The sequence below is a fragment of the Coffea arabica genome, chromosome 8e (assembly GCF_036785885.1).
Source record: "Coffea arabica cultivar ET-39 chromosome 8e, Coffea Arabica ET-39 HiFi, whole genome shotgun sequence".
Taxonomy (NCBI): domain Eukaryota; kingdom Viridiplantae; phylum Streptophyta; class Magnoliopsida; order Gentianales; family Rubiaceae; genus Coffea; species Coffea arabica.
In genome coordinates, this window is record NC_092324.1 from 42,168,156 (window position 1) to 42,235,116 (window position 66,961).

At 34.7% G+C, this 66,961-nt stretch overlaps 7 protein-coding genes across 17 annotated transcripts; 2 read left to right on the top strand and 5 right to left on the bottom strand.

Moving 5' to 3' along the window:
* Nucleotides 1-3,013: 3,013 nt before the first annotated feature.
* Nucleotides 3,014-4,684, bottom strand: LOC113703201 (G-type lectin S-receptor-like serine/threonine-protein kinase At1g11330). The gene is made up of 5 exons (XM_027224491.2): nucleotides 4,472-4,684; nucleotides 4,183-4,393; nucleotides 3,836-4,073; nucleotides 3,574-3,724; nucleotides 3,014-3,391 (listed from the first exon to the last, which is right to left on the bottom strand). Exons 1-5 carry the CDS (start codon nucleotides 4,589-4,591, stop codon nucleotides 3,077-3,079), a joined length of 1,035 nt encoding a protein of 344 aa, XP_027080292.2. The 5' UTR covers nucleotides 4,592-4,684; the 3' UTR covers nucleotides 3,014-3,076.
* Nucleotides 4,685-4,748: 64 nt separating this feature from the next.
* Nucleotides 4,749-6,690, bottom strand: LOC113704803 (receptor-like serine/threonine-protein kinase SD1-8). Its single transcript, XM_027226675.2, has 2 exons — nucleotides 5,532-6,690; nucleotides 4,749-4,915 (listed from the first exon to the last, which is right to left on the bottom strand). The coding sequence occupies exons 1-2, from the start codon at nucleotides 6,688-6,690 to the stop codon at nucleotides 4,749-4,751; spliced, it is 1,326 nt and encodes a 441-aa protein (XP_027082476.2).
* A 4,231-nt stretch (nucleotides 6,691-10,921) lies between these two features.
* On the top strand, nucleotides 10,922-18,146 carry LOC113702895 (uncharacterized). Of its 4 annotated transcripts, none has more exons than XM_072061825.1 (13): nucleotides 10,922-11,260; nucleotides 12,075-12,229; nucleotides 12,332-12,893; nucleotides 12,966-13,115; nucleotides 13,440-14,098; nucleotides 14,222-14,296; nucleotides 14,371-14,548; nucleotides 14,635-14,733; nucleotides 14,858-14,924; nucleotides 16,556-16,718; nucleotides 16,828-17,531; nucleotides 17,650-17,747; nucleotides 17,829-18,146. In XM_072061825.1, exons 1-11 carry the CDS (start codon nucleotides 11,177-11,179, stop codon nucleotides 17,513-17,515), a joined length of 2,880 nt encoding a protein of 959 aa, XP_071917926.1. In that variant the 5' UTR covers nucleotides 10,922-11,176; the 3' UTR covers nucleotides 17,516-17,531; nucleotides 17,650-17,747; nucleotides 17,829-18,146. The 4 variants fall into 4 exon arrangements, with proteins under 4 accessions (XP_071917926.1, XP_071917925.1, XP_071917927.1 ...); XM_072061824.1 differs by having other exon boundaries at nucleotides 10,923-11,260; nucleotides 14,371-14,557; XM_027224060.2 differs by having other exon boundaries at nucleotides 10,925-11,260; nucleotides 13,752-14,098; nucleotides 14,371-14,557.
* Nucleotides 18,147-21,821: 3,675 nt separating this feature from the next.
* LOC140012789 (uncharacterized) lies at nucleotides 21,822-32,440 on the top strand. Its single transcript, XM_072061098.1, has 6 exons — nucleotides 21,822-22,107; nucleotides 22,382-22,623; nucleotides 22,665-23,282; nucleotides 23,876-24,074; nucleotides 24,700-24,841; nucleotides 32,104-32,440. Exons 1-6 carry the CDS (start codon nucleotides 21,822-21,824, stop codon nucleotides 32,438-32,440), a joined length of 1,824 nt encoding a protein of 607 aa, XP_071917199.1.
* A 2,014-nt stretch (nucleotides 32,441-34,454) lies between these two features.
* LOC113704246 (uncharacterized) lies at nucleotides 34,455-41,425 on the bottom strand. 4 transcript variants are annotated; one of them, XM_027226027.2, is made up of 10 exons: nucleotides 41,371-41,425; nucleotides 40,565-40,659; nucleotides 40,307-40,421; nucleotides 39,375-39,411; nucleotides 38,995-39,064; nucleotides 38,673-38,777; nucleotides 37,637-37,787; nucleotides 37,466-37,548; nucleotides 34,825-34,918; nucleotides 34,455-34,738 (listed from the first exon to the last, which is right to left on the bottom strand). In XM_027226027.2, exons 2-10 carry the CDS (start codon nucleotides 40,593-40,595, stop codon nucleotides 34,657-34,659), a joined length of 768 nt encoding a protein of 255 aa, XP_027081828.1. In that variant the 5' UTR covers nucleotides 40,596-40,659; nucleotides 41,371-41,425; the 3' UTR covers nucleotides 34,455-34,656. The 4 variants fall into 4 exon arrangements, with proteins under 4 accessions (XP_027081828.1, XP_027081827.1, XP_027081826.1 ...); XM_027226026.2 differs by lacking the exon at nucleotides 41,371-41,425 and adding an exon at nucleotides 41,129-41,197; XM_027226025.2 differs by lacking the exon at nucleotides 41,371-41,425 and adding an exon at nucleotides 40,912-41,016 and having other exon boundaries at nucleotides 40,565-40,789.
* Nucleotides 41,426-49,016: 7,591 nt separating this feature from the next.
* On the bottom strand, nucleotides 49,017-50,259 carry LOC113704804 (uncharacterized). Its single transcript, XM_072062039.1, has 2 exons — nucleotides 49,685-50,259; nucleotides 49,017-49,603 (listed from the first exon to the last, which is right to left on the bottom strand). Exons 1-2 carry the CDS (start codon nucleotides 50,162-50,164, stop codon nucleotides 49,172-49,174), a joined length of 912 nt encoding a protein of 303 aa, XP_071918140.1. The 5' UTR covers nucleotides 50,165-50,259; the 3' UTR covers nucleotides 49,017-49,171.
* Nucleotides 50,260-50,930: 671 nt separating this feature from the next.
* LOC113702894 (uncharacterized) lies at nucleotides 50,931-60,074 on the bottom strand. 5 transcript variants are annotated; one of them, XR_003451293.2, is made up of 15 exons: nucleotides 59,915-60,068; nucleotides 58,700-58,836; nucleotides 58,467-58,521; nucleotides 57,705-57,793; nucleotides 57,377-57,401; nucleotides 56,185-56,223; nucleotides 55,395-55,512; nucleotides 55,127-55,254; nucleotides 54,511-54,868; nucleotides 54,211-54,311; nucleotides 53,551-53,761; nucleotides 52,684-53,463; nucleotides 52,524-52,589; nucleotides 51,272-51,712; nucleotides 50,931-51,165 (listed from the first exon to the last, which is right to left on the bottom strand). XR_003451293.2 is itself a non-coding variant. In XM_027224055.2 (14 exons), exons 2-14 carry the CDS (start codon nucleotides 58,772-58,774, stop codon nucleotides 51,403-51,405), a joined length of 2,355 nt encoding a protein of 784 aa, XP_027079856.1. In that variant the 5' UTR covers nucleotides 58,775-58,787; nucleotides 59,915-60,074; the 3' UTR covers nucleotides 50,931-51,402. The 5 variants fall into 5 exon arrangements, 3 of the variants coding, with proteins under 3 accessions (XP_027079856.1, XP_027079855.1, XP_027079858.1); XR_003451294.2 differs by having other exon boundaries at nucleotides 58,700-58,787; nucleotides 59,915-60,062; XM_027224055.2 differs by having other exon boundaries at nucleotides 50,931-51,712; nucleotides 58,700-58,787; nucleotides 59,915-60,074.
* Between the last annotated feature and the right edge of the window lie 6,887 nt (nucleotides 60,075-66,961).

Below are 66,961 nucleotides of genomic sequence, written 5' to 3' on the forward strand. Positions count from 1 at the left end.
ATATATAATTTTTTTTATACTAGCATATTTAGATTATGGCACATGACATGAATTCAAAAAATTTGAAGTTCAAATCATACACATGTAACATACATCTAAAGTTGCTAATATAAAAAAGTCGCTTTACCATCATTGTATAACAAGTTAATTCATAAAAATTTTAGCTTCAACGGAATATTACATTAACAGTTTGTACTTTGAGGGCGTAATACTTGCGCCCAAAAACTTTTTACATGGCGCACTTCACTCCAATTTTAGTGCTCTAAGAACACAATACCAAATTCTACGATATATTTTCCTCATCAAATTTCGAAATAAGGACATGAGATTTATCAAAGGCAAATACTTGGGTATGGTCAGTCTAATAGGGCGACTTGTAAAGCATATAATGCAAAAACTACGTGGTGATGATGATGTATGATAATGTAAGAAAAGTGATAGTAATATATGATGATACAAGAAACCTAATGTATCTCTTGAACGTCATGTCTACAATCAGGTTGCATGGAGGTAGAGAAAAAAGATAACAGAATAAGGAGTAGGATCATTTCTCAGCTTATCTTGCTTACTCATTGTCGCGCAGTTAATCATTTTTCTTTTGATTAGTTTCCCTCTTATTTTTCTTTCTCCCTTCTGTTTCATTGTATTCTTCCTTTTCCATTAGCAATTAGCATACTAAACAGCAAGCTTGGCTGGAGGAGCTTCCGTGAGGAAGTTAAGATAGTGATCATTTAAGAAAAAATGAAAAAGGAAATGTAGAAGAAAACAGAAAGAAAGTTAAAAGGAAGAGGAATATAAGGGCGACTAAAAATAATTTGGAGCATCTTTGTGCACCCACATTGAAGTCTGGGTTCACAAACTGTTTGAATATCAAGGGGATTGAGTGAAACTACAAGTGTACTGTTAATCATGAGTACAGTAACCAAAGATCTTGAACAATTTAGCAAATGTTAAGTGAAACGTTATTACTGGCTTTGCAGCCAGATTAACACCTCAAGAAGTAAAAGAAATGGAGAAAAATGAATGTTCTTATATGCATGCCAGGCCTCAAAAGATCTTGTCTCTGCATACAAACCGAAGTCCAAAATTAATAGGCTAAATCAGAATTCTAGATTTTGGCCAGGAGCATGACTCAGAGAAGGTGTTATAATAGGGGTTTTAGATGGTGGAATTAAGCCAGGTCATCCATCTTTTGGTGATCAAGGAATGCAGCCTCCACTGGCTAATTGGAAAGGTAAATGTGACTTGGATGGATTAGAATGTGATAGCAATTTCATTGGTTTAAGGCATTTTTTCAAACCAGGGCTGCGTGTCCAGGTAGCTTGTCATGGTACTTAATCTTCAAGCAGAGTTGCTGGAAATTTTGTGAAAGATGCCAATATGTATTTAACAAGCAAATGGTACATCTGTTTGTTCAGCCTTGTATTGTATCAAGTCTGTGATGATTTTGGAATCACTCTCCAGATGGTGCTTTTCTAGCTGCTATTGATGCTGCCATTGACGAGGGGAATTGATGCTTTGAGTCTTTCTTTTGGTGAAGATGATGCAACTCGTCTTTGTAAGGACACTATAGCATTGGATCGTCCAGGCATAAATGGTTGCTAAAAGGCTGCAAGTGCTGCTACAGGGTCACTGGAAGGCATTGACAACAGAGGGAAAGTAGAATTCTGCAAAAGTGATAAGGATTTTGCAGGAGATGAAAAAGGAAGAAGGCAAAGTGTATTGGTGTTTCTGCCATGATTCTCATGAAAGGGCAGACTGATGGATATACAAATTATGCAGAAGATCATGTCCTTCCGGCAGCCGAAGTGAGTTTTGCTGCCTGACAAGCAATCAAGCTTACATAAGTTCCATTGGAAACAGTTTTAGGAGTAAAAATGTGCCTGATGTTGCTTCATTCTTCTACCTTATATGCTCTGGTGCTAACATCTTTGCTGCATGGACTTATGCACCAATATCATCTCTTTCCACAATCTTTGGAACCTCAATCTCACGCCCTTACTTAACTGATATACTGGTAATGCGGCTTTACTATAGACTTTACACCACAGTTTGTCTCTGGCGGCTATTGAATCTGAAATAATGTCAACTGCCGATATCTTGAACCATAACATAGACTCATACTTGAAAGAAATATGCTTCCTGCTGACATGTTTGTCATTGATGCTGGCCAAGTAAATCCATCAAGAGCTTCTAATCCTGGTTCAGTTTACGACATCCAACCTGATGACTCCACCTCCTATTTGCATGGTTTGGACAACATCCAAAAATAAAAATAAAAATAAAAGAAGGCTTGTTGTGCAGCATCCTATTACACCTTCTAAAATCTCAAGGATAGCAGAACCACAACTAAATTATCCTTCACTAGCAATTTAACTTGGGTATACTACTCAAACGTACATGAGGACAATAACAACTCTAAGAAAGAGCACTGAACTTGTAAAATTAAGATCAAGTCGATTCCAGGGTCGATGTACATGTTCAAACAGGTTACTCAACTTCATAAAACAACAGAAGCAGATGACTTATTTAATAAGTTTTAGCATATCAGCTACAGCAATTAATATGGTTTTCTATGAAGGATAGTTTAAAGAGCCCAATTTTTGTTAAATTGTTGTAACACTAACAAGTTGCAGTCGTAAATTGTAATTAGCAATTAAAGTTCACATTTCAAGTCCAACTTCTCAGAATGTTTCTTGACCACTTAATCACCAGTATTTGTACCATTTGACTTAATTATGAAGAGCTAGTAGTTTTTATCTGACACAAAACAACTTTCAGCTTTTCCCAATGGAGTTGCTGCTCAGAGTGTTTTTTTTTTTTTTCCTCTTTAAATGCAATCAACAGGTTGCATATTTTTTTGTTTCTTTAAACGGCAAATTGCATTTTCAAGATGCGCAAAGAGAAAACAAAAGTCAAGTTGAAATATGAACTGCTGTGATCATCTTCCCCTTTCTTGTAGGGCAAACTTCCCATCTTTGCAAAAAAGTACAGATGTGAACATGTACAGGATTTTGCTACCAAGTATGAAACATGTACAGATTACTAACGTTTTCTAACTGAACATCTCGAAATTCTATCTTCCATGAACTTCTGAAACGGTTATTTCATTTCTGGAATGATCTCTATTCTGGTTTCGTGATGAATGACTGTCAGTACCACTGGTGAATTGTGCCAGAAATGCAGGTTCTTTGGGTAGAGGAAGAACAATGGTATCATTTCTAAGCATGGATATGACATCTGACATGCAAGGACGATCTGCAGCTCTCTCTTGAACACACAAGAGACCTAATTGAAGGCATCGAACAACTTCACTTGCTGAACATGAAGAATTAGCTACTGTAGAGTCCAGAAGTTCCAGCGGTTTTTCCTCCTTCCACAAATTCCACGCCTGAAATTCAAGACTGATACTATCAGTTCAAACAGCTTGAAGACTAAACCAAACTATACAAGTGACATTTTGAGGCTTCAAATAGTTGGATTTGGAAATGGCAAAACGCATGCCATAGGTTTTGCCCTGAACCAGGAAAGGCAGAAAAATAAATCTAGAAAAGAAGTTTTAATATTCCTTACGTGGCCAAGTAGGTTCAGAGAGCTATCAGACTCGAAGAAGGCCATATTTCTATGTCCACTAATAATCTCGAGCACAATGATTCCAAAGCTAAATACATCTGGTTTTTCGGAAAAGAGACCATCCATGGCATATTCAGGAGCCATGTAGCCACTGGACATGAAAAATGAACATCAGATTCTGTTAAAACTTGAAATGCGGCTGGGCACTAGCATAAGAAGAAGAATTGATTGCAAATGAAGATAATTTGAGAATCTTACTTACTATGTTCCAGCAATTTTTGTTGTCTTTGATCTGGTTTCACTTTCTCCAAATATTCTGGCCATTCCAAAATCAGATATTTTGGGGTTCATATCATTGTCTAACAATATGTTGCTTGCTTTTAGATCGCGACGAATAATCCTCAGCCTTGAATACCTATGGAGATAAAGAAGCCCTTGAGCAGTTCCTTCAATAATGGATACACGTTTGGTCCAATCTAACAGTGTTCGTTTGGTAGAATCTGCAGGTAGATCATAAGTGTAATAATAGATACTTTAGATAAAAATCTGACCTTATGAATTTTTCACCTTATCAAAATTTAAGATCACCGCAAGATGTCAAGTACTAACCAAATATAAACGAGTCCAAGCTTCTGTTGGGCATGTATTCGTAGATTAATATATACTCGTCTCCTTGTATGCAACATCCCAAAAGCCTCACTAGATTTCTGTGCTGGAGTTTAGATATCAGGGTGACCTCATTCATGAACTCCTTCACTCCTTGTCCTGATCTCTGGGAAAGTCTTTTTACTGCAATTTCTTGACCTTGGGGCAATTTTCCCTGAAATATATGGAATTGCTTTTAGCATCTAACTTATGCTCCATATCCACTGAAACTAACCTAAGATGCTTCATCAACCTTATAAACTGGTCCAAAGCCACCTTCACCAAGCTTATTTTGCGTGGCGAACTGATCAGTTGCAGTTTCTATGGCCTGCAAGTTAAAAAGTGGCAACTCCTGATCATTGACACTTCCCATCTCAATGTGATCTGCAGTTTTTGCTTTGACGTTTGCAACATGGCGGTTATACGGCTTAAGTAATGAATCAAGCCTCACATCTTCTTGCTGTTTTAGCTTGCTAACTGGTTTACAAAAACAATACTAACTGATTAGGATTTTAGTAAGATATTCTGTGTTAGATGTAACAAATAATACGCTTGCGCAAAATAGAAATAGAGCAGAGAGGACCTCTACGACTGCTAATTTGCCCTCTTCTATAGCACCACAAAGCCACCAGCATTGTTACAATCAGGGGACATACTGCACTTAAGAGAACTAACAGCAGACTCTTCTTTACAGCACCTATAAAGAAAGAAATGCATTTAAACCAATGGACTTTGCCTAGTAGTAAAAGAAATGTTTACACTGATACATACAAGATTAGGCGATGATTAGGTCGTGCACGGTTACTAAAATGAACCTCTGCTATAATTATCAAGTGGACTAGCTAGGTGTGAAAGTACTGGGATAATTCAATGGCAGTAAATTGAGAAATGTCCACTTAGCATTAAGAATTAGAGATGAAGCTACTGCACAATTAACAGCAGTGGTTGGTCATTTGACTTTTACTTAACTACTACTCTAGCTGCACGAGAATTTTAACAATATATGCTGAAAGTGTGAAAATGATGGGTTAACTTCCTTGAAATTTACATGCTGCACTAGCTGCCAAGCTAAGAGGAATATTTTCAACCTTTGCAATATTCTTTTAGTTTTGTTTTCTGTGGGGTAAGGATGAGATATACAATTGAATAATGGCGTTGATACTGACTTATTATAATCTTTGGGCAAACTAGCATTTCAACAAAAATAATAACTCCAAGAAATACCATGTTCATATACACAGAAACACAGCACCATCAAATTAAATGTTGATCTTGATCGACAATCTTTCTACATAAATTGGTATCGAACGTACCTGTAGGATAGGTGGCAAAGCCACGGACATAAACAGTACCATTCCCCTCTTTCAGCGTAAGGTTCAAGATGTCATTTTTGCTCCCATAGTAAAGTTGGCACCAAGCTAGATCATCCTGAAATGTGGCAAATCCAATGCAAGAACAGTTCCTCTTGCACAAAAATTCACATTCAGTAGAGACAACTGATAAATCTACAGTCATTGAAGCTGGCAATGTACCATTCATCGGCATAAATGCATCGCCATCTGTGCACCTTGAAGTTTCTGAGTCCATGCACACATTGGAATTGCCTATAATTGATTTATCACATAAGGAATGGCTCACTGTAGAAATACTCCCATTAAACATTGTGTACTCATCAATATGCCCAATTGAGGAAATTACCAACCATGACATGTCATATTTACCAATTGTGGTGAAAGTGAAGTATGACTCATTTTCATTAGATACGTAAACGTAAACAAAGTTAAAACTATTGGTCGAGTTCTTGAAAATGAATACAAAGTTGTTTCCATCCCATGAGCTGATATCCATGTGATCATTGTATCCTCTCCAGACACCCAATTTTGTTGCAGCCTTGTGATCAACAGACTGAACACCAAGCGTGAATGCTCCCCGGAGAGGATTCTCAGGATTTACCCATGAAACTAACGACTGATTTCTTGGTACTTCTGCAGTCAAGCCAAACTCTCCTATCTTCATTCCGGGAAGAAAAGTATCTGTTGGATAATCAAAACTCTGCCATACTACCTGATCACCTTGTCGGAGGAATAAGTTACCAGAATCAAGAAGTGTTGCACTTGTATTATCACTTCTTGCAATCATTCCTGAATTCACAATTATCGGTGATTGTCTTCTGTCAAGGAGAATGAGATTCCCATCATCCCTTATTTGCAGAGTTGCAGAAGGATCCGACAACATGGGATTATCACGATTTGCCACCCAAAGTGCCTTCTTGTTTACATCATTCTTCAACCAAGTACCCATAAATCTGTTACCTGAAGTTGCATCCTCGAAGAAGCCTAACTCGAATACACCACCAGCGGAGACTAGAGTTTCATTCTCTCCCATCACTTTTGTCGGCCTGATGGTGTCTTCTGCATCAGACAACCACACAAGGAAGCCAAAGAAGATAACACTAGCAATCCTTGTGATCATAGCTCAAGTTTTGAGGCCACTTGGACCAAGGACTTCATGAAAGAGATGATTAATTAGTGTAGATAGATTCATACTCTAGTCTTTATCTCTGTTAAAGCCAAGGAATAGGATAATGGTAGTTCATCTGTTATGAATCAATACGATGTTTGAAACATTGGTCTGAACATGACAAAACAAAAAAGAGCACTTTAGTTTTCAACCCAAAAAACAAAAAAAAACTCCGAACTTGTTGAATTTGCTGGCTGCGGATAGTGCACACCTACTAGTGTAATCCAATGAAATGATCAAAGTAGGATTTACCCCCAAAAAAAAAAAAGAAAAAGTAGTCTAGAACTTGAGAACAATAGAAGATAATTTTTGAAAGCCAATTGGTAGAAACAAAATCAAGAAAGTCATATGTTACGGGTCATAAACGAATCAAAAGTAAGCCAAATTTTGTAGTCAACCTGTGATTTGAAGTCCATCATAGTCCTTGGACAAGGTATCATTGCAGTTTTATTCTTCTTAATTTGGGATTATGTTAACTTCCCTTTTTTTTTCTTTAAACTGTCTTTCCTTTTGAAAGAGGATTAGTAGACTACTAGTATATAATATATTGTTTAATTCTTTCAATGAATTGAAATATGTAAGACTTTAATGGAACAATTTCATTTTAAATTTTGAACTTAAAAGCACTTTAACAATGATTTTTAGAAATAATTGGTTGAAGAAAGATTCATACTCTGGGAAAACACTGTTAATATCGTAGAGGGAAAACACTGGTAGTATTTAGTAGTGATTTTTCCCACAATTAAGGCTGTTTATTCTCTTATTTTATTTTAGGATGAACCAATTTTTCTTTATTTTTTAGGTAACATGAACGTATAATTGAATTATTTCATTGACTCTAGAATCTAGTTGACTTTTTAGGTTGATCTATGTATGTAAATCTGGAAATTAAAGTTCTTTTTTGGAAATGTTTACTCTATGTCATATAAGATATAACTATAGAAATGGAGAAAACAGGTACAATTTTCATGCATATTGGTTAGTTATGTAATATGAATAGAAAATGAATATTAACTGCAATTACTGTATCGCAACTTAAGCGCTAGTTTAGCAAGAAAACAAAACATATTTAAGCAATATAATTCTGGCGCCCTTATAATTTGTTTAAGTTCTTGCTTGCGTAGTCTTTTTTTATTTTTTAAGACATTGAAGCTGAGAATAATCGTTTTGAGGAAATTCAGTTTAAGGATCATTTTATGTCCGTAATCATGTTGTTGCTTTTAACTTGCCTGGGGAAGAAATTATGCCGATATATTATTGTTTTTAAATATCGATGAAGATTAAGAAGAATTTGATAAAATGCACTAGTTTTGGCTATTTCTTTAGAAGTTGAACATGTTATGTGCAATTTTTCTTCAAGTAGGAATTTACTTTCAATTCAGAATCTAACCATTCTGTTTCTTTTTAGAGAAAATGACTAGTTTCATCCCTCATATTTTACAAAAATATTTTTTTCACCCCTCACTTTTAAAATAAAACAAATTTTTCCTTGACATTTAAAAAAGCTATTGCATCCCTGAACTCAACTTTCAATCTGAATCAAATCACCTATCAACCAGATTAAAAATTTCGGGGATATAATTAGTAGATCATTTAGTTTACTCAACTTGATATTCACGTGATATTTAATGAATCCAAAAATTTAAAAAAAAACATAAAAAGATGGATTAATCTTTTCTACATTATCATTGTATACACAGACCGGTCTGAATACTTGCCACATCATTTCAATTTAAATTTGAACATCAAACTTTGTATGTATGGTATACATCTAAACTCACAAGCACATATACTAACGATGCATGAAAAGATATACCCAAAAAAGAAATCATACTATTCCAAGATTTTTATGTTATAATTTTTAATTTTTTTCCTTTTTTGGTTCAATAAATGTCATGTGAATGTGATGGAATTGACCGAGTGATCTATCAATTCTATCCTCAAAATTTATTATTGGATTTATTGGATGATTTGATTCATATTGAAAGTTGGGTTTAGGAATGGAATAGATTCAATTTTTAAATGTTAGGGACGAAATTGTTTCGTTTTAAAAGTGAGAGATGAAAAAAATATTTTGCGAAATATGAGAAATGAAACAAGTCATTTTCCCTTATTTTTATGTTGCTTAAACAATCATTCCTTCTATCTACGTTCAAAATTTGAATTTGGTTAAAGGGTTAATGGTAACTTTGACCTCTGTTTAAAAAAAAAAAATCGATCTAGTTAAGGAGGAGAGAGGAGGTCCTATAAAAAAAAAAATTTCAAGTCAGGGATCTCGAATCTGAAACATCTTACTTATATTTTCTCTCCTGTATCACCCAATCCACTCCCCATGCCCCTGAGGTTCTATAAGTTGACTTAGGTAACTTAAATTGACGACTTGTTAAAAATGAGTTATTCCAATTTGAATTTGAGTTGGATAAACTCGTAACTTAGAGAAAAGGGCGTCAATAGATTAGGTTAGAGAATTACTGGCATATGGATCTTTACCATGAATTTGATGGCTTTTTGTGGTAAATGTGAATTGATTTTGGTCCAATTGGTGTCATTATGGTACTTCTTTCAATATTGCATATTGGTTTTGGTCCAATTTGTATCATTGTGGTACTTCCTTCAAAATCTGGTATGTAATTACATATACGATGCATTGACTTGATGCATGCGCACAAATAAAACCCATATTTTCAAGAAAGCTATATGAATTTACACTTAACGCCTTATTTGATAACTCAATTCAGCACTTTAAATTTAATAAATTTAGATCTTAACATGTTCAGATCCATTATCAAAAAAATAAAAAAGTAAACATCTAAATTAATTAAGTGGTATTGAATTTTCTAGACAAATTTGCTCCTCAAAAATATGTGATGACATATATTCAAGAAAGCTATATGAATTTACATTTAACGTCCTATTTGATAACTCAATTCAGCACTTTAAATTTAATAAATTTAGATCTTAACATATTCAGATCTATTATAAAAAAAAAAAAACACATGTCTAGACGTGTTTGATGATAAAAAATTAAACATCTAAATTAATTAAGTGACACCGAATTTTCTAGGCAAATTTGCTCCTCAAAAATATGTGATGACATATTTATTTATTACTTAATGTGAAATATATTCAAATGTATTAAATTTAATATTTTACAATTCAATAAATTAGTAAATTCAAATTTCAGATTTTAAGTTTTCAGAGTTCAATATTATCAAATGCATGCTAAATCACATGGAAAACTTTGACCATACTTGTTCGAAGACCACGTGGCCAAACAAATACCCTTCTGTAATGTCCAATCACCAATGCACCATAACTTAAGTGATCTAATTACAAAGTATTCTTTTATAACTGATCATATCATTCATTCATAAAAATATGCTTACAAGATAAAGGAGTTAGTATTAGCAAAAATTTGCATACTTGAACAATTCACATTTGTCATATCGTATTTCACGTCTTACCAAATATATAGACAAAGTCAAGTATGTCTCGTCTTTAAAGCATTGGACAAGCATACAATCTAAAGCTTTATGCAAGAAAAGTACAAAACAATACCTTACAACACCATGATTTTACGTTCTATTTTCTTAGATTGAATTATCGAACTTAATCACAAACGTACTTGTGATTTCTCCCAAATAATAAGTTACATTCACACAATGTATTAGAATAAAATAGCAAAAGATTCTCACGATCAGCCTACATTATTGCTCAAAAACTCACGTCAATCTCTTGATATTGAAATTATCTAAACTATTGCGATCATTTTGTTTAATCTCTTAATGTTGAATTGTCATTTCACGAACCAATCACCAACTCTATAATAACTTGGCATAATTTGCAATGACTCAGCAATCAATTCAAGACAGGCAATTAACACAAAAGAAACTTTATGGAGCAATTTGACAGTACAAAAGTATGTGGTCCAAAGTTTCGGGGCTAATATACCAAACACAAAGAAGTATAGGAACAAAAAATGAAATTAACCATCTTTTCTTCGGGTTTGGGCTGAGTAACCGACCCACAAGCACGAAAAAACAGCCTTTTCCCGCCCAAGCAATTATCAATTTTTAAAATTCTTTTTCCCACACATTTTCCTCTTTACATCTCTATCCTTTTTTTCTCTCACATGTCCAAATTTAACAACCTTACCGCTTGCCCTTCTTTTCTGCTTTCCTATCTCATCCCTTTTTTCCTGCGGTAAAAAAAAAAAAGAGGAAAAGAAAATAAAAGAAAAGAAAAGAAAAAAAAGAAAAGCAAAAATGCTTACTCCATCATCATCAACCTGACTGAAATTGACTAGGGAAACTACTACTATTCAAGAAGAAAAAGAGAGAAAATAAGCGGAACCAGTGAAAATTGGAGTGAAGAAGGATGCAGAAAAAGTCCTCTCATTATAACTTCTACTGTTCTAAGAATTTTAGGGTTTTAGAGGATGGATTCTTCACCTGAACAACCTTCCAAACCCAACAATTCAACTCATTCTCCACCTTTGCCAATCCCTCCTCTTCAAGTCCAGGTGTGCTCACTTTCTCTCTCCCTTTGTATTCTGGCTCTTTATTTAGTGCAATTATGTGAAAAAGATGGGTTATTTTGTAATGGGTTTTGGATGAAATTGAAATGGGTTTGAGTAGATTTGTCTTAATTGGTGCGTGAGCTATGGATTTCCGTGATGGGTTTTGGTTGAATTGAAATGGGTCTGAGTTATTTTTTGGTGGGTTGGGGAATTTTTCATGTTAGGGTATTGGGTTTTTTGTCGCATCGGATGTTAACTGCCTGGACAAAAATGTAGGGATTTGCTAGCATTTCCTTTTTGGGGCTTGAAATTGTGCTAAAATGGTCTCTGATTTGATGCGGGTTTAGGTTGAATTTTGCTGAAAATGGGGTTTTTGGTTGCTTGTAGTTAAGGGGAAAATGGGAAAGGATGGTCTTTCTTTTGAGCATTCGTCTGTTTCTGAATTTTTGATTAGTTTGTGCAGAATGTTTCTTGCAATTTTCTAGGAATAATGGTATCAAGTACCTGTCATTGAAGGTTGACTTCCATTTCTAGCCACTAAATGGAATCCTTCCGGGACTTCTTATTCTACAAGGATTTTTTTGCTTGGTACTACTAATGCATTTATATTCCTGTTATTTTAGAATGTATGGTTTCTATGTCTTTGTTAATGCCACAAAAGACAATGAAGATGAATTAAAATTAAAAAAAAACTATGAGAATTATCTGATTGGCCTCTTTTTAATCTGAGTAAAGCATGGGAGATATCCAGGGTTTGAGCCGTTTCTGTTATCATGGATATATTACTCTTACTACTTGATTTCTCTTTGAATCTCAGGAGTCCCCAGTTTTCTCTTACATAAGCAACCTGTCTCCAATAAAGCCTGACAAGGCTGCACTCGGTTCACAGGGATTCCCTGGAATCAATTCTCCTCCCCTTGTATTCAGATCTCCTCATATAAATCCAAATAGCCAACCAAGTTTCCTTAAAAGGTGCAAAATGAATTTGAAGTTTCATTCAAGAATATCTTCATTCTTTAATAATATTGGCTGTCTGTATTGAATTAATGTGATGATGATCATGAATATTCTCAGGCCCCAGTCTGCTGGATCATCAGATGCAGGATTATCTGAAGAGCATGAGAGTTGTAAAGATACTCTTACAGTTGCGGAGGAATCTAGGGTATCAAGTTGCCATTTGAGCAGTAGGTTGAGAAGTTGCCCTCAAAAAGAATTTATTGACGATTCTAAACCTGAAAAAGCTAGCAGCCCTCCAGTTTGTGGCAATGATTACTTAACTGACATTGTGAACATGGATGGTGGAGATTCTGATTCTTCAGCGAATTTGACTCCTAAAAGCTCTGATGATGTCTCCCAGTCACAGCATGAATTATTAGACTCAAAAGAATCTGCAGAAAACACTGAGGACAAGGATGATACGCGAAGAGAAGAGATGAAAATGGGAGCTGCTTCTGTAACATTGGAGCAAGCTGAAGAGTACAATCTTAAAGACTCACCATCTGATCTTAAGTCTGTTGTACCAGATCAGAATTCAGGAGATGGTAATGGGCCGCCTGATTTACACCCAAGGGTTGAGCCAGACAAGTCTGTAGGTCATGCTTTGGAGAATCAAAGTGGAGGGCGTTCAATGGCCGAGGTATTTTTTGGTCATTTTGTTGTTATAAGAGGAATTGTACCTTTTTCCAGTCTCTCAAAATGTTGAATGCAGAATGCAGGATCTGGTCATGTGATTGAAGTGGGATGTAACTTGCTGTCAGAATCTCTGCAAGTTGCACAGGATTGTGGAAGATCTCTCGAGAATGCAGGAGTACAATGTACTGAATCGCTCGAGAACAAAGTGCATCGTCACTGTGCTCAGGTATGAAGAAGTTTCATGTAATAAATGTAAACATTTTAACTGATTATGTGTCTATTTCAAAGTTATGATCTGATATTAAGAATAGCGATGTGATGACTGTTATTTGAACCTTTTAATTTAGGGATGCAAGTTTAAGTTGTATTCACTGTAAAAAAATTCAGTAGAAAATGTTGGCTCCTTGTCAATGCATGGGAGATATTCTATACTTCATCAGCTTCTGCATATTTCACCTTCTATCTAGGTTGTTTCTGAAACGACCTAGATAGAATGCCATGTTTTTTCTGAAACAATATTTTAATGGAATAAGCTTGGTTCTTGACCTAGATTGTTCAACACCAGCATGGCATAAGTAGACGTTGTTTGCAATTTGAAGACACTCAAGGCAAAATCATTCCAAACAGTGGTTATCAGAATTCTTCTGGAAGTGACGGCTATCCTAGGTCACCTGCCAGTCCTGCTGGTTCAGAAGTCCTTGAATCAGCTTCGCTAAATAAACCTGCTAGTCCCAGCAATAGGCTATTGGCTAACATGACCCCACCATTTTTTTCTCCTCAGACCAGTGGAAATTACAATTCCAAACTTCCCAAGCGGTCGGGCATTGGATTGCACTTAAATAGTATCATAAATTCTATGCAGATGGGTTCTGGTGCAAAGGTTAGTATGAGATCAGCTGAGAGAGGTAGTTTTAATGGGCTTGGTAAGAAGTCCATGTCTATAACAGGCAGTAGTTTGCATCATAATTTTTCGACGTCTGCAAATGTGGAGGGTGTTCCTATTTCTGATGAGAGTAGGCACAATGAGCATGCCTCAGGTGCTGCAAATTCTGCTAGTACTTTGTCTCCTTGCAGCATGAAACCGTTGTATGAACCTGTGGTTTTGAAACCAATTGAGCTTCAACCAAATTCTTCAAATAAGAGGATGTGTACCTCTGAAACTTCTGACAGCTTCGTGGATTTTGGCCAGTCAAGCCCAAAAAAGAAAAGGCAAGCTAACATTTCTTTTGAAGTTAAGACTTCTATGTTTTTGAGCTTTTTGGCATTTTCTTATCCTTATATATATATTTTTTAACTCCATTTTCATTTTGATTCAATTTATCTTTATGGCAGGAAAAAAACATTGGATGCTGGTGATGGCAGTGGTTGCAAACGCTGCAATTGCAAGAAGACCAAATGCTTGAAATTGTAAGGGGATTGATGGTATTGGTCGCTTGAGGTTACAGTTACATCATTTGGCATTTTAATTGCTTTGTTCGCAGATACTGTGATTGCTTTGCTGCTGGTATCTATTGTGCTGAACCTTGTGCTTGCCAAGGCTGCTTCAACAGACCTGAATATGAAGATACTGTTCTTGAAACACGACAACAAATTGAATCTCGAAATCCACTCGCATTTGCTCCAAAAATTATACAGCATCTGACTGAACCTCCAACAAATGTTTGTGTGGTATTTAAGCCTTCAGAAACTCTGAATTTTGCAATAATATATCAACAGTGAATTATGCATTTGGTATTGTTTGCCAGGAGGATGGGTCGCATTTTACACCTTCATCAGCGAGGCACAAGAGGGGATGCAATTGCAAGAAGTCAAAGTGTTTGAAAAAGTATTGTGAATGCTATCAGGTATGTCATTCTGTTTGTTGCAAGATCAGTAATTTATGCTTGTGATATCTGTACTCTGACTTCAGCTTCTAGGACTTTTTTTGATCATGATTGTTATTTTATTTTGATGCTGTCTTTGCTGAAGGCTAATGTTGGATGTTCTGATGGATGTCGATGTGAGGCATGTGAAAACGTCTATGGCCAAAAGGGAGGTATGGTTTTTCTTCTTTGCATAATGACAATTAAATTTGTATAAAGGTGGACTCTTGACCGTGTGGCACACTCTAGAATTATATAATTTTGTAATGATCAGACTTAATATTTTAAAATTCACAATAATGAGTCTTTATGTTAACCCTCATATTGATATCTGCACATCTCTTGCTACTTTGAACTAATGTTCTTAAACTGGATGTTGGGTGATGCATCCACAAAGAAAATTGAAGACCTTCCAGCTTTGTTACAAATGGGCATGTCTCCTATTAGGTCTCTTCGATTGAAACTGTTGTACATGAGATAAGAATTGTCTAAACGAAAGAGCATACCAGAATAAAATTTTAGCTAAAGATTGCAATTCTGTTGACAAATGAAAAGAGTTACTTCAGAGCAGAAGCTAGGTTCTGGTCGAAATGAAGCAGATATGTACTTATGCGATTTTGTTATGAAGATTAATCTGAATTGGATTTCTGTATTAGCACAAAATTCAGGAATAAACTGACTGGTGAACATTCTTTCTCATGCAGAAGTTTGCTTTACTAGCAATTAAATAGTTAGGGGATAAGTGCTCAAGTAACTGGTCAATTTGTGCTTAACAAGCTTCTTGGTGAACATTCTTTCTCAAGCAAAAGTTTGCTTTACTTGCAATTAAATACTTGTGGGATAAGTGCTCAAATAACTGGTCAATTTGTGCTTAACAAGTTTCTTTGAAAAGCATTCTTTCTCAAGCAAACGTTTGCTTTGCTAGCAATTAAATACTTGTGGGATAAGTGCTCAAATAACTGGTCAATTTGTGCTTAACAATCTTGTTGGTGTTTTACACTTTAACAAAGTACCTCCAAGTAATTAAAAGTTCACCTCACGTGAATCTGCCTTACTTGAAGCATAAATAGGATTCTATCTGTATTTAGAATCAAAAGACTACCACTTTCCCCCGAAATAGATAGCATGGTATTTTCACGCCTTTGATAATTGATCTTAGACTACAAAATAAGGATAAATGCCAATCTTAGATATAAGTAAATGGTGATGGACCAGTGGTTTGTGTAATAAATAGTAGAAGGGCCAGACTGACTCTAGAAAAATTTGTTGAAATACGATGTAAGACTTTGGTCAGCCTTTCATATGTTAGTTTTTCTCGAGATCCAGGAATATATCTCTCAACCATCAAAATAGTACATCCTGCAGTCTTCGTATAAGCATTTAAGGAGCATGAGGCTGCCATAAAGCACATCCTGGTTGCTTGAGAGGTATCAAGAATCTGGGCAAAGATGGGTAGTAAAAGACTTGTTAGACGCAGCCAATAAGTCAAGCATTTTGTTTTGAGTCTCAAGTTGTACTTGATTAATTTGATTGGTCTAGTTGCTTGTCAACTCCCTTTTTTTTTGTTTTTCTGTTTGTCTTGTCTTTTTTTTAAAAAAAAAAACTTTGGACTGTTGGAACTCTTTGGCCTAAAAACTGTATAGAATTATGATAGATGAAAATTAGCTCATTTGGATTTATGAATTCGGAACTTTTCTTACCACATAAGTTAGACTAGAGTAATCAAATAAAGGTTTCATGGTAGCCTCTATTTGAACTGGATACTTCATCGATTGTAATCTTAACAAGGCACTATTTACTTCAGAATTTGGTATGATCAAGGATCTGATTAGCAAACATGGTGAGAAATTGGATAGTTCATTTGGCACAACGCTGGAGTCAGTGGCATCAAAAGATGGTTTACTGCACAATGAATTATACAATCCTCACAGCTTGACTCCTCTAACTCCTGCATTTCAGTGCTCAGAGTAAGATTCCTTTTGATTGAAGAAGTTGATGTTTCATTTTCTTTTAATGGATGTGATCTCTTGTACGGTCAGCATTACTACTGACTGTTTGATTCTCTCTCCTCGCCAGCCATGGAAAGGGTGCTCCAAAAGCTTGGTTATCTTCTGGGGGGTATCTTCAATCACCTGAATCTTGTCTAACCTACTTAGCACCATATGGAATGTCCCCAGGACAAGCTGGAAATCCTGATACTCACAACATGATAATAGAAGCTAATACTGGGATTATGGATCTAGTTTCATTTGGCCAGGGGATAGGGTATGGCAATGAACATACGGTGAATCAGAGCTCTCCTAGATGTGAAGTACCAAGAAATGATGGGCGCCTTGCAGCCCTGCCTGATCCACAGGATTGGGAAAATACATCAAGAGCTCAAACCTATGCAAATCACCAGGTTTCATCTGCAAATTCCCTTCGCTGGCGTAGATCATCTACCCATTTTGATGGAACCAAACCTGATGAAGCAGTTGACTTTGATGGTGGACTATATAGCATCTTGGATGATGACACACCTGAAATTCTGAAGGAGACCCCCATGCCACCTAATGCTATAAAAGTAAGCTCGCCTAATAAGAAGCGAGTTTCTCCTCCTCATGGTCAAGGGACTGAGCCGGGTTCTAGCTCGTCCACAGGTTTGAGAACTGGCCGCAAGTTTATATTGCAAGCAGTTCCTTCTTTCCCACCACTTACACCATGCATTGATTCCAAAGGTGCTACTGGTATGAATAATTCCCAGAAGTCTAGTAGCGGCAAATGACCCATAATACCAATAGGTAAGAATAACTCTCCTTTTGGCTGTGATTCTGGTGATGGAGCATTTTTCCCTTAATTCGTTGCAGAAATTTGTTAGTAGCTAATCATGAAGATAATATTGTGGTCATTCCCTGGCAGGTAATACTAGATATAGGTCTATTTCACTAGATCAGTTCATATTCCGACTGCACAGAAGTTAACAGCAGCTTGTACCCGTTCAGCCAAAAACATTTCAGGTCTGGATCGCAATACCTCCTGTAATTAAGATTCATTTTTAGATGAATTAACTTTACCTCCGTTTTTGTGATCTTAACCAGAAACCAGAGCTGCAAGAAGTATGGAAGGCTTCATTAGTAATAAGGTCATGGAGGAATATCGCCCCAGTTGCTGTTTCAGTGCTTCCTCACATGGGCCCCTATCTCCTCTCCATTCCTGATTTTCCCCCTAGATTCTTTGATGTCGAATATGTTATATTCCGAACTAGGAGCAAGTAGACTCTACTTTGGCTACATTTATAGACCTGTGGTTTTCATCAATCTATTGTTCTTTCTTTCTGTCCCTTCGTGATTCATAATGAAGCATTTTCTACGAGATAGTAATAAAATTGCAGGAAGTAGGCTTCTCCTATTTCGTTTTCTTGCGGTTTCTTTGCTTTATGTTCAATTTTAGTTGAATTTGCTTACGCATCATAATAGCATTTTCCATGGAACAAATTCAGCAATTATCCTTTATCATTTGATCATTGGAAACAATGAAAGAAATTCTTTAATTCAGATTTACAAACAACAAAATTGAGTGTCAATCAGATCGCTAGAACTTTGATATTTAAGTCTACTTTGATAAAAATTTTGATAATTCTGGTTATAAATGTTTTATTTGACTTTAGGCTATCCATAAAATTTTTTTAATTTTTTCATCAAACAACAAAATTGAGTGTAGTGTGTCTAAAATTTTATGGTATTTTAGTTGATGAAATTTGTGTTTGGTACATTAATTCATTCTCTTCATTTCCTTAGGTTGGGAATAAAGGGAAGGCTGCATGATTTTAGGATCTTACAATCCTAGGATATATATATTTTTTGTAATTTTCAAAATAATATGATCTTGTGATTTTCAGAGGAGATGCTAACTAAAATCATCCGTGCAATAGAAGTAGAATCTTTTGGCACATTTAAGAAATTCTGTTGAAATTAACTTTTAGAAAATATCAGCTACTACAAAATTATCTAGGAAGATATAAACTTACAGCATAAAGTTTGTAGTGGGCTGAAATGAAAATTTTGCATGACCGATGCGATTTGGGCAAATCAGTGCGGTCGATTTTAGTTTTGACGAGCCTAGTAATGGAAATCCTGAGTTTGACGAGCCTATTAGTGGGAGCCCCGGTTGAAGCACTGCTGTTGTAGGACTCCCGACGACAACGTCCAAACAATTGGGTTTTCTCTCTCAAGGAAATCCGGAAGCGATCTAAAACATATCTTTTGAAAATTTTTTCATTCATTTCAATGCACCATACCCTCTCAAGAAATCTAGTTTCAGTCTAGCGTATCATGAAAATATGTCTCTTAAAAACTTTCTCTTCATTTCAATTCATCGCTCCCTCTCAAGGAAATCTGGTAGCGATCTATTACATGAAAAATGTGTGACTCTTAAAAATTTTTATATTCCTAGATTGCATTATAATATTCAATCACAATTTTTGGGTTTTTTAGGTTATCAAAGTTTGCAAAAGAACAATGTGGATGAAGATTGAAGGGGTTGAACAATAATTAATTTGCCCATACTTCAATGAATTGAATTGAATCCATGACGCGTTTATGATTACTATAATTGGGTTGATTTTGATAGTTTTGGACATGCCATGATTGTAGACTCTAGTTTCCACAAAAGCCTAAACTTTTAGGCTACACGTATAAACTTTAAGATTTGATGACTATCTAAAATCAAGATGATTATATACACCTAATAGCATCTAAAATCTAGATGACTATATGTATATCTAATATTATTTGGATGACTATATACACCTAATAGCATATAAAATCTAGATGACTTTATATATCTAATAGTAGTATTATTTAAAAAGACCAAAAGTAGCAAACCAATTTTAGCTTGTTTTTTGATCTCTATTAGGATCATGATAGCAATAGCAGAACAAGATCCTAATAATAGTCTTGTGGAGATAATGAGATATCAATTCGATAGATTTTTTAATTCTAAAAGTTTAGATTAGGTTGAGGTGTTTTTGAAATATTTTATTGTAACAATGTATGTGAAAAACTTTTATTGTAAATATTTTTAGCGGTTTTTTAAGGATATATTTTGTGGTATTTTTTAGATTTAAAATTTTAGTGAGGTATTTTTAAAAATTTTAAAACTTCATCACAACCACTGCCACTACACCACCCTTCTCCTCCCTCTCTCTCTTCCATTTCTTACTCTCCTTCTTTCTCCTCCCTCCTCATCCCTTCCCCTCCCTTTCCCCCTCCTTCCCACCTCTCTCCAGCAACCCCTCTCCCCCTTCCTCTCTTCCCATGTGATCGTAACCTGTGACCAAATCTAGTTGTAATCTGGTCGCCGTGGTTGGATCAGTTTTTTATCATGGGCTGTGAACAGATGGGGAAAGTGATACGCAAATTTCTTTCTCACAACAACTTTCCAATTCATTCTTGTAACCAACTACTGAGTTAGAAGGCTGAGCTGACAAGTAGTTAGTTAGTCAGTTATGAATAGTTACTTACGGCAGTTGGGGTCGTGAAACTGGATAACTAACTTTAGGCGGTCCAGGTAATCGACTTAGATAGCTTATATATACGGAAGAATAAGGAGGAGGAGATGCATCATTGATTGTAATTAGAATTTTCACTGTATCATTTTCTCTCTCTATTGTTCCCTTTAATAAGATTTTCTCAATCTCCTCGAGAGGTATTCTTCATTGTCGTATCTTTCTGGAGTTGAGTGTGTGAGATCTCCTGTTTTTTGCATCATTGGTATCAGAGTTGGGTTAAGAACTGAGCTCAATTTAGGAATGGCAGAAGGCACAAGATCTCAAGACAGCAGACGGATGGAAAAAAATCTGAAAAATTTATTGAAGGAACAAAAGGACCAGTTTGATAAAGAAATTTCGAATCTCAGATCCTCATTTTGGAGATGAATCTATAGAGAAATGGTAGCCATCAGAATTCAGCCAATTCTGAAAACCGCGAGTCCCAGTCTTCTCAAAGATCTGGGTATCAAGCATCCACCCGATTGTCTAGAGTGAAATTTCCTAGATTTTATGGGGAAGATTTTAAGAGTTGGCTCTATAGGTGTGAGTAATTTTTTGATATTGATGATACACCCTTAGAGGCCAAGGTAAGATTGGCTGCTATTCACATAGAGGGTAGAGCTCTTCAGAGGCATTAGGTTTTTATGAAATCAAGGCTCACTAGAGACCTTCCTTCCTGGGAGGAATATGTGAAGGCAGTAGCGGCACGGTTTGGTAATGTGTTGTATGATGACCCTATGGGTGATTTAAAAAGCCTGAAACAAAGAGGTGATATTCAAGAATACCAAGAGAAGTTTGAAAATTTGCTTAACAGGGTAGAGTTACCAGAAAACTATGTAGTTAGCTGCTTCTTGAGTGGACTGCTAGAAGATATCCAATTGGCTGTCAAAATGTTCATGCCTAAGACATTGCAACATGTGTATGGGCTGGCCAAGCTTGAAGAGGCTAAGATCTTGAATACCAGCAGAGGCTCCAGAAGTTTTCAAAACTCTCTTAGTCAGCAGAGACATGTTCAACTCCACACAATCTCTCAAAGAAATATTTGGTCCTCCACTGTTGCCAAACCCAACTGAGGCGTCATTCTTAAAGAAGAACTCCAGAACTCTGAGTGCTTCAGAGATGGATGAGAAAAGAGCCAAGGGACTATGTTTCTGGTGCAATGAAAGGTATGGTTAGGGACACAAATGTAAGAAAAAGACAATTATATAGGATTGAAGTGCAGGAGGAAGAGGATGACACAATGGAAGAGGAGGACCAGATGGTCCAGGAGGATGAAGAAACAGAGGAAAATTTGGCTCATATATCTATGCATGCTATGAATAGCACAGTGACGCTGAACTTTAAAACGATGAGAGTTACTGGTCATGTGGGAACCAAGTCCATTAACATTTTTATTGACTATGAAAGCTCCTACAATTTTATACACCCCAACGTGGTCAACAAATTGGGGCTTAGAGCTCAGGAAGTGGCACCTTTAAGTGTGGAAGTTGCAGATGGTGTTCGGCTCACAACTAATCAGTTGTGTTCTAAATTTTCTTAGAAGATGCAAGGCCAAACTTTCACTATTGATCTAATGGTCCCACCTATAGAGAGATGTGAGGTGGTTTTGGGAATCCAGTGGCTCTCCACTATTAGGGATGTCAAGTGCAACTTTGCAGACCTCAAGATGGAATTCCTTAGCGGGGGAAAGAACATGGTACTGAGAGGTTCGAAACAAGGCGTTGTCCAATATGTTTCTAAAAAGAAGATGCAGAAATTGTTCAAGAAACCAGAGGAGGTGGAAGCTACAAAATTATGCCTTATCTCTACTCACAGAGAGGAGGATCCTGGTACGTTATATTCTATTGAAGTTCCTTCCAAGTAGGTAACAATTCCTAACTCAAATTTGGATAGATTGTTGCAATAACATGAAGATTTGTTTGCCGAACCTTGAGAATTACCCCCTCATAAAGCACATGATCACCAAATCTGCCTTAAGGAAGGTACACCCCCTGTTAATGTAAGACCCTACAGATATCCAACATTTCAGAAGAATGAAATCGAAAGATTAAATGCTGCAAAATGGTATTACAAGGCCCAGCACATCACCTTTTTCTTCACCAGTGGTGTTAGTAAAGAAAAAGGATGGAACCTGGAGAATATGCATAGAATATAGAGAACTCAATACTGCCACTATAAAGGACAAATTTCCTATACCACTGATTGAGGAGTTATTGGATGGACTTTTTGGGGCTAAACTTTTCACCGAACTAGACTTGAGATCTGGATATTATCAGATTAGAATGAATGAACAGGATATTCACAAAACTGCTTTTAGGACGCATGAAAGTCACTATGAGTTTTTGGTATGCCTTTCGACTTAACAAACACACCCTCAACCTTTCAGAGCCTAATGAATTGCATATTCAAGCCCTATCTCAAGAAGTTTCTATTAGTCTTCTTCGATGATATCTTGATATATAGCGCGATACGGAGTGAACGTTTACAGCATCTGCAATGTGTACTGGAGATTCTGAGGCATCATCACTTGAAGCTTAAAGAAAGCAAGTGTGCCTTCACTGTTTCTCAAATTGATTATCTGGGGCATGTCATTTCGGAGCAAGGAGTAATTGCAGACAGCAGTAAAATTAGTGCAATCCAGCAATGGCCCATACCTACTACACTTAAAGAACTCAGGGGATTTCTTGGTCTCACAGGTTATTACAAAAAATTCATCCAAGGATATGGACAATTGGCAAAACCTTTGACATATTTAACCAAAAAACAAAGCTTTCATTGGTCCCCTACTGCTGCTCAAGCTTTCAATGCCTTGAAGCAAGCCATGATGACTCCACCAGTATTAGCACTACCTAATTTTTCCACAGATTTTGTAATAGAAACCGATGCCTCTGGAATTGGCATAGAGGCTGTATTGATGCAATCTGGCAGACCATTGGCTTACTATAGTCACGCATTGGCTCCTCAATACCAAGGATTGTCGGTCTATGATCGAGAAATGAAGGCGGTAGTCTTTGCTGTTTAGAAATGGAGGGCATATCTGTTGAGGCGGCATTTTATTATAAAAATTGATCATCACAGCCTTAAGTACCTAATTGAACAGAGGATTTTGATGTCAACACAATAAAAATGGCTAACTAAGCTTGCTGGCTATGATTGTGAGATCCAACATAAAAAAAGGGTAGAGAATAGGGCAGCTGATGCCTTGTCTAGGCAGCCTATGAAACAAGGACATTGTTGGGCCCTCATCACTATCACATTAGATTTGTGGCGAGAAATTCAGTAGAGTTGGAAGGATGATCCCAAGCTACAACTTATCATAACTCAACTCTCTTCTGGTGATCCCAATGCTCCTAAGCATTATTCTTGGACTAGCAACCAACTTCGAAGGAAGGGCAAATTGGTGGTAGGGAGTAACACAACCCTGAAGCAGAAGATCATATCCCTATGGCATTCTAGCAGTATTGGCGGGCATTCTGGTACCTACACAACTTATCAAAAAATCAAGAACACCTTATATGAATAGCTGAAGTGGTAGCCTCCAGTGATGCATGTCAAAGGCATAAAATTGAAAATGTAGCCTATCCTGGGTTGTTGCAGCCTTTGCCAATACCTGACAGAGTGTGGAAGGATATCTCTATGGATTTCATAGAGGGGTTACTTGTATCTCGGCAGACATCAGTGATCCTTGTAGTGGTGGATAGGTTGAGTAAATATGCTCACTTCATGGCCCTCGCTCACCCTTATTCTGTCATTACAGTGGCGCAAGTTTTTATGGATATTGCTTTTAAACTCCATGGTATGCCCTTTTCTATCGTAAGTGATAGAGATTCAGTTTTCCTAAGCCAATTCTGGCAGTATCTTTTCAAGCACTAGCAGGTGCAATTAAACTTGTCCACCTCTTACCAATCTCAATTTGGTAAATAGATGTTTGGAAGGCTATTTTAGATGTATGACTAGTACTTATCCTAAGAAGTGGTCGAAATGGTTATCTTTAGAGGAGTATTGGCACAATACCAATTACCACTCCGCTATACATACTATACCCTATGAAGCAGTGTGCGGTCAACCTCTACCTATTTACAGCTCTTACATTTCAGGATCTATGTTAGTTGATTCTGTTGATCGTAGTTTGGTAGCAAGAGCAGCAACAATTCATATGTTAAGGCACCATTTGAAGCAAGCTCAGGATCGGATGAAGCACCAAGCGGACAAACACAAAACTGACAGGGTTTTTTCAGTAGGTGGTTATGTCTATGTTAACTTGCAACCTTACCGACAACACTCACTAGGAAACAACCATTACCAGAAGTTATCTCCACAATATTTTAGGCCCTTTACCATCATTGCTAAGGTTGAACCAGTTGCCTATACACTCCAGTAACCTCCTAGTTCTAAATTTCATCCTACCTTTCACATTTTAGTTCTCAAGAAAAAGGTTGGCAATCAGCCGGTCTTTGCAACTCTTTCCCATGAGGTGGATGATCAGGGCCAGTTACTTGCTGAACCTATGGCAATACTAGATCGGAGGATTGTTAAAAGGGGTAATAAGGCTGTTACCCAATGGTTAATACAATGGACCAATTCATTTCCTGAAGATGCTACCTGGGAATATTTGTTTTACATTTGGCAAAAATTTCTTCACTTCAATCCTTAAGGGCAAGGACATTTTCAGGGGGGACATTTGATACGCAAATTTTATTCTCGCAACAACTTTTCAATTCATTCTTGTAACCAACTACTGAGTTGGAAGATTGAGTTGGCAAGTAGTTAGTTAGTCAGTTACGAATAGTTAGTTACGAGAGCTGAGATCGTGAAACTGGATAACCGACTTGAGGCGGTCTAGGTAACCAACTTAGATAGCTTATAAATATAGAAGAATAAGGAGAAGGAGATGCATGATTGATTGTAATCAGAATTTTCATTGTATCATTTTCTCTCTTTATTGTTCCCCTCAATAAGATTTTCTCAATCTTCTCGAGAGGTATTCTCCATTGTCGTATCTTTCCGGAGTTGAGTGTGTGAGATCTCCTGTTTTTTGCATCAGAAAGGGGGAGGGGGACAACCTGTGTTTTTAAACTCGGACCGGACCGGCCGGTCCGAGCGATTGAACCGGGAACCGGCCAAGTGTCCTGTCCGAGCTATCTTAAAAACTCGAATTGGTCAAGACTTGGTCAAACCCCGGTTTTGACCAGGTTTGACCGAAAATCGGAAGAACCCGTACGAACCGCGTTTTTCTTATTCTCCATTTTTAAATTCTTTTTTACCCTTCCTGACCTCTTAACCCCAAATCCTTGTGAGCTCTCCCTCCTCCGCAAATCCATTTTCACTCTTTGACTTCAATTCAAGCATGAAAAATCAATGTTTTACCCCTTTTTAAAAATAAGATATAATCTTAGATCTTGTATTCAAAAGAAAAAAATAGACCCAAAAATGCAAAAAAGAGCGTGGAGAAGAGAACAGTTTGCAGAAATCAGATAAAAGCATGATATTTCATGGGTTTGAGAACAAATAACTAATAAAATAAGAATGAAAATGAAATAAAAAAAAAAGATGAAGAAGAAGAAATGAGTTGCAGAATGGCGTAGAAGATGAAGAAAGAAGTTGCAGGAAGATGAAGTGACACCGTCAGGAGTAGAGGAAGAAATGAGAGGTGTGGCGTGGGGTCAAACTTCAAAGCACTTTCATCTGATATAGGATCAAAACATTTTTAATATTATGTTTTGACCCTTAAGTTGTTAAAAACTATTAATATACCTCAAATATTTCATACTTGTCCTAAAGTTTGGTGTTATTTTTTAATCAAGTCCATAATTTTAATTCTAAACTTGTTAATATTCATTAAATAATATAAATTGCTCCTTGATTATTCTAATTTCTTTGTATTTTATTGTTAAATACATTTGAAACATTAAACATATATGATTATACCTTTGTTAATACTAACATGATCTTAGATATTTTAAATATAATATTTTAATTTCTAAATGATTTTTATTTATGACGTCATCCGATTTAACCCCCGGTCGAACCCATTGACTCCTGACCCCTGACCCTGACCGAGTCGATACCCGGTCCGAGTCTGAAAACATAGGGGATAACTAGAGAGGGGTGGGGAGGAGGGAGGAAGATAGGGGGGGAAGGGAAAGGGAGGAAGAAAGGGAGGAGAGAGGGGAAGGAGGAAGGGGAGAGAGAGAGGGGAAGAGGGGGGGCGGTGGTGGTAGTGATGGGTGGAGGTGGTGGCGGTTGGTGGTATCTGATAGTAATGAGTGGTGGTGGTAAATGATAGGTGATAGGTGAGAAAAGAAAGGGGGTAGAGTTTTGTTTTTTTTTTTTTTTAAATTAGGTGTATTTGAAAAACTTGAAGTGTTTTAGGAGTTGTTTTTGTTCGTTTATTACTATAGCATTTTCGGTAAAAAAACTAGTTTATGAAATATGGGCAAATCTAAACAGATAATCTCTTAAACATTACTTTCTTAGCCTTCTCTCCCTCTCTCTAAAATTGTTAGATGTCTACAACTTTTTTTTTAGTTTTTTTTTTAGAAATGATATGCCTATAACTTTTAAATCACTCACCAATTTGACTAAAATTTTCACAATCTTTAGAATTGGTGACGAATTACAAGAATAAAAGTAGGCAATCAAAATTTACCAAAATTTCAATTGCCATTGGTCTCCAAAATCTCGAGAAAGTATAGGATTTCTAAGTCCTTGTAATGACATGGGACAAATACATGATGAAATAATAGAATTACTGCAATTGCATGGGATAGTATGACATGCCTCCCTGAGATCTACAACAATCGCAGGAAGCTAACCACTATTGTTTCGTTAAAGAATTGAGGTGGAAAAAAGAAAAATAGAAAAAAAAGTGCTAGTGCTCATTCAATTCTTCTTCTTCACCACCATCCATCCCAACCTCGTGTCCACGACATAATTCCCAATTTCAATCCGCACTGGTCCGGTTGTATCTGGTCGGTGTAATTCGAGATCAGAGAAAGGTAATTTAGTTTGATTTGAAAAGTATTGGTTGTTATGTACATAAAATAACATGTAGTACTGTCCTTTTAGATTTCAGGTTTGTTGGACCATACCTTTAGGTGACATACCATTCTGTAAATCCAATTGTATTTTATAATAGGATAAAAAATAAGCACTTTGATTTCCCCACTCAATCTGGATAAAGAATACTTGTAGTCTCTTCTTATCACAAGAGGGATTGGAAGACATGCTTGAAAATCATCAAAGAAGTTTATAAAACAACTGTAGCAGTTATATACGAGGTTATGAGATAGAGAAAGAACCGATATAGTGCATCTACACTAGAGGTGTTAAAATGGGTCACTAGAACGGGTTTGTGTTGGTCATAATTGGATAATGGTTATAATTGGATCAATCTATTTATACCTATTTAATAAATGGGTATGGATATATCCAATTATCAATTTATGATTTATTTAAAATTCTATTTATTTTTTAAAAAAATTTTCTTATGTTATTTGATAAGAAATAATGATATTTTATTGATATTAGATTGGTAGAAAATTGAACAAATTACCAAGGTAGCCATTAAACTTTTTGATCAGTCGAGTTTTAACCATTCAATTATTAATTGTATGCTTTTACCTACTGAACTATTAAAAATGTAAATTTTGGACCATTCTGTTTGAATTCACATTAACTCTACCAGATCTAATTATTAATAGTATGTCTCGTGAATCGTGCGGAGTCTTATATCTAGTAGAATTAATAGTGGAATATGATGGAATAGCCAAAAATTTACATTTTTGATAGTTCAGTGGGTAAAAATATACTATAAATAATTGAGTGATCAAATTTTAACTATTAAAAAAGTTTAGTGACTATTCGGATAATTTGCTCTAAAAAATTCAAATTTATCTGCTAAACACCCTCTAAAAATTGAGTTTAAATGTATAATTATTTTTAAATAAGTATAAATAGGAGAACTGAATCAATTCACTACCCACCAATTAAATGAGTTTAATTGAGTATTCATTTAAACCCATTCAAAGTTCATTGCATACCAAAGTCCACTTATTAATGGACGAGTTTGGGTGGGTCAATATAATTGAGTTGTAGTTGACACCTCTAATCTGCACTATAAAAATTGACGATAATTTTTTCTTCCCTACAACCAAAAACCTGAACTTTGGACATGCCACAATGTATATTCTAGTTTGAAGTTATGTATACTAAATTGAAATGTTGTAACACACAATGTTGGTAGATAAGATAATCACTAACCACTTAATTTTAAAATCATGTATATTTAGTTCAAATGACAGGTGTGCCATATGAGAATTTTATTTTGAAACTATCAGGGTCCGTTTGGATTAGCTATTTTTGGGATTGTTTTTCAAAAACAGCACTGTAGCATTTCGGGTCCGTTTGGATTAACTGTTTTTGGGATTGTTTTTCAAAAACAGCACTGTAGCATTTCGTTTTTCAAATATAAGTCCGTTTGGATTAGTTGTTTTTTGGGTTGTTTTTAAAAAATTATATAAAAAACTTTTACTGTAGATGTTTTATGGATTCTTTTTAGATGTATTTTTAAAACATATTTTCGAGTATTTTTATAATTTATAATTTTTATATTTTTATAACAATATACAATTATACAATTATAAATAAATATATTTATATAAAAATATATAAATGTATTATATTATATATAATACATAATATAAATATATTTATAAATGAATATTATATAAATGTATAAATGTATAAATGTATAAATTTTATATTTTATATTTTTATATTTATACATATTTATGCATTTATAATACATTTATAAATAAATAAAATTTAAATATTTATAAATAAAATTTAAATATTTATAAATAAATATTTTATAAAATATATTTATACTTTTAAAAATAAATATATTCATATATTTATATATAAATGTATTATATTATATATAATACATAATATAAATATATTTATAAATGTTTAAATGTATATTACTATAAATATATAAATTATAAATGAATATTATGTAAATGTATATTATAATTTATAATTTATAATTTTTATGTTTTTATATTTATATACATTTATGCATTTATAAGACAATTATAAATATTTATAAATAAATATATTTATATATTTATGAATAAATATATTTATATATTATTATAAATAAGTAAGTGTATTATATTTATAAATAAATTTATATATTATATATAAATAAATAAGTGTATTATATTTATTTATTTATTATATATTATATTTATAAATAAATATATAAGTGTATTATAAGTGTATTATATTATATATAATACATAATATAAATATATTTATAAATGTATAAATGTATATTATTATAAATGTGTATAAATTATAAATGAATATTATATAAATGTATATTATAATTTATAATTTTTATGTTTTTATATTTATATACATTTATGCATTTATAATACAATTATAAATATTTATAAATAAATATATTTATATATTATTTATAAATAAATAAGTGTATTATATTTATATATAAATAAATAAGTGTATTATATTTATTTATTATATATTATATTTATAAATAAATATATAAATGTATTATAAGTGTATTATATTATATATAATACATAATATAAATATATTTATAAATGTATATTATTATAAATGTGTATAAATTATAAATGAATATTATATAAATGTATAAATTAATATATTATAAATATATATTAATATTATGTATAAATGTATAAATGTAATAAATATAAATGTATAAATTTATTAATATTATGTATAAATGTATAATTAATATTATGTATATTAATATAAATGTATATTATAAATATACATAAATATATATTATGTTTAAATGTACATTTATATAAATGTTCAATATATATAATATATATTATGTATATATTAAATATATAATATATAACATTTATATAAATGTATAATAACATATTTATAATTTATATAATATATAATATTTATATAAATATATAAAAATATATTTTATATAAAATAAAATATTTATAATATGTATAAATAAATATATTTAAATTAATATAATATATATATCCTATACATAATTGAGATATACAAATTGAAATAAACATATTAAATATGTATTTGGAGTTGTTTTTAATATATTGTTTGGATATGGTGTTTTTGGAGTTGTTTTTGAAATACACATTTACTGTAGCATTTGGATTGTGAAAAACAGTTTTTAAAAAACAGGCCCAAAAACAAGAATCCAAAACACATTTGCTTGTTCTTTCTTTTCATACACGAATCAACTATCATTAAAGAATTTTGTTAGTTACGATAAACCATATATTTCATTTTTGTACATTTCATGGTATAGTTTTCAGTTTTGACATTACTACGTGCCTAGTTCAAGTTGACATATAAGTTTTGATTAATGTTTAAGAGGAAGAAAGATGGAAAAGTTTGAAAAACTTAAAAACGTGGATAGTAGATTCATGATATAATTTTCAGATCCTAAATGTCAGGTGCAAAATGGTACGATTGGAGTAATTTGTCACCTTTTTTCTACTTTTTGCATCCTCTCTTCTTCTTCATATATATACACACTTCCTACCCATCTTTGGCATGTAAACACCAAAGTTTCGGTGTTATTGATATAAAATTTTGTAGCTCTTGGTATAAAACCCTTCTTTTTCATGTAAACTCCAAAGTTTTGCATGTAAACACCCAAGTTTCGGTGTTATTGATATAAAGTTCTGTAGCTCTTGGTATAAAACCCTTCTTTTTCATGTAAACTCCAAAGTTGTAGTGCTCTTGATATAAAGTTATGTTTTCTTGAAGAAGTTCTGTTGCTCTTGACATTAGAAGTCCCTTACAAGACCGACTTTCTTGTTTCAAGAAGTCCTGTAAAATGACTATGAACAATGCCCGTGGCCTTGGCATTTGCTGTAGCTGCTGTACTTTTTGCATTCTTGTACAATGTATAAGTGAAACTAGATGGTAACTCTTTATTCTTTATTTTGGAAATTGGAAGTTCTTCCCTTTCAAATAAAGTCGAGTGCACCTCTGTGTCAATAATTTCAGATCTCCTTACCACTTACCTGTGTATAATCATAGTTTTTTTCATTTTTTTTCCCAATATCTGCACTTATGACTTCAATTACATCAAACATGACATAGATACATCAATCTAAAAATTAACTAATATAACAAATTTAAAGAATAATAAACTCGATCATAATAGACTGATACAATAAAAACTGTTTTAAGCCTAAGAAAAATTTAAATCTGATTTCCAGATTTTTTGGCTTTTGAATTCTACCAAATCTCTAATCTCAGACACTGACAAAAGACAAAAAATGAAAAAAAAAATCTCACAAGGATATCTTAGAAGAGAATAAAACTCCTATTAATAAAATTTAGGGAAAAAGAATCTCTCAATAGGAAATCTTGGGAGAGAATTTATTCAAACAAAAAATTAAAATTAGGAAAATGACCCTCTAATAGAGAAATACCAGATTATGTGTGAAAAGGTGAATTCTGGTTTCTTGAGTTGGTTGAGCGGCTAGGGTGTTCTCCCGCTGTAGGTCACGGCTTTATGGAAATCACTTGTTCAAGTTATGGAGACGGGGCTGTGTCCCCCAATCCTCCTCCAACGATCTAGTCAGTTGAAATAAGGAGGGGAACGAATGGAGTTCTTTAGAGAGTGATTCTTACAGAATATGTTGTGTGTCCATCTGAGTGAGAGATTCCGATATTTATATGGGACAACTTGGAGGGAAGGATAGTGAGATCCAAGTTCCTAGGATCCAACAGAATGAGCGTATCAGTCTGATTTGATAGATCTGCACCAGGGACAAGTCTCATCAGATGTCCTGTCCTTCTGCGGGTGTCAGGGTCTTAGACTGGATCTCCGAGGTCACGTCAAGAGCAGTGCCATTGAGGACTATGGCTGAGGAGGTCACTTTGGTCATCCGTTGGCAGGGTGCATCCGAGGTGACCAAAACGGATGGGGATAGCCCATGGGATGAGGGGGTCATCTCGACACGTGTCGAGATGACCATTATCAGAAACTACTGTGAGTCTGTCCCCTGCCTAGCCGGGATGACCACCCTCAATGTGCAATCTCCCACGAGGGAGTCAAATGAGATTTTGGTTAAAAGAATTTTAGAGAGAAGGAAGAGAGAATGAGGTCTAGAAAGTAGGAAGAGAAAATTGATAAATCAATTATTAATGTATAATCTGACTAATTTTTTTGGAAGGGACAGTTAATCGTGGGTAGTTATTTTTGCGTGTAATAGCATGCAATCGTTATAGGTGTGAAGAATGACAGGAGGGAGAAGAAGTGCTTATTCCTTTGGACACATCTCCTACCACCATTATAATACTTTTGGTTTCGGATTAATCGTACTCATACGCTTTCTGATTGTGTAACAAATACACAAATTTGAAGTATAAATTTCAATTAAGATTGATTGCGATGCATTCTGACCTGCCACTGGCCTACTTATACAAAAGTGCAAGAAAAAGTCAATCATTTAGTTTTTATTTTTCTAAATAAGTTAGGCTATAATGTTGGGCTTTGGAAATAAGCTTCAGGGTTAATTACATTTTGCCCCTTGAACTTGATCCATCGTAACACTTTGCCCTTCTAAATTCTAAGTGTGTGTATATATATATGTATATACTTACTTTATCCCTTGTAATTAACTTGTTGATGGAGTTAAAATAGAGTTATGTTTTGAATGACCAAAATATCCTTAACTAATTATTGAACACATATAATAATTGTAACATAATAAATAACTATTTTTCAATAGTAACTAAATTCATTTAAACACAATCACACCATGCAAAATTAGAAGATCTGTGAAAAAAGAAGTCTAAATAGTTCAATGTGTTGATCACAATGCTGAGAACAGTACTTACTTCAGATGAAATGAAATAAAATTTTGCATTTGGAATAAAGATTATTTGATTTTTTTTCTATTGTAGTATTTTTTTTAATGTGTTTCACGCGAGATAGAAACATATTAAAAGAAAAAAATAATGAAAAATGAATTTAGAGAGTCTCAAATATTTCTCAAAATAATGTAAAATCCAAACCAAACATAAAGCAACGTACGATTATGGCCTAAAACACCAATTCACATCCTAATGACTCGAAAGAATCTCATGAGAGATACAAGGTAAGCAATAAATTATCAAAACCAATCCATTTATAGTCTAAAGGAACAAAGGGAAGCGATAAAAAACTAATTTAGAAGTTTTGAGAATTTTTAAATTCTTTTTTATTCTACAACACAAATTTTCAATTCTTTGGTATTTCACCATCTTTTATTTTTTTAAAATTTTTTATATCATGTAAATTCCTTTTTTTTTAATAAGATGTTTCATATTCTAACTAAAAGTATAGCATTATTCTACAACCATTATGTATGGGTATGACTGTTATTTTTTCAAAATTTTAGATTAAAAAAATTCATCATTCACGTTTGACTAGTCCCATGAAGGGAGCAAAATGTATGCATTTGAAGTTCAAGTGAGCAAGGTGTTACGAAGGATCAATTTTAGGGGGACAAACTATAATTACCCTAACTTTAGCGTTTGATATGAGCACTTGATTTACAACGACATTATTCTTTGACTTGATTGTCAAACCTACTTCCACCTTGGCCCAACCTCATGCAAGCCTAACATGGAGTCATAAAGAATTGTTTCAAAAGTGAAAAATTACTTCCAAAATTGAGCTTCTTATCCGACATCGAAAGATCGTGGGGTCTTTACTCTGAGTTTAAGGTCCACAGGAACCTGTTCTGTCACCAATTGACTGAACAGTAATTCTTTGTAGGTCTCCCTTAGATTGTTTTAGGGTCGGTTTCTCGTTTAACTCCTACTTTTGTCTAAATTAGTTGGATGTGTGGGTCTAAATTAACTCCTGGGGTTAGGGCTTCCTATCCCACATCGAAAGATCGTGGGGTTCCTCTGGATTTAAGATCCACAGGGACCCTGTTCTGTCACCAATTGGCTGAACAGTGATTCTTTGTAGGTCCCCCTTAAATTGCTTTAGAGCCGATTTCTCGATTAACTCCTGCGTTTGTCTAAATTAGTTGGGTGTGTGTGTTTTTTCCGTTTCCGAAAAAAGAAAAAACTTCCGAAATTGAAAAAGGAAAATTGCCTTTCCAAAATTGAGCTGAAGAAAAACTGGAGAAAGGTAGTACAGGATTAACATCTTATTGATATTTGATACCCACTATTTATTCTGAGAAAAGCAGAAGAACAATTGATTGCAATATTACAACAGTATACCATAGTTAATTTCATCCAAGCTAGTATGCCACTCTACGCCTTAAAGCTGTAATGCTTAAACTTATTTTCCCAAGTATACCAATGTTTCTGAACAAATTTTACGATCCATCAAGTTCCAACATTGAAATGAGCCACCGGCAAACTTCATCTGTTTCTTCAGGGATAGTATAGTGACCAAGCCTGCATGCCAGAAAAGCCTACAGTTTTATTATGTCATATGAAACTGGCCAATCTTTATTTGCTCAAGAAACCATTATATTAAGTACCCATCATATTTTCTGAATGTGAGGTTCTGAAAGCCAGATGAACTAAGGGTTCGTGCAGATTTCTCTCCATGTGCATATGCCACCACATCATCACCTGCAACAACAAATCTGTCGTTTATTTGCAGTATAGAAATATATGCCTAATCTGTAATAATTGCAGAATAGATATTGCATTTAGTCCAGTGGGCTAACTGCATTTAGGGTGTGAGTTGGTCGTTTTTGATGGTATGTAATCATGTACAGAATGGAGAACAAAGTGATCAAGAGAGATATTCCAGGAAATGAAAGCTGTTTGCCTAGAGAAGTATGCCAAACTTGCATCCATGGTGGACAGCTTTCAACTAGGGACATTTACCTCCTAATCAAAGAGAGGAGTATTACCTGGCCAAGACATTAATTCATCTGGCCCTTTCAAATTGTTCCATACGATGTCTAAGCACTAAAACAGGTCATTGCACCCTCTGTCTAATAACTGATACAGAAACCAGCATTATTATCTTCGTACTTCAATCAAGGTCACAGTCAACCTTTGTGTTTTATTTTAATTTTTCACTCAACCTATTGAGATGAGGAAGTGAATGATAAGAAGAGCAATAGAGAGTCATCGACAGAAAAATTTACTTGAGATATTCTCCAGTTGCTTGTTTAAGTAAAAACCTTCAATTTTTGCATTCTAGATGGTACACTAAATGCAACAACTTCCTACCTGGTAACTTTAGTCATGCTCGTTCCCAGAGATACTACTTGTCCAGCTATTACGGGTTCAAAGCTACCCTAAATGACACCCCAAAAAAAAAAAAAAACTTGTTCTAGACTAATATAATTGATGGTTCTAGACTAACTTGTTCTAGAGCAAGAAATGATGCTCTTAATGAACTTGAGGAACCAGATAAATAAGTACATGCTTAACAAAATGGTTGGAACAGATCAATACTAAATCATGATTAGAAACCATCAATGATAAGAAAGGTCCAAGAAGATACGTGAATGAGCATGATTGCCTCAAACAGAATAATTATACCATATCCTCCAGGCAAAACTGATTTGTGGAGTGAGTTGAAGGTCAAGTTATCATGCAATTACTAAAGCAATTACCCCCAGAGACCCCAAAAGAACAACTCCGAACTCAACCTTGAATGAAAAAGAAAAAAATCATCATCAGGTCAAGTGAGGAATGGGAGTCTGAATCTGGAAGTGAATGTCTATTTTTCCTGGGACACTGGGTGAAACCATACTGTGTAATGCTTAGATTAAGCCTGCAGGGTCATGCAGAACCATTGGCCCTTATATTTTTAAGTATTCTTAATTAAGACGATGAGATTAAGGGTTGTTCTAACAGTTTCCTTCTCTGCTGCACTAATTCACCATTAGCATGGGTTACCTTATATGTAACAAAATCATAATCAAATACTGGTTCCTTCCCAAAACCATAAAATAAGATATGAAGGCATTTTCCAAAATAGCAATAAAAAAGACAGCTTCTAGTTCAGCTTCTCGTTCACCATTGTTGGGCTTCTATGGTGGAGCAAGTTTAATATTGGACGCTAAGTGCTTTGCCATTTCAGTTCACATCTTGTGAAGGGGTGTATAGAATTAAAAATTTGTCCGGATAACTGCTTTGCTATTTTGGTTGTCACTTAGATCTCTTGCCAGTCTGATGCAAAAATTATCATACTAGACATGATGAATGAAATTTATAGGTACAGGTTATGGAGGATTATGGGAGAAATCAGGGGGTTTACACACCATCAAACAAGTACTGTGAGACGCGACAACAGAATCTTGAAAATTGTAGAGCATGCCTTGGGATTGACCTTGTTGGTTGAGAATATTCTCACCCATGGTATTCTATAGCTGGTTTTACTAACCTCTTTCGTAATGCTGCGTGAATACACTACTGAAAGCAATAGGATAAACAAAAGTTGTGCTTGTATTTTTCATACTCTATTGAGCGAATATTTCCTGTATGATTGGCCCCAAGCCCTATTATATTACGAGACTAGCAGTGCACAAACAATCTGGAAAGGTATAATTCTAAGCACAAACGGTAAAACTTTTTCCCTCTAACCCATATAGCTCCCATTTTCCAAGTTGTAATATTATTTGCCTATCTTTTTTCCCTAGTGCTTTATTAGGTGTTGTCTATTGATCTCATCAATCATCAATGGAAAGATATTTTAGTTAAAACCACTTAGGGAAGAAAATGTCAACTCATCTTGATGATATGATTTTACTTCACATAAGCTCATGTACTGTGGTAATCTCTTCACTGTTTCACTTCTGTGTATCCTAAATATCTTTAAGATGAACAAAGTCTACAGATTTGAATGTACTGAAGTTCATATAGGTAACTGTTTCAAAATCTTAGATTCATCAATCAGGCAATGAGCACAATTCACATAAACAATCAGAAAAAGCACTGGCCTATGGATTTAATCTTGTATTTTGCATGAGGGGCAAGAACCATCAGGCTTAATGCAAGTGGTACACTTAATTCTGAAATTATGAATATACATCAATAACTATCACCTGGAAGGTTTTGTTAGGATGCAACTTTGACTTGTATAGCATTATGAGCAAATATCAACATTGAAATTGAATAAAATCCATCATGACATGGAACTTAGAAATCTATAAATACCAGAGCCATGACAGAGCAAAATAGGCAATGAAGCTGCACGCCTCACAGCTGTGACTGATCCTTCTATCCGGTTCCTCAGCATCCTGATACACAACAGTATGAAATGAAAAATGGACATTGCCCTCATTTTTTATATTGTGTCAAAAGGCTTTCAAAGAATTCAAGCCGTACCCTGAACATGGAAGCCAGCCACTAAGACCAACAACTGAGTTGAGGTTCACCTGGTACAAGTTTCCATTTAGATATTGTCCTAGAGCATGACATGTAGCAGAGTAGAGAGCTGTTGCAGCACCCATACTAAAACCCCCAATACCAAGTTTAACTGTAGAAGGATAAAACAATTATTGAATTCATGGAGCAATTGTATCATACTCTCCAGGGAACCAGTTGTCAATGTACTTTAAAATCGGAAAAGGCTCAAGGCATGATGGTGATCTGCGACTTGCTTAAAGCAATAATGGAGGTTAAGATGACTTGTATTACAATTAGTGATGGTACAGATAGGCCTAGTTGAATTGCATAACTTAAACCATATGATATAGTTCAAGTATGACCATAGTGCATCTGATAAACCATAGTTTTTCCATATAACTGTCAAAAAAAACAAATTCACATCAAGCACACAACTTATGCAAAGGCTCTTCAAAGGTTTGCAGACAAACTTAGGCTGATGCCCGAGCCAGACCATCAACCTTTGCACTCCTTTTTAGCCTTCACAGTAAACCGCCACCTCCCCACCCCCCCCCCCCTCCCCCCAACTCAAAATAAAAGGAAGAACTAAAAAATTCTAAGAAAAATTCTTATAAAAAATCATGCCTCTAAAAAGAAGGAAGTATAAACCAAAGAAAATAAGTGAGAAAACAAAACCCTAATACAAAAAGAAATTTTTTTCTTTTGTTGTTGGCTACAGAAAATAAATATGTTAGTTAACACCATTTTTGAAATGTGATATATATTCTCAACTTCTCTTCCTACAAAAAAATCAATGGACTTCCAAGGATTGAGATTGTAACACGTCAACATTATCTTCTCACAATTTTCTGGATAAAAAATTGAAAAAAAAAACAATTGAAGGTTTTTGGTCGGATGGTTAGATGCTGTAGACATTTATATAGCACTTCTGCATTAGTTTTTGTTATTGCTTGAATACGAAGTAAATTCATTTACTTGGCATAAATAAGCTATAAATGTTCAGAAGATAACATACTATCAGCAGGTTCAGTTGACAAGAGATTCGCAACATGTGCAGCAGATGCATCTAAACCCTCCAAATCATAAGATGTATCTTCTGCAATATCTCCTACATCAAACCCTGATACAAAACAAACAAGTATTTGTGCTATAGCATCCTTAAGGAGTTTCAGAAGAAATTGAATGAGGTAATAGAAGAATAGCTAGTGAAGAAGAGGGTAGCAAAACTTCCATATTGAGTGAAGTACAGAAGATATTTGGAAGCTTGAATCAGTATAAAAATTAATTCTCACAAGGATAAAACCCTAAAATGCAAGTTCAGTAAAAATGAATCTCACAAGCAGTGCATGGAAAACCACCAAGTGCTGCAACTGGACGCGTAGGAGCAGTTGGGCATATCCATTTTATCTGCATTACATAGATATCTCATGAGATATGCTAACTGAACAAACCAAGTCATTGAATGAATAGGATTACACAAACAAGCATCTATTTGATGCTTTGCAGCATGCTACTCATGTATGCCTGCTGAAGCTAATAAATGCCAATGTTTCAGAAACTCTTATTACAAGCCCTTACGTGCTGCTCATGCATGTCTGCAGAAGCTATAGAATATCAATTTTAACAAAATTCTAAAGTAACCCTTCCATGTTGCTCATGCATGCATTCAGAAGCTACGAAATGTCAAAGTTCAAATATCGTTAATAAAAAGCCTTACATTGGGTAGGGGAAGACTTTCAAGAAGCTGTGACCAGCTGAAAAACAAGACAAATTGATCACAATTAACATCTCTATCCAACTTCCAAACAGCATTTTAGATGAGGAAAGGCATTCTTGTAAAGAACAACTGAAACAATAGTTGTCAAAATTTAATAACTGAAAACCTATATTATAATCATTTAAGAAGCAACCACCTGAATCAGGTTTACTTTTATATAGTTTAGGGACCACTCACCACACTCGATTTTCAGAAGAGGCTTAAGCACAATGGTACAAAAATAAAATGTAATTGGCATGAAATGCAGGTATCAGTGAGGCCTATTCTTAAATTATGGAAAAGAACAAGGAAGAAATTTTTTTTTGTATATCCCTAGTACAACTAACTGAAAAATGATTGCACAATCAGGTCTAGTGGATTCAAAAGACAAACACAAGGAAGTGAAACAGTGGTCCCCTGACCTATACATGGTTTATGGAGCTCCAGACTCAAGGAAACCCCAACTCCCAGATTCAGGTCAAGGAACAGAGCAAAATGACAAGATAGCATGTTTTCTCCTGGTGCTGGGTGGTACATCTCTCCCTTCAACCAATCATATTGCAAATCTTTAGAACTGCTTAGCACTCAAGAACTGGAATTAACACCAATACTTCAGCAGATTGATTTATTTTACTCTTCTTTGGATGCTTACTAACAAAGTAAACTACAACTTTTTAAAAAAAGAAAAAGAAATAAAAAATACACCAGAGAACAGGACAAAAGACCACATCTCAGCAAGTAGCTAACTGTCCAAGGTCCACAATCTGATCTAAGAAAGTTTGATTATGCACATGGACAGATGCACAATAATGCTAAAATCATTGACACGCTTTTTGGGGCTCAATCATTTTGAGCTTAATTATTCAATCACTGCTGGAAAAACGTAATAATACCTCGCCCCCTTATCGCCAAGGCCATGCAGCCAAACTATAGTTGCTTGGTGTTTCCCTCTGGGCCGAACAACATGAGTCCTTCCAAATTCAAATGTCCGCCCTGTTGTTTGGCTACCTAAAAAATGGCAAGTAAGAAATTTCCATAGGCATCTTAAGACGGACAAATTACGTTGGCAAAACAACAAGGACTAAAATTAATTTCCATTGATTTTAAAGCATTTTCATTTTAAGCAATCCAGAAGGCAAAAAGGGCCTAACCAGAATCTATGCTGGAGCCACTGAAGCTCATCTTGAAGTTGTACAAAACCCCACAAGGTAAAGCTAGCTACTGCAACTATAAATACAAGAAGCACCTGCAATGTGCAGAAAATCAAGTCACGGCCACCTCTATTTATAACCATGCATTGTCTGCAAATGTGAATATGGAACATGATTCCTTTTTGGCATTGGATTTTTCCTAGCATGCACCAATTTCCACATTACCTAAAACAAGCCAAAAGCCAATTAGAAAGGCAATGGAATCTCAGAAAAGGATGCATAAAAGAAAAGAAAAATATAAAAGCAGTCTTTTCCGAGTAAAGAATCCACAGAAATCAAAGACACACCAATGCCAATATAATGTCAAACACTGGTTATGAATGCAGCAGGGATGGGAATATATGCTCGTGGAAACGGAACAAAGAAAGGACGAAAGAAAACAAAGCACTTCAACTATAACAACTGAAGAATAACTTGAACGGATGAAAAAGGAGCAACCAAAAAAAGAGAGAGAGAGAAAAAAAAAAGTCTCATTCTACATATGAATAAAGAATGTATGAACACCTCAAAAAGGCCCAAGAAAATTTTCTCTTTCCATTCTTTTACGGAATTGGTGGAAACCCATTAAAACAATGGTCTAGAAGTTCAAGATATCATATCGAATCAAACAAGAATAATCATGTGTACAATGAAATATGAGCTTGAAAATTCTCAAAAGATCTCAGGAAAATGGAAATAATACCAAATGCTACTGTTGTTTTTACAGCTAAGAGTCGTAAGTGGGGTTTTAGCTTTAAAGCACCAACCTGGAGCTGGGGTACAAAAGAGTCGGACAAATCTAAAAGTAAATTAGCTTTTCATTTCGCTTGCTTCTCTGCCGCTATTTATGTAAGCATAGTTCCTTTAGATTTCTTGCCTTCCCACTGTTTTGTCTGCCTCTTTATCATCAAACGTTTTTCAAACACTGCTCGTTTGGATTGGCTATTTTTTAAAAAATAAATTTTTTATATATAATGTTACATTAATACATAATAATTCAAAAAATATCTTATTCATACAGTATATCAAATATTTTTAAAAAAATTTTATAGTAAAAATTTTTATATACACTGCTACAGCAAAAATTTTTAAAAAACGCCTTCAAAAACAGTTAATCCAAACAGAGTTTGGCCTCTCTGAAAATGACCATACAAAATAACAAGCTGAAGTAAAGAATTTTTGCATTTGTACAAACACACTGAATTGGTATGAAGCGAAGCTAATGTTCAAACATTGCTGCAAGTAGTTTACTAGCACATCCCTCTAATTTTCCTTTGGTACAGATTCTTGAAAATATGGTGCTAAAGCAAAATCGAAAGGGTATTATAAAGAGTAACAATAGGAAAGGTTCGGTACATATTCCATTTTACGCTTAAGTGAACTTAAAAAATGTTACCATAAAGCTTTATATCATAAGGATTAGCTTATTTTGGTTGAAATTGAATTGTCAAGGATTTCAAGATTCAATTTTTTTTTTTTTTTTGAGGATTTGAAGAATCTGAATAGTGGTAATTCTTTCGAATTCCTATGCAAATATGTGTCCCAAGAGAGAGTAATTCAAGGGTCAGTTTCTTTACCTTTTGAAAATACCTAAGGACGAAGTGAAGCACTAACAAAATGTTTCTATTCCCTACATAAGTAAAGTCAATTCTCAAATATAACATCTGAAAACAAGGAGCATAATCAAAAGAGTCCATGTAAACAAAAACAAAAACAAAAAAAACAGAAATTTACGATATTTCTAAATGATAGACACAAATATAGAAATCACTAAAACCAAGAAATTTGATAGGATTTTAGATCATCTTTTAATTTGTTTCTGCTGGTGCCCAGTGTTGGATTTTTCTAATCAAAATTGATTCGTGAATGAAAAAAAAATAAAAATGAAGTGCTATATAAACGATATAGCTATATCTTCAACAGTCGAAAAGGTCCTAGAAATAATATGTAACTACATAGTGACGATATACTTCCTTTCTAATGGAAGTATGACTTAGCTTGTTAATAATGATGGGAACAGTTTAGGTAATGAATCATATATTTCAAATAAAATAAGACAGTTTTGACTAACCAAATGCATTTGGGACCATACAATTAATTCCCTTTGATTTAAGAATCATTAATTTGCAGCCATTGCCATTTTAATATTGCATGGCCATTGTTTGACAAACGAAAAGTTACATTTCAATGTAGGGATGAATTCGTAGCATGTGTCGTTTTAATGTGCTACCAAAAGGAGAGAGCAATGATAAGGAATTTTGACTCTGTGTGTGTCTTGACATCAAAGAATCAATTATTCCAATTCTCGTGCTTCACAACTCAAAAGCAGCAAATATTTTTATCATTAAAATTCGTGAATATTCCGAGTTCTGTAAATCATTTTTTGTTTTCGTGACTAAGATGCTCCGCTCTTCATAGGAGCCAGTTATCATTGACGTAAAGTTTATCATATGTATTTCTGACAGCTCAGAAATATTCATTCAAGACTTTTACTGTAGGGGTTAAATATTCTTGATGTCAGAAAAGTGCTTGAGAGTCAATTCTGAGTTATGGAATGAATTTTATAGATTAACAAAAAAAAATAAAAATTAACTGCCCCTCTCCAGGAGGTCATTCATGGACCCTTTCTGTTTTTGGGCTCGTTTAAATATTTGGGCTGAAGTCTAGATTAGTTTTGTCAGCGGGTACATTATTTTTTGCCTGAATTTATTAGTAAGATTGAAAAAGATGAATCAAACTATTCGATACTTAAATCGAGCTCGATTTGGTAAAAGATTGTTTGAATTTGATTCGTCAACTAATCAAATCAAACTTAAACAATATTTTATGTTTGATAAACTTGTAAACTCACCTCGAAATTGGTTCAATTAGTATAAAATTAGATTTTATACGTAAGACATTCAAAATACTAGAACTCGACTCGAGTTCGATTCGATAAAGTTCGTTCAATTTTGATTCAACTAATAAACAAGTCAAAATTAAACAAATTTTATATTTGTCAAGATATTCAAACAAGTTTGAACACTAAAATGTTACACATGGTCTTCTTGCAATATTAAAATTTGTATTGTGTGATGGAGAGAAGCAGTAGTCATGCAAAGATTCCGATCAGACTTGGCAGCATGAGGCCTAAATGATCGTAGAAAAATATTGTTGTTTATATGAAAATTGTGACGGATGTCTTTATTGGAATCAAGGACAAGAGAAGATAACTTAATTTTTTTTTTTAAAATTTAGTGGCGCAAAACGGGAATTTTTTTTTATAGAATTCAACGACTTTGAAATGTGAATTTGTACATTTTTTAGTCAAGATTCGAGATCAATTGTAATGGACTCTTTCTTACAATACACTAATAAATAAGCTCAAATAGTACACCTCTTTATTAGTGCTAAGACCCGGCAAAACTGAGAGTGGTCTACAATGTGATTCAGTATATATTAAAATAATAAAGGAAAACAAAAGCCCGACAAGTCAAAATTGTCATCACATTTTTTTTTCCTTGTCAATCAACAGCATTTATGCTATCCTACTTTATCGAAAAGGAGGAGACCAACTGAGTTGTATAAGCCATTGAAGGGAAGATAGATCCATCTAAACTAAAGGGATATTTTGATACGCTTTTTTATTTGTTTTTTTTTTTTTAATTATAGGATGCAAGGTTTGAACTCCTGACTTGCAGGTCAAAGAAGGATTTTAAATCGCTTTTGGAGTCTAATTTGCAAGTTATCATTACGTTTAGAGAGTAGAGACGGTGAAGTCTTTAATTCTTTATTCGAGGATCATTTGAAGTTTTAGTCTTGCATAACGTTATTTTCCTTAGCCTAATCTCTAGTTTTAGTTTCACACACATAGTTTTCTTTTGATTAGGATTGGTAAACTTTTGACATGCTCGATGTTGTAATTAAGTTTATGGAGTCATGCTTTTGGGACCAAACACGTCTCTCATTAAAAGCTAGAAGTATAACGTAAGCACTGACCAGTTAGATTGGAACTGAAAATTGACATCATAATTAGGGATCTAAAACGTTTTGTCTACTATAAGCCAGTGTCAAGATCAACTTTCATATCGTGTCTTAAACAACACATTTGAGAATTTACAGAAAAGTTGTCAAGCCAGAAAGGATGTGTATGTTGAGAAATCAAGCGAATAACCATATTTATTATTTTGTTGTTGAAAGGAAAAAGTTTAACTGGTGGGAAAGATTAGTAGTAGGAGTGGCAATCGAGTCAGAAACGGATTGAAGGGCTCGGTTGAGACTCGTGTACAACCGACAACTCGTTGACCGAACACTACCCGTCAACCTGCAACGGGTCAAGATACCTGACCTGAATTCAAAATTTTCGAGTTGGCGGGTCACCCGAATGACCCGAAACATAATTTCAATTTACTAATATACCACTATAGTTTTTAACAAAATTAATTTTGCACAAAGCTAACTACATAATCAAGTAATAAAAATCTCGATAAAATAATTCCAAATCAAATCTGAAATAAATTAAAACACCGTAAAAGTGTTTTATCCCAAACCAAATTTAAAATAAATTAAGACACTATAAAAGTAGAAAATAATGTAATGCATCATTTGTCCAAACATAATAATTCCAACTTCACACAAGTTAAACAAATTCATTTAGGTTTAAGTGGTTAATGCCTTTGGAAAAAAAAAAGAATAACTTAGTTTAGTTAGATAAAATATTTTTATATTTATTAAATTATTTTTAATTCATAAATGGGTTATCAGGTCAACCCTTGGGTGACCTAAATTCGATCTATTTTCTTTTCGGATTCATCGGATTCGACCCGATTTTGATCCTAACCCGCGAAGTCTCAACTTGAACCCATTAATTTCGTATTAGATTCATATCGTATTTTCAGATCCTGTCAAAACTGTCACCCCTAATTATTATTACGTTCAACATAATGTCATACCGTATTTTTTTCAAATCTTTTGTTTTCCTTGGGTTTTTGGACAAAGATTGTGCTGTTAATTTAAAAGGATATCAATGACCAAATAAATTATTTTATGGTGTAGATAGGGTTTTAATGTAATTTGAACCTCATAATTTTAAATTGGGTGGAGCTAAATCCACACTCCTCTAGTCTAAATCTACACCTTTTACACAAAAATGTCTATAAAGCCCATACTATTTATCAAGATTTCATAGAAATTTTTTCAATACCAAAGCTAAACTTTTGTGGTGGGAAAAGATGACGCCAATTAAGTTTATTTTTCCCTCCACTCAATTGCATCCTTTCATCATCTCTTTTTCCTTACCTTTTGATATTCACGAACTATAGCAGCAATTATCATCAGGTGGAGAACTCCGAACTTTTAGCTCCATGTGAGTATGAAATCATTGTTGATCGACAAATTTCTGCAAGTGCACAGGGTCAATCATAGTAATAAACCACCTAGAGTATTCTAGGGGTCGAACCCATAGGGACGAGTTAATTATTTACTTTAATTATTCTAAAATAACTAAATTTAAATTCAAGGAGTGGTATTTTCTAACTAAACAATAAAATAATAATCAATTCAAATAAAGTAATGGTGAGAAAATAATAGACACGAGTCTAGAGTTTCAGGTTTTAATCCAGAATTTAAGTCAATTATCTAGTTAATTGCTCAATAAACCATGAACGCATCACACATTTGTATTTTAGATTATCTCTCGATACATCTAAAGTGTGTCTAATTAAATCCTACATCTCTTTCGAAATCACAAATATTCAATTAAACGCTTTAAGAACCTTGGTGATATAAATGCGTCATACAAATTCTAATCTACTCTCGTAATTAGGCTAAGTATGTTTATCTATCTAGTGCACGGTTGTATATCCCTTCACAATTCAATATAAACCCTAAGAGTATACCTATGATGGCCAATCACAGACATGTAATTAAATCAAGATAGATAAATCATAGCAAAATATAAGAATCAAATATCTTCATAAAAACCCTAACCCTGGAAACAATTTAGTTCAACATGATTTGAAAATTGTAACCACGAATTCAAAGAGTTGCTACAAAGCTAAGAAAAAGAGTAAGAAAACTTCTTAGTTGCTTGCTCCAATCTTCTTCTTGTGCGCTCCTTGATTCGCTTCCGTTTGATCTTGATCTCTCAATAATAAACTATGAAAAGTTGTTAAAACTAACCTAAACTAATGTTTTCCACCCTAAAAAGAAAATGACCTAAAGAACCCCTACTTATAGTTTCTTGAAAATATATTCTAAACAGGGTAGAAATTAGCTTTATTGGACTCGAAAAATCACATTTCTACACATTTTTTCGATGAAGACCAGTCTAATGTTTGGCGTTGATCATTGGGCCAAGATCAAAACACAAAAGAATCTAGAGATGTCCGGTGTGAAGTCTTTTGTGATGTTCAATGCCGGTCATGGATCCGTTCGAGGATCACATTTGAAGCCCCAAAACTCTATCAAATAGACTGAACCAGTTCTTTCTTAAAACACGAAATTGTAGCCCTTTGAATAAGCTTTCTAACACCGTAAGAATCGAGTCATTTGAAGGTTTGAATGTTGAGATATACCCAAAATACTGAGACTTGATCGTAAGAGCATCGCAGCACAAGTATACTTCAGTAATTTGGATTTATGACTATGAAACGTGAGAACTGGACTTTGATGTCTCATAAGATTTGTAGAACATTCTCTTAGTTTCAAACTAAATCAAGAATCATCTCAATCCGATTTGAGTAGCTCAAGTTATCGCCAAAATACTGAAACATGTCCTTCCTATGAAACCTCTTTCTCTTGACTTTTTCCTTTTCCATTGCTTCTTCACTCCATGTTTTTAGTCCATTTTCTCTCCAATTGAGCTTTTCACATATTAGAACAATATAAGAGCAAAATTAAGTAGTTTTCACTCAAGATAAACTAGCAACTTATACCTATTAATGCACAACAATTTACACCCGATCAATTGCCATGATCATCATTTGTTTTCTTTTTATTATTAATAGATATTTGAAAATCAAGTATCACTCTTCAGTCTTGATTGGAAGTTTTTAAGAAATTTTAGTCATTTTAGAGTCTTTGGATATTATGGTTTCTAATCTTTCATTTGATTTGGACATCAAACAATCATACGTTTAGTTGGTTAAATCAATATGACTATTGAGATGAGAAGCTTATTTTATGCTGGAAAAAACTGACATGGAAATAATTATTGTCTAGTAGTGTTAATCTGTTTACAAACGTAATTCTATTGATTCTCTTAATAGGTTGAGTGCTTGTAACAATTGATCATTTTTAGACTAGTACACTTGTAATCTGTTTTATTCTTAGCATACATGTGAATTATGGTACGAATTACTAACATTTTATAGGTATGATAGAAATGATAGAATGCAACTCAATTGGCACTATATTTAGTGTAGCTGATGACTTCTTGTGGAGCTAGATTTTAGTATGATTTGCAAGAACTGGTGTACAAACCCATTCCTTTCCATTGATTATGTCTATCCCTAACAAGGGATTTTTATTCTTCTTTTTAAGGCTCAAATGCATTAGCTGCGTACATCATGGAAGACAACAGAGGAGAAATTTTGTTTCAAATGGCATTATGGGACTGTGACGAGTTTTATTTAGATTTCAATTTTCTATGGAGAACCCGTATTCATGTGTTTATTTGGATATCCAGTAGATAGCCTTACATATGTTAATTTCTAAATTTCTTAACCTTTTTCTTCATTCCTTTTGTTGGCATTGGTTGAAACAATGTTATTATCTCTCTTATTATGTATGAGAAGATGAGAAATGTTCTGGTAAATTTTTGCTATGCTCTGGTACATTATAGTTGATGATGATAGTTGCTACTATAAGTCTTCAATATTGGAAGGCAAGGTAGGGGACGTTAAAAGATGCAGTAAAGTGGGAGAAAAGATGAATTTGATTGACTCCATCTTTTTCTACCACAAAAGGTTAGTTTTGGTATTGAAAAAGTTCCTATGAAATCTGATAAATGGTGTGGGCTTTATAGACATTTTGGTGTAAAGAGTGTGGATTTAGCCCCACCCTTTTAAATTGAGTTAGGTCTAAATTGGTTTCCAATTTCGTTCTACAAAATTGTTCTTTTATGTTTTTAACAATTCCCATACAAGTCTTTCCGAGACAAATTAGGGCAAATGGAATCCATAAAAAACTTCCTTCTAAAAATGAAAGTATGTAATGAATACAACTATGCAAGATGAAGTACATGCCATTCCCTATGAATTTATTCAGATTGTAATATAATGCATTTTGGACCAAATAGTTTGAGGTATGCCTGGCCTGATGTAGATTGCCACAATGTTGTTTTACACACAAAAATAAGAAAATGAAGATGATTCAATGTGCCTAGCTAATGTTTTTTAAGAGAAAGGAGATTCACAAGAATAACTTAAAAATATATAAAATCAAAAGAAGGCCATGACAATTATACAATGAAATAAACAACTGTAGATGTTGTTTGGGAAGCAACTGTGAAATCAAAAGAAAGTACCTCTGCATGTAAATCATCGCAAAGAAAAAAACTTGAGTGTAGCAACAAATTGATGATTATTTTCACCATTGATGCATCAAATATTTACCATCTACATGGCTATCTAAATTAACCTCCATCATCTTCTTCATCAATGAACCAGCCTTTTCTCGAGCTCTACCAGAACCCCTCACGGAAACATCAGCTAGAACTGTCAAGAAATCAGGCAATCTTAAAGCATCCCTTATGCATCCCTCACTTTCATCAAACAGTCTAATAAGAATATCAGCTGCACCTTCCTTACTCAACATGCATCTACCTTTCAAAACTTCTAGCATTGATCCAACAATCTCATCAGTCTTTCTCAAAGCACTCAATCCCTCTTCAAACCTCGCGAGCAGGCACAAAATCGCCAGGGAAGTGCCAGCGAGATCCTCACCATCTCTATTCCCTGCGAATTTGAGTAGCATTGGAACAGCACCTGACCGTACTGCCACTGTACAGTTGCCGTGGAACTGCACAAGTTCAGCAAGAGAACTAAGAAGGTGATGAGAAGCCGGACCGTGTGATCGTGAAGAAATTGCGCTTACTAGAACCTGAATGGTGCCGGCAACTCCAAACTTTGCCTTGTTTTTGTCCAACATTGCTAGGCTACATAAAAATGAGGCTGCTAATTTGCTGGATTCTGCAGAAGCAGGGGCCAGGATGGCAGAGTTGAGGTAGATTATGTTTTCCATCTCTGCCAACGATTGCTTCAGATTAGGGTTCAGGGAGAGATTGAACAGGATGGTCAGAGCCAGAGTTTCAACCGCTGGGGAGGCAGATTTGGACAGGGAAAGAAGAATAGAGATGGCACCATCTGTTTGTGCTAATAAATTCCTGTTTTGAGAATTAACTTTTGTGATGCTTACCAAAGTTTGCAGAGCCTTTAGCTGATTCTCTCTTGAATCAGATCGGATTTCATCGAGACACTCGACAATGGCTTCGCGGATACGAAGCGAAGACATATTTCTTGATGATTCTTGATCAATTAATTCACCAGCACTGATGGAAATATTTGTGATTATGATATGCATATGCAAACTCCAGGGTTCTCCAGAGGAAGAGCTAATGGTAATTTTCTCGTCATATATAAAGACAGTAGTGTATAAACACGGATACTTCCAATGTTGTGGTACATAAATTTCCTTGCTATTTCAGCCCTGGACATCGTCCGGCTCCACTACGCATGCCAATTTGTGTTCTATCTTTTTGGCAGTTGGGATATTTCTTTCCATAAGCACACAGGTTCAAGATGAAATGACCTGCGTACATGTTTGTGTGTGTAGTGTTTTGCTATCCGTTTGTGTTCTGCGGATATTAAATCCAAAATTAGCTGAGGCCCAACAGCATTGTCAATTAACAAGTAGGAATCAACAAGTTTCATTCACGGATTTGACTTTTATCCATTTAAAGATGAACATATATATATATATATATATTATGTAGTGAATATCTCGAAAAAACATGAGATCTTTTAACCGATGCTGCAGATCTACACTAAGACAGGCAAACACTTTGAGCAGACCGTCTTATGTAGACACTCTTGAGCTCTACGCTAAAATTGTTTTCTACTTGCAAGGCAAATGACGATCTTCCAATCAAGACAACGGACTACGTGATATTGTTAAGGTGCTGTAAAATCTAAACCATTCAGGTACACAGATTAATCAATGGAATGAGACCTACGCAGCTGATTTTCGTAATCCAATGTAAATCCCAGGATTCTATACCAAAATGATTATATTCCGAGTCTATATCTGCCACGTAGATAACTAGACAAACTTGGCTGATAGATACATGTCAGTCCAAAGAAACTCGAGGCTGGTACACATTAGTATTTTAAGATAATTCAACAATAAAGTAAAATGTCTTAACCTCGAAAAACAAGCCAAAATAAAACGATAGATTCAACTCATCTAAGGACAATATAAGCGTTACGACTTAGGTAGTAAATTATATTGCAGTCTAATTCTCTGCTTCTACCAGGCTGGCAAAAAGATCGTAAACATCGCCAATCCACCAGAAATTTGTGATCCTGGAATAGGAACAAGTATCCTAGGGATTACCAAATAAAGAACGTCTGTAACCCAAATGACTACAATATAACACAGAAAAAAACGCATTATTATTCAGGCATATACCTAAAAAAGCACACCACCCAGCAGTTCTCTCTGATTCCCAAACACCAACTCAACTGTAGTGATGTGGATCTCATAAAACTCCACTGTAAGAGAGAACTCCACCAAGCAGTCTTAAGAGCCAAGATATGATGTTAATCCCGACCTGAGTCGGGAGAGCCATCACCATATGAAACCAGGCCTGGCCTCCCTGGGGGACTCCCAGAGGAGGACCTTGACTTCTCTTTGCTAACCCGCTTCGGAGATTGTGAGGCCAGAGATGATTCCGATTCTGATACGCTCCTACTCCTAGAAGGTGAACGCCGCCTCTCCACACGTGGTGATCCACGGTATCTATCCACAGGTGATCGGCTGCGAACAGGGCTACGGCTGTAGCGACGGCGATAACGAATTGGACTATGAGATACACTGCGACTGCGGCTCCTACTTCTCCTTCCTCTGTATCTGCAACACAAGAATTAGGTTAATCACCATGCTGTGTCATGATGCTTCCCAAAGCAAAGCTTGTCATAAATAGGCACTGAAACTTTTACTGATTCACAAATTAATTTTTGGACATACAGAATCAAGAGATATGCAAACAAATACTAAACAATTTGATACAGGTAAGCCATCTCCCACTGATATAGGGACACCAAATTAGAAACAGTACAAAGGATAAGTAATCAGCTAGGCCATTCCAATTTAAATCCCAAGCATAACACAGATTGTACTCACACCATTGCTTAACAATGACAAATGAGCAGTTTTTTTGTTTTGTTCCTTAGTTAATATCCTGCAAGGCATGGGTCCTCATTTTCCCAACTCTATAGTTAATATCCTGCAAGGCATGGGTCCTCATTTTCCCAACTCTATAGTTGCAACCAGCAACCTATTCATCCTACCATTTATGTTTAATATATACTTCTCTCCAGTAAAATGTTTTCAACACACATCTGGACTTGAAAGAAGCTTCATAGAGATAAAAACCGAACTCAATGTGTATCATCCCATTCCGCATACAGATTCTATTTTCCAAACACATTCACCACCTCCCTCTCCAAACCCCCCCTCCCACCCCCCACCCCAAAAAAAAACCAAAAAAAAATATTGATTTCATCATAGTAAATTAGAAATTTATTTGCTCAGATGGTCTTGAAAGTAGAATAATGTGCATCTCCAACAGAGGTGTGCCATAGCAACAAAATAACTTGGAACTTTGTAATGCTCCAAGAACACCAAAGAAAAACTCAGACAAAGTATTTAAGTTACAGACCTTGGAGGAGTTCTTCCTCTTGGCGGACTCCTGTAGCGCCTAGGGGATCTTCTATAGCTCGGATATCTATCAATAGAAAAAACAGGAGGTAGGAGTGTATTGACACCAAGCATAAAGCTCATATGCTTTTATAGTAAGATGTTCAAACTAAACATTTTACCTGTCACGGTCACTTCGCCCACCATATCTGTAGGACCGTACAGGTGACCTATCTGGAGAACGGCTCCTGTATCTGCGTACATAAGAGTATCGCTCACTGAAGCCCCTCCCCCTCCTAACACGCTTGGGGGATTCCCCTCCAGAGGGACTTGATGAGCTTCGGCGACGATCAGAAACAGGTGACCTTACCCTACGGATTCCACTTCTAGGACTTCTTGAATAGCTGCGGCGATTGTTTCTGCTGGGTGCCCTACCTGAACTCCGGCTTGGACTTCGCTTAGAAGGGGCCTTCCCAGAGCTTCTGCTGACACTCCTGCGAGTTAAACGGACAGGACTTCTGCTCACACTCTTTCGACGCTGAGAAGGGCTTCTACTTAAACTCCTCCGAGAAGATCTGACTGGACTTCTACTTGCTGATTTGTATGAAGACCTCCTAGATGATGTTCTAGGTGGACTCCGAGTAGGCCTCCTAGGTGGAGATGCTGAGGGACTGCTGCTTCTCCGTGTCTGGGCTCTCACTGGAGGACTCACACTGCGACTTACTCCTCTTTTGCTCCTCACTGGACTTCTACTCACACTTCTAGCAGGGCTCCTGCTGCTAGCACTTCTAACAGGGGTAATACTCCTGCTCCTTCGTAATTGCCGCTGATCGCTGATGCTAGCACTTCGACTCCTGCTCATACTGCGTTTGCGGCTAACACTCCGACCTCCACTTGAACTCCTCTTAGGACTAATGCTCATGCTCTTGCTCATTGTTCTTTTAGAACTCATGCTTCGGCTCCTGCTCATTAACTTTCAATAAAACACCAGATCTGCAGAATCCGTAACGTAAATAACAACGCAGGTGTGAAAGAAATGGAATGTGAACCTAGATTTGTCAGGGTGGTCGTCCACTAAATCAGGTTGTTTATCTGCATTTTTCTGAGATCTAGTTTCAACTCCAATCCCATTGCTTTGAGGCTCTCCATTCTCTTTAGGAAATTCACCCTCTTCCCCTTCAAACATATCAGTTGACCCCCCTCTATTTTCACGAACTAAAGCAGCTTCACCCTCCTCAACTGGAGGAGATTGATTTCTTTCTGCCACGTATAAAAGAATTAGCAGTGTTAAGAACTTCTGAAATGACAAGCTAGTTTGGTTTGAACAAGCAAAAACAGTCATGTGCTTTACAGATCACACTCCTCTACATGCTAACATGTATAAAGCATTTTCACCAAATAAAACAAGATGCCAAAAAAAAATATAAAACATTTTCACCGGAAATAGGTTGTTCAGAACAGGCTTTGCCAAAGGGTGACGCTCATGAGATTAAAGAAGAGTGCAGATTGATTTTTGTTGCATAGAAGAACAGCAAAGATAGTAACTAGGCATTTATAGCGACCAAAAACTAGGATAGAACAGAGAAGCATGCCTTGGATATACAGACAGATACCATGAATATGCATATGTTCAAAACCTCAAGCTGAGAATCCCAGCAGAGATAACCATTTCATATAGACACGATGAAACAGGGTTGTTATAATCTTACCGAAGTTTTTAGGCTTCCTGGCCAACACTTGAGCCTCACCATCATTATCTTTAGAACCACTTTCGCTTCCGGTCTCACTCCCCGAAAGACTATCTGATGCCCTACAAACAAATGAAGGAAGCAGAAACTTTAGCACGATAACAAAATGCTGAATGACGGTGGAAGAAACAAGATCCGTATCATTACAAATGCTACCAACAATCTTAACACCAAAGCCCTAACTCAGCACAGTAAAGGGTAACTATGGAGGTACGCCTTAAGAAAGGTTAGACACAAAAGAAAGCAACAGAGTTGCAAAACCTTCTTGATTTGCGCTTTGATTTCTTATCACGTCTCTTGCGCCTTTTTTCCCTCCGCCTATCCTTCTTTCCACGCCTATGTTTGTCTCTCTTGGATCTCTTCCTCTTGCGCCGCCTGTCATCACTTGAGGAGCTATCATATGTGGATGATGTTCTATCAGAATCTGAATCACTATCGGATTCACTAGATTCAGTGTCATCATCTGAGCTAGTATCTGATTCCGAACTATAATGTTTCCTCCTCCTTTTTCTTCTCTCCTTGGATGATTTTTTGTGCTTCGCCTTGCGCCGAAGTTCATGACTGTTGGCCTCAGGAGAAACATCCTTTCCCTGTTTCAGTTTATGCAGCTTCCTCTTGTCTGGACATGCAGACCAGGGGAGAATTAACAGAAAGGAAACCATAGCACAAGCCCTTAAAAACTTTAAGCAAGAGTTACAAGATATAAACCCAAAAATTTCAGAGTTCAGTGACTGTTAAAAAAAATTCTTTTGAGATAATCTGGTATAGTATATAAATAGATTTTTTTAGGTAAATAAAATGGATTTGTTATGCTTAAAAAGCTCAGGACAATTTTGAAAAGAAATAAAATTTATGTTTTTTCTATCTGAAATCTCACCCCAGTGTAGTTCACCACAATTGACTATCTTCACAGTTACAGAAGGTCTGCCATCTTCATCTCCAGTATTTTCAATCTTCTTCAGAACTTCATTCCCATGCACAAGTTTCCCGAACACAACGCATTTCCTGTTTTGAAGATGCCAAAAAACACTTGAGCTAAGGAAGATGCAACTTTTAAGCACAATGGAGGCATAAATGTTCAACTCTAGAACCTCTGGGACTATTTAGTAAAAACACTAAGATACTACAGCCGGATGATGACAAACCTGTCGAGATGATGATCAGCTTTAAATGTTAGAATGAACTGTGAGCCGCGTTCATCACGATCAGCAATCGCCATTGATAGAAGACCAGGCCCGTCATGTTTTAGCTTAGGAGGCTCATCTGAAACAAATAATAATGGTTACTGTGTAGAACTTCACTATAACACACTGATGCAAGCTACAAAGATCCCCCCCACTCTTTAGCAAGAATACTACTCTTTCTAGTAGCAGGAGGGAAGACCTCTGGTAGTAATTCAACTAATAAGTTTTCAGGTTGTAATGTAAAGAAAAATGAAGACATCAACAGATCTACTAGTGAAAGCAACCCTGTGAACAGAAAATTAGCCAATAGTTACAAGGCTAATCTAAAAAATAAAAAGTTGCCTGGATTAAGATGGAACAGCACCCCTGCTATTCCTGGTGCATATGTTCCAGTAGAGCCAAAACATTCATGAGAAAGATGAAGAAAATTATTTCACAAGGATCACTGGCAATCATATATACAGGCAGGCATAACATTTGTATTCCCTACCATTGTAAGAGAGAAAACAATTGTCCAATATCATTTGATTGAAGCTCCCAATGCACCGAGAATAACATCAAAGTCAGGCCCCACCTTCACAGGCAATGCAAAAGGAAAACCATTTGCTTTCAACACACAAATGATTTGGGCAAAAAGAATGTATGAAATGCTGCTTAAGGGGTTACCATACACCATACTTTTTCTATAATAGTACTCAAGACACCCCAAATTGTACCAAAATGGGTGGCAGTCAAAGGAGGAAATTCTCACCTGGAAATTTGTCACCAAATATACTTTCTCCATAATTACCTGTAAAGTAGGAAGTGAAGTTCAATTCAAAGAATACAGGAAACAATAATGTTAAGATAGTGCAAGAGCATAAGGACATGGGACCTTCAGCCATAAAAAGTTGTCAACAGTAGTAGGCATAAACAGGAAGTACAGCTTGGCAGAGAGAAGTTGTAAATTACTAAGGCTTACCACCTAAGGGTGCTTCATTATCAATTTGCTAAATCTTCAGCATTCATGATTTTTTACACTTTCCCATAGATTTACAGTTCCATAAACATGGGCTCAATGATGCAACCAAATTTGCAGATTCTTCATACTTCATTTACTTTAAAGCAATATCACACTTTCATTCACTAAACCTTTAGAATTAAGAAGGCAAACCTCAGTCACCAGTGTAGGAAAATTGATATTTAGCGTACCTCTCTGTCCTAATATCAGGGTGCATGTTAACAACCGAAGTTGAACATGAGTTAGAAGGAAATGCATCATGGATCTAGCATAAGCTAAATCACCATACCATTTACCTCTAACCTTCAATAAATGAAAAACGATTCACTTTTTGCCTTAGCACCGCTATCTTCAAAACATAACCTACTACACTATACCAAAAATGTAATTTCCCCAGAGAAACAATTGTCCACAAAGATACTATTATACATTAAGTCTACCAGCATCTGTTTGACAACAAGTACCCACACTCACAGAACCTAAAAAACATTTGACCACTATCACGATCCTCCCGCATTAACTCTTATCAAACTGCCAAAAAAGCAAGCAGTTTGCCATTTAAAACTCATAGTTATAGAAATTCAGCAGAGAGTATCCTATAGAAAAATGAGCAAATTGGACAAAATGTCAAGTTCTACTGTATAGTACAAATAGAATTGAGTGAGAAGAGAGCAATAAATGGACTTCCAAGTTAAGAACATGGGATTCTCTCTTGAGGCACAAATGATAACCACCCTCACATATTTCAGAATAAGCAAAGGAAGTACCAATTGCTTGGATCAAGCACTGATCCATTTTGAATTAAGAAAACTATTCATGTAAGACTGGCCCACCCACGCCAACAAACCCCCCCCCCCCCAAAAAAAAAAAAACTGGGGAGAAAGCACAACTGAAGAGAGACAAAAGAGTACTTAAGTTTCAATAAAAATCAACAAATGCATACCATCTCGTCTAAGCAAATCACCAGCCTGCAAAAAAATAATAATCAGTTAGTCTCCTTTCATCAAGAAGACATGATTCTAAAAGCAGGTTCCACATGCTGAAGTTCAGAAATTTCAAAGATGGACAACTAAGTACAACCTCAAAACTAATTCACAAGAAAAGCAGTCGTGACCATCAGCCCTGTACCCTACAGCATAAACACAGATAACTGGCTAAAAGACAGACCACCTCTAAGCCTTTCTAAACCATAGAATCTAAACACAGGCAGCTTAGATCACATTTTAACTCAATCAGAACATGTCAATCCAGGCAAAAATCAGGGGACATACCTTAGCCCAGGATCCTTTAATAATCCTATGGAAGAAAGTTCCTTTGTAATGGAGGGGTCTCTTAGCTCTTGAACTTTCGCCTTCCTCCCCTGAAAAAATTAATAAGCCGTACCAGATTCTGTAAGTATGGGATAAAACTTTCATTAAGATGAGGAAAATCCTGTATCAGGAACAACCAACAGTTTCTCCATTATGAGCAACAAAATCGGCAGATGGACCTTTCCTATACAATGATTTTCAATCACTCGAAAGTTTATTGCAATTGCCATATGCACTTACAAAGGCAAACAACTATACAAGAGTTAAAATCTGACTATAATCGGTACGAAAAATCATCTTGGCTAATATTTCAAACAAACACGAGGAAAGGGAGTTTAACTAAATCATCCTGAATTTCAGCAATAAAAAAAAAGGCTAAGGGCTTTTTCTATTGCACTTTGCAGAGACTAGTTAGTACAAGCTAAGTCATTTGAGAATGCATTTCATCTATGTGTTCTTATTACCATTTTCGAGGTAAAAGTAATTACTAAATCAGAAAATAGAATGAAAACATTTCTTGGTAATTCAAACGGTGAAATTGATTGCAGTATGACTTACTCTCAGATACTCAGACACATTTCTCAAGATCCCTTGCAAGCAGCAGACATGCTCAAATATTCGAAAATAACTTACAGAGAATTCTCTTAACTATTTTTTCCACGAAAAAGAAATAAGAAATTAACCATGACGTGTGCAGTTCCAAATGCAAAATCGAAAAACCACCTGTACAAAGTGCACGAAAATTTTCAGCAGTCTTTGGAGCAACATCGGTGAAAAGCTGCATGAAGGCAAAAACCAATCAGCTCCAGATACTTTATTAGTAAGAATGAGGGAAAATAAGAAGGGGACTAGGAAGATTTTCCTTAGGAAGAATCGTTGTATAGAAGAGGCAACAAAACAAATAATGATCAAAAGGTTTTTCTTTACATACTAGTGAGCTAGAAAGAATAAAGTACCTCGAATATCATTCTCTCAAAAGGGTCACCATCAATAGACACGTCCAAAAACACCAAAGGCTTGTGTTTACTCATCTTAGCAGAATTTCTGATGTCACAAGCTCAAGTTAGCATCACAAGAAAGGCTGGACAGGTCCCTAACCAGTAACCACGAAAGCAACTAAATGAATTAGTAACCTGACAAGCACTAACTTTATACAGCATACCACAAGAAACAGCACCTTAGGAAGAATTATTCTTCAAATTAACATCAGGAATCATATAGAGCAGGCACAACATAAAGCATATTTTGATGTGGCAGCCAAACAATAAAAAGACAAATTATAGAGAGGAGATTGCACATAATCACAAATGACCAAAAACTACAGGGTACAACATAACCAGCAGATGAAGCTAAGATCAGGTCATGCAATTAAAATAACCAGAAAAAGGGCATTCTTGACCAGGGTATTAATTTGTATTTTCAATGACATTGCTTGCAATAGTCTGACAGACGTAGCTTTCTCCATTTAACAAGTAATCAAGCAAGACTTCATCGCCAAGAGTACATAAAACATCCACGACCGAACTTCATCCCTTTTCATAAAGACAAAAGGATGTATCTTCAGCACGTAACTATAAATGCATAGCTAAAACACCATAACTTGATATACTCTAGAACTAATCACCGATACACCCTTAACAAAAAACTAACTTCAATTAACCGTTCAAGCACATTGGCCCTAAAATGCACTTCACTGCCGCAAAATACCAGATCGAACTATTACAAACATAACCCTTTACAATTTCCGTCAACTAAAAGGACAGAATTAGAAAGTAAAAAAAGGCAAAAAAAAATCCCAAATAAAACATCGCATGCACAACTATGTGTCAGCTAAAACACGACCACAACAACAGATATGACATAAAAAGGTAGGTCCAAACTCCCAAACAAGCAATTGCCTAGAGATACACGAATCAGAAACCTGAAACCCTAAACCCTATCACGAATTTATTAATCTTTTAGATATTCTTCTACCCAAATCAGTAAATCAAATCAACAACAAAATGCTAGTCAGACTCAATCACAACACATAAATACACAAAAAAATATTGATAAAAAAATTAAAAATTAAATAAAAAAAAGTTCATCCTCAAATTCAACATAGTAACGTTTAAGTGAATAGCTGTGCATAATCGTGCGAATCGATAATTTTATTACGGTAACCGGAATACCTTAAAGAGATGGCGCAGCTGATGAAGCTGCTCCTCCACCCGAAGACACAAAAAAGAGGAAAGATAATTGAGAAAAAATTTGTGAAGATTAGAGGAAGAGAGTGATGGAGTGCGTGCGGGTGAGGTGTGTGACTGTGTGAGAAAAAGAGAGGACGAAAAACCTAGAACTTGGAGAGTTAGCTTATAAAGCAGGTCCCAGTTACTTCTGCTGGGCATTTTGACGAAATTAACCCTGGGTTTCTTGCTGATTTACTAGAACCAAAAAAAAAATTTGTTGCTGTGACGGGGAGAGGAGCGTGAATGAGATGTTTGGGTTGAAGGCCTTGTTTGATAACTAAATTTAATGAATTTATATCTGAATTTTTAAGACGCATTAGATAGTTAAAAATAAAATATTTAAATTAATTAAATGACACTGAATTTTCTAAGTAGAACTCGCTCTGAAAAAGTGTTAATTTATTCACTTATCACTTAATATCATATACACTTAAATGTACTAGATTTTGTATTTAACAATTCAATAACTTAATAGATTCAAATTTCAAATTTCAGTTTTCAGGCTTCAGTTTTATCAAACGGACCCTTAAAAAATGGAGAAAAATGGTTGTTGTAAATTGTAATATATAGGAGCATCCAAGTGCATGTAATTGTGCCCGTTTGAATTGTAATAATTTTTTTAAAGAGTTTTTACAGAAAAATATAATGTACCGATTTGAGACATGGTTGATTTAAAAAGATAATTACAAAATGTGTTGAGAAAATATTTCAAAATTTTTTTCCTAGAAAATTACAATTTAAACATCAAGTTTAACTTTTTGAAAAGAAAATTGAATGAAAATTAGTTTTACATCAACCTTTCAATTTATTAAGATTGTCTATTTTTTTTTATCTTAATTTACTTTTCTTAGTTCGAAGGTGACGAAATTTTAGCTCAAACTTTCTTCTATTTTTTATTTTAGTATAAGTGAGAGATTATCGAATTGGAGACCTCTCATTTACAGGTCTATCACTTCCTTCGTGCATGCGCGGTAGCCAGAAGAAAAAAATGTGAGTATGTAAGGCACTTTGAGATATCACATATTCATGAACCCTAACTTTATATTTTTTTAGTAGTTAGTTAAGTAAACTCTTTTCCTTATTTCAATTTTGTCCACTAACCTTTCTTAATGCTAACTTTCTGTGTATCATTTTACCCTCTAAACTTGTAAAGATATTTTTTTTGTCACTTCAAAACTGTCCTAAAAGATGAAGTGTGCATGTCACATACTTTTCCACATATCTAAATTAATTGTGGAAACTAAAGGAGAGGTCAAAATATCACACTTTCATAAATTTGATGAGCAAAATGACCAAAAAAAGAAAAAAAAATCAATCGAGCAATTGAAAGCTTTAAGCAATTTGGTGATTGTTGGTGCTTTATTATAATTTTTATTTGATATGATAGCCTTAGGTTATTTCACATAATACAGTAAAACCTTTTATAAATTAATAACCTTGGAACCATATAAATTCTATTAATTTAAGAATGTATTAATTAATTGATAAATTAATAATTTATTAATTTATCGAGTGTACTTGCAATTCAAAAAAATACTCATTTAATCAGCTAATGTTCTATTAATAAAAGGAGTCTAAAAATCTAAGAAAAATCTGTTAATAAAAGGCTATAAACATTACTGCTGCCAATAATTGAGGCTGTAAACAAAAACACTAACCAAAACAAACAATAGAAAAAAAAAATCTCAGCTAAATTTGACAAAATAACGAATCAAAAAATGTAAAACCATAAAAAATAAATTGGGCAGACGAACCAATAATAACTTGTCATTGTGCTTCTAAGCTCTTTGGAGTTGTAATATGATCCTTTTCAACAACTCCCCCTCAATTCTAGGAAATTTCATATTAACAACTGCAACTAATGCAGCATAAACATCATAAATGCCAAGGGATGCCATCCGAGACTTTGATAATTGAACGGGAAAACTTCCCTTTCCCACGAATCAGATTCTCAACAAACAGCTCGTTCCATCATTCTCTGGTACTCTAAGCTACTCTGATCTTCCACTAGTTCCATCATCATTCTCGCCATCAAAGATGGCAAAATGTAGACTCCACTACTTCTTCCCAACTTCTCCGCCTCTATTGTTCTCTCGCCTCATTCTTCTTCCCACCATCATCTATAGAGAAAAATGTAGTTTTGGTATCCAAAATTTGGCACATGAACAGTTTTAATCCCCAAATTTTGGACAAAAACAAATTCGGTACCCAAACTTTCAATATTTGAGCACATTTAGTACCTTTAACGATTTTTTTACAAAATGCTATCAGAAAGAGTCATATGATAGTCGCGTGTCCGACCATTATTGCATTAAAAAAATATCAAAAAATGTAAAATATCCTTTTGACACCAAGTACTAAGAAAAATATTTTAAAAACTTTAGTCACTTGCCTAACTCTGCTCATCTTATTCCTTTTCTGCTTCTTTTGCTGCATTTCATCTTCACCTTAGTGTCAGAAAGATATTTTACGTTTTTGTGGGATTTTTTACACAATATTTGCCGAACATATGACTATCACACGATTCTTTCAAGTAGCAATTTGGAAAAAAAATCACTAAGGTTACTAAATGTGCTCAAAAATTGAAAGTTTGGGTATCAGATTTGTTTTTGTCCAAAGTTTGGGGATTAAAACTGCTCATGTGTCAAAATTTGGATATCAAAACAGCATTTTTCTCATCATCTATATTTCTCCCCTTTTTCTTTCCATAATCATTAGATTTCCTCCTCTGCTTACTGAGTCTCATTCTCAACATCATTGCCCTCTCTCCTTTTTCTTCTCCGACTAGTAATCATCCTCGTACCCTCCCAACCGCTTCACTCATTAGAATTTCGCTCCTTACTGCTATTTTCCCCCTCCTTTTTCTAATCCAAAGACTATGAAGAACTGGCTTTATTTTCACAATTACGAAGGAAAAGTTGGTGGGTAAATAGATTCGGAGAGTTGCTGGAGTAACAAATCCCGGTTATTTTAGAATTAGGACGTATATACGATTCTGGGTTCGGGGTAAATCACTTCTTTAATGTGATGCTACATTGTTTGGATTGCGAGTTTTCATTAAAAAAAAATCAGGGAATCTATAAATCTTTATTTTTGTCTATATTTTTTTTTATTTTTATCAATTTTTTTGAGAATTTTATTAATAATCTTGACACATTTTCTAATTATATGTTTATTTCGCATATATAATATTGTTTGCTGAACAAAGGTTTATGGTATATATTTCCCAATCACCTTGGAATATATTTTTTGCTTAGTTTCACTTTTATTTTTCCTTTTGAACTTAATAATTTGTAATTTTATTTCAATGATACATAAAGCAGTTATAAAGTTAGAATTTAGGTTACAAAACTTAGAATCAATATACTTTAAACTAGAAACAAACCATCTTATAGAGTTCTTTAACTTAAATTTCATATAATTTCACTATAATTTCAACATTTTTCTGAACTTTACTTGTATAATGTACGGATTGAAGATAAAACTAAAGGTTTCTTTTGTTTTTTGCGAAACACATTATTGACAGTCTGATAACCTTACTATCTTTCTAAATTGTATAATATTAACCTTAAAATCTTTGATCTCAAGGAAACAAAAGTTATCTAAGAAATTAATTAACATGGAATTCAAAAGTTTCCTTGACAAAGTTTTATAAAAAAATATTTTGGAAGCATTTTGTTGAAATTTGTATTTTAGCAGATGATAAAAATATGAAATATAGGTATGAATTGATGATTATGCAATTTTAATTTAGTAAAAATGGTGTGGATATTTTTTTAATATAACTAAAGGTGTGAATATTTTTAAATTTCATATAATTTCACTATAATTTCAACATTTTTCTGAACTTGACTTGTATAATGTATGGATTGAAGATAAAACTAAAGGTTTCTTTTGTATTTGGCGAAACACATTATTGACAGTCTGATAACCTTACTATCTTTCTAAATTGTATAATATTAACCTTAAAATCTTTGACCTCAAGGAAACAAAAGTTATCTAAGAAATTAATAAATATGGAATTCAAAAGTTTCCTTGACAAAGTTTTATAAACAAATATTTTGGAAGCATTTTGTTGAAATTTGCTTTTTAGAAGATGATAAAAATATGAAATATAGGCATGAATTGATGATTATGCAATTTTAATTTAGTAAAAATGGTGTCGATATTTTTTTAATAGTTAGAATATTTCGAGAAAATTCTTAAATTGTGATGAAAAAAAAAGTTATTCTACAAGGGAGGCAATTTTTTAAGCTGGTTCTAGCATTATGATCTTCACATTTGTGAAATGCGAGTTCAAAGACTTCGCATTTCATAAATGCGAGGTCAATATTTCAAGAAAAACGAGAATTGTTTTGGGAAAAAGTAAAAAAGAGAACACGAAGCTCGCATTCGGCAAATGCGAGGTGAGGTAACTTGCATTTGTCGAATGCGAGGTACTCAATCTGAAGCTCCTAATTACGGAATTCAAATCCGTCTCCTACCGGCAGAAATTGGAGCTCACTCTCTCTTCTCTTTTGCTGAGGTAGACACCGGTCCAAGCATCTCAGCTCTCCACCATTGTAGACGAAATCGCGCACATCTCGGCAGATGAAATCCCTCACATCTTTCTTGTCAAAAGCTCTCCGCCATTGTAGAGCTTGGACCCCTGCTCAGAACCCATTTCTGCCAAGCTAAAACCAAGCCGCGTCTCTCCCCTCCTAATTTGCCACTTTTACTACCTCAACAAGACTCCCCAACCAATTTCGGTCCACCAACTCAACCCCTTGATTTGTATTAAAGGTATTTTTGATCCGTTAAAAAAGGGTAGAATGCATGTATTTATCATTTTGCATATGCGTGTAAGGTACAAATTAGTAAACAAATGATTTAAAATGCATTGTTGGTTTTTGGGGTTAATAGTCAAAAAATTGGTTGTGCATGAATTCCTGCAGAAACTGCAGAAAATTGAAAAACGCGACCCCAATACGTGACAACAAGGTCGCGTATTGGTGGCCGCGTATTACAATCCACGCCTGCAAAGAAAAAAACGCGACCACTACGTCGCGTATTACACTTCGCAACCCCGGTGCAGAAAATGCGACAACAATACGCTACCATGAGGTCGCATATTGTGTGGTCGCGTAATACAACATGCAGAACCCTGACCTTGCATTGGATCATTTATCCAATGCAAGGTCTGTGACCTCTTTTTTTTTTTTTTTTTTTTTGCATTTTGTTGGTTGCAAAATTCAGGAAGCTCGCATTTACTGAATGCGAAGACCCCTTGGATGGAATCTCACATTCAAAATGCCCTCTTTGTAGAATTTTTTTAAAATTCATCATAATTTTAGAAATTTCTCTGGTAGAGGTTGAGAAAAAGGAGGGAGGAGTGGAGATGTGCTGGCAGTGGTGGATGGTGATAATGGATGGAAAAAGAAAATATTTATGATTTGGTAAAATTTTGTTATTTTTTATTTATTTTTGTAAGTTATATTTGAGATTGTGTGTGTTTTTGGAGTTGTTATTCTAGACTCCAAAAACAAAAACAGTTTTTGGAAAAAAAAAAAGTGAATCCATACAAATAATACATCTTTCTATCTTTGAATGTAAAAAGCGTAAGCATTGCTTTTAATGTCAAAATTTTTTATCATTATTTTTTTTCAATTTTACCCCCAAATAAGTAAGAATTTACACATATAACCACCAAAAACAAAGTAATGATACTTACTCGATTTTAACAACTTACAATAATTTCTTTTATTTTAAATTCCAATAACTTCCTTCAAAAAAAAAAATCCACCGGCTTCCCTTTTTTTGGCAAATCAAACTTCCAATAACTTCTACTTTTGTTCCAATGCGACCCTTTTATTGAGAAAAAAATTTTATTTTCAATTTGCGTGCCCCATAGAGTGTGTCTCTTCCACTAATCTAGGGTTGCAAACGAATTGAATCGAGTTGAATTTTGACCTAATTGAATTAAGTCTCGACTTAATTTTATCAAGATTGAACTCGAGTTCGAACTTTATGAGTTCTTAATATAAAACTCGAGCTCAAATCAAAAAATTAAAAAATAATTACTTAATTTTATAAAAAAATAAATAAAACAATATTTTTAACAAATAATAAAATATTAAAAATATATAAGTAATTTCACTATTAAAATAATATATATATGTATATATATAAAAAAATCGACTTGCAAACTAACGAGTTGAGTATTTTTGAACTTGAGTTCGAGTTCAATTTGGTCATTTCGATCTCGATATTGACCGAATCCAAGTCGAATTTTGACTCGATCTACTCGCAAGTGGCTCAACTCGTGTGCAACCCTACACTAGCCTCTTCATATATAAAGCTTGAGTAAAGAGTTTGGCATTAAAAGATGAGTTTATTTTATATACACTAACAGTATATACACTTATACCGTTGAAATTATGACACATATATAAAAGTTAAATTTCAAATTCAAATTTTATATAGTTGTCATTCATTCCGTGCTGATAATGTATATATTATCAGCGTATGAAAGAATATGTCATTATTTGTTATTTTAAATGTGCTCTTTCATCATTTAGCATGATATACTCACATTTTATCTACTAAACTTCTCACTTCTACGTAACTGTTGCCACCATAGTCTTCCCATAATTGCTGCACACTGCTAGTATATTTTTTTCTATGTTAGGTCTCCACTATTCAATAACATAGTAATTAGCACAAAACCACCGATAACTTCCTTTCTTTAAAAAAAAATACTTTCATTTATAAGCCTGTTAAAGTTTCCATAATCATCAACAATTTTTTTTCCTTTGCAAATGTTTTTTAATATGCACCCACATAGTGCACGCACTTCTGACTGGTATACACAAAGCATAAGACTTGCCTTTGGTTTTAAAAATTTTTTTGTCATCATTTATTGTTCTAGTTTTACCCTACATATATATATATATATATATATATATATATATATATATATATATATATATATATATATATATATGTATATAT

What these genes read in the sequence shown, in the direction of transcription:
- LOC113704803 (XM_027226675.2), bottom strand. Translation starts at nt 6,690, where the DNA reads ATGATCACAAGGATTGCTAGTGTTATCTTCTTTGGCTTCCTTGTGTGG. An exon ending in CTTTGCCACCTATCCTACAG is followed by an intron (nt 4,916 to 5,531) that starts GTACGTTCGATA and finishes CTTTCTTTATAG; the next exon opens with GTGCTGTAAAGAAGAGTCTG.
- LOC113703201 (XM_027224491.2), bottom strand. Translation starts at nt 4,591, where the DNA reads ATGGGAAGTGTCAATGATCAGGAGTTGCCACTTTTTAACTTGCAGGCC. An exon ending in GCTTTGGACCAGTTTATAAG is followed by an intron (nt 4,394 to 4,471) that starts GTTGATGAAGCA and finishes CATATATTTCAG; the next exon opens with GGAAAATTGCCCCAAGGTCA. An exon ending in ACAAAAATTGCTGGAACATA is followed by an intron (nt 3,725 to 3,835) that starts GTAAGTAAGATT and finishes TTTCATGTCCAG; the next exon opens with TGGCTACATGGCTCCTGAAT.
- LOC113702894 (XM_027224055.2), bottom strand. Translation starts at nt 58,774, where the DNA reads ATGAGTAAACACAAGCCTTTGGTGTTTTTGGACGTGTCTATTGATGGT. An exon ending in CAGGAAGCCTAAAAACTTCG is followed by an intron (nt 53,762 to 54,210) that starts GTAAGATTATAA and finishes TATACGTGGCAG; the next exon opens with AAAGAAATCAATCTCCTCCA. An exon ending in AGAGGAAGAACTCCTCCAAG is followed by an intron (nt 51,713 to 52,523) that starts GTCTGTAACTTA and finishes CTTGTGTTGCAG; the next exon opens with ATACAGAGGAAGGAGAAGTA.
- LOC113704246 (XM_027226024.2), bottom strand. Translation starts at nt 40,770, where the DNA reads ATGCTAGGAAAAATCCAATGCCAAAAAGGAATCATGTTCCATATTCAC. An exon ending in CTTGGCGATAAGGGGGCGAG is followed by an intron (nt 39,412 to 40,306) that starts GTATTATTACGT and finishes CTTGTTTTTCAG; the next exon opens with CTGGTCACAGCTTCTTGAAA. An exon ending in GTCAACTGAACCTGCTGATA is followed by an intron (nt 37,788 to 38,672) that starts GTATGTTATCTT and finishes ATCCTTCTACAG; the next exon opens with TTAAACTTGGTATTGGGGGT.
- LOC113702895 (XM_072061824.1), top strand. Translation starts at nt 11,177, where the DNA reads ATGGATTCTTCACCTGAACAACCTTCCAAACCCAACAATTCAACTCAT. An exon ending in TCCCTCCTCTTCAAGTCCAG is followed by an intron (nt 11,261 to 12,074) that starts GTGTGCTCACTT and finishes TTTGAATCTCAG; the next exon opens with GAGTCCCCAGTTTTCTCTTA. An exon ending in CGTCTATGGCCAAAAGGGAG is followed by an intron (nt 14,925 to 16,555) that starts GTATGGTTTTTC and finishes TATTTACTTCAG; the next exon opens with AATTTGGTATGATCAAGGAT.
- LOC140012789 (XM_072061098.1), top strand. Translation starts at nt 21,822, where the DNA reads ATGCAAGGCCAAACTTTCACTATTGATCTAATGGTCCCACCTATAGAG. An exon ending in ATGATCGAGAAATGAAGGCG is followed by an intron (nt 23,283 to 23,875) that starts GTAGTCTTTGCT and finishes GGGTTGTTGCAG; the next exon opens with CCTTTGCCAATACCTGACAG. An exon ending in TATTGCTTTTAAACTCCATG is followed by an intron (nt 24,075 to 24,699) that starts GTATGCCCTTTT and finishes TTCACATTTTAG; the next exon opens with TTCTCAAGAAAAAGGTTGGC.
- LOC113704804 (XM_072062039.1), bottom strand. Translation starts at nt 50,164, where the DNA reads ATGCATATCATAATCACAAATATTTCCATCAGTGCTGGTGAATTAATT. An exon ending in GAGTTGCCGGCACCATTCAG is followed by an intron (nt 49,604 to 49,684) that starts GTTCTAGTAAGC and finishes GAACTTGTGCAG; the next exon opens with TTCCACGGCAACTGTACAGT.